We start from the raw sequence: 67,349 nt of genomic DNA, 5'->3' as shown, positions 1-67,349 counted from the left end.
CAATACCATATTATACACTGCTCAAAAAAATAAAGGGAACACTTAAACAACACAATTTAACTCCAAGTCAATCACACTTCTGTGAAATCAAACTATCCACTTAGGAAGCAACACTGATTGACAATAAATTTCACATGCTGTTGTGCAAATGGAATAGACAACAGGTGGAAATTATAGGCAATTAGCAAGACACCCCCAATAAAGGAGGGGTTCTGCAGGTGGGGACCACAGACCACTTCTCAGTTCCTATGCTTCCTGGCTGATGTTTTGGTCACTTTTGAATGCTGGCGGTGCTTTCACTCTAGTGGTAGCATGAGACGGAGTCTACAACCCACACAAGTGGCTCAGGTAGTGCAGCTCATCCAGGATGCACATCAATGCGAGCTGTGGCAAGAAGGTTTGCTGTGTCTGTTAGCGTAGTGTCCAGAGCATGGAGGCGCTACCAGGAGACGGGCCAGTACATCAGGAGACGTGGAGGAGGCCGTAGGAGAGCAACAACCCAGCAGCTGGACCGCTACCTCCGCCTTTGTGCAAGGAGGAGCAGGAGGAGCACTGCCAGAGCCCTGCAAAATGACCTCCAGCAGGCCACTGCTGCCTGGAGTGTGTCAGCAGTTCCTGCAAGAGGAAGGCATTGATGCTATGGACTGGCCCGCCCGTTCCCCAGACCTGAATCCAATTGAGCACATCTGGGACATCATGTCTCGCTCCATCCACCAACGCCACGTTGCACCACAGACTGTCTAGGAGTTGGCGGATGCTTTAGTCCAGGTCTGGGAGAAGATCCCTCAGGAGACCATCCGCCACCTCATCAGGAGCATGCCCAGGCGTTGTAGGGAGGTCATACAGGCACGTGGAGGCCACACACACTACTGAGCCTCATTTTGACTTGTTTTAAGGACATTACATCAAAGTTGGATCAGCCTGTAGTGTGGTTTTCCACTTTAATTTTGAGTGTGACTCCAAATACAGACCTCCATGGGTTGATAAATTGGATTTCCATTGATTATTTTTGTGTGATTTTGTTGTCAGCACATTCAACTATGTAAAGAAAAAAGTATTTAATAAGATTATTTCTTTCATTCAGATCTAGGATGTGTTGTTTAAGTGTTCCCTTTATTTTTTTGAGCAGTATATATATATATATATATATATATATATATATATATTATTGGAACTGACTTTTTAAATATAGAAATATACTCTTGACATGTTTATTTTTAGGGGATAGATCAGCTTTAATATTGCAAATGGGTTGTAGCTTCCATCAATGTAATTCTCTGCATCATTTCCAATCCCCCAAATATTGTTTTGTAAATATATACAGTACCAGTCAAAACTTTGGATACACCTACTCATTCAAGGGTTTTTCTTTATTTTTCACTATTTTCTACATTGTAGAATAATAGTGAAGACATCAAAACTATGAAGGAACACATATGGAATCATCCCTCCAGTTTTAAACATATCAAAATATATTTTAATTTTTAGATTCTTCAAAGTAGCCACCATTTACCTTGATGGCAGCTTTGCACACTCTTGACATTCTCTCAACCAGCTTCACCTGGAATGCTTTTCCAACAGTCTTGAAGGAGTTCCCACATATATGCTGAGCATTTATTGGCTGATTGTCCGCTAAAATCTCAAACCATCTCAATATGGTTGAGGTCGGGTGATTGTGGAGGCCAGATCATCTAACACAGCACTCCATCACGCTCTTTCTTGGTCTATCTTCTGATTACCACCCCTACCTTGTCACAACACAACTGATTGGCTCAACCACATTAAGAAGGAAAGAAATTCCACAGATTAACATTTATTAAGAAGGCATACCAGTTAATTGAAATGCATTCCAGGTGACTACTTCATGAAGCTGGTTGAGAGAATGCCAAGCGTGTGCAAAGCTGTCATAAAGGCAAAGGGTGGCTTGTTGAAGAATCTCAAATATGAAAAATATTTTGATTTGTTTGACCTGTTGAGGGTAGGGGGCAGTATTGACACTGCTGGATAAAAAACGTACCCGATTTAATCTGGTTACTACTCCTGCCCAGTAACTAGAATATGCATATAATTATTGGCTTTTGATAGAAAACACTCCAAAGTTTCTAAAACTGTTTGAATGGTGTCTGTGAGTATAACAGAACTCAAATGGCAGGTCAAAACCTGAGAGATTCCTTTACAGGAAGTGGCCTGTCTGACCATTTATTGTCTTTCTTTGACATCTCTTTCCAAAACTTAGGATCTCTGTGGTAACGTGACACTTCCCACGGCTCCAATAGGCTCTCAGAGCCCGGGAAAAATCTGAATGTCGTCATTCCAGCCCCAGGCTGAAACACATTATCGCCTTTCTCAAGTGGCCGATCAAGGGACAGTGGGCTTCGGCTCGTGCACTGGCCGCCCCCGTCTTTGTGTTTTTTCCTCTGTTTACCGAAAAGGAGATTCCCGGTCGGAATATTATCGCTTTTTTACGAGATAAATTGCATAAAAATGTATTTTAAACAGCGGTTGACATGCTTCGAAGTACGGTAATGGAATATTTAGAATGTTTTTTGTCACAAATTGCGCCATGCTCGTAACCCTGATTTACCCTTTAGGATAGTGTCTGGAACGCACGAACAAAACGCCGCTATTTGGATATAACGATGGATTATTTGGGACCAAACCAACATTTGTTATTGAAGTAGAAGTCCTGGGAGTGCATTCTGACGAAGACAACTAAGGTAATAACATTTTTGTTATAGTAAATCTGATTTTGGTGAAGGCTAAACTTGCCGGGTGTCTAAATAGCTAGCCCGTGATGGCTGGGCTATGTACTTAGAATATTGCAAAATGTGCTTTCACCAAAAAGCTATTTTAAAATCGGACATATCGAGTGCATAGAGGAGTTCTGTATCTATAATTCTTAAAATAATTGTTATGCTTTTTGTGAACGTTTATCGTGAGTAATTTAGTAAATTGTTAGTAAATTCCCCGGAAGTTTGCGGGGGGTATGCTAGTTCTGAACGTCACATGCTAATGTAAAAAGCTGTTTTTTGATATAAATATGAACTTGATTGAACAAAGCAAACTTCCGGGGAATTCGCTAACATTTTACTAAATTACTCACGATAAACATTCACAAAAAGCATAACAATTATTTTAAGAATTATAGATACAGACCTCCTCTATGCACTCGATATGTCCGATTTTAAAATAGCTTTTGGTGAAAGCACATTTTGCAATATTCTAAGTACATCGCCCAGGCATCACGGGCTCGCTTATTTAGACACCCGGCAAGTTTAGCACTCACCATAATCATATTTACTATTATAAAAGTTTGATTACCTTTTGTTGTCTTCGTCAGAATGCACACCCAGGACTGCTACTTCAATAACAAATGTTGGTTTGGTCCAAAATAATCCATTGTTATATCCGAATAGCGGCGTTTTGTTCGTATGCGTTCCAGACACTATCCGAAATGGTAAAGAAGTGTCGCGCGCATGGCGCAATTCGTGACAATAAAATTCTAAATATTCCATTACCGTACTTCGAAGCATGTCAACCGCTGTTTAAAATCAATTTTTACGCCATTTTTCTCGTAGAAAAGCGATAATATTCCGACAGGGAATCTCCTTTTCGGCAAACAGAGGAAAAAATCACAAAGGCGGGGGCGGTCGGGTCACGCAGCCCGAGTCCCTTGATCGGCCACTTGAGAAAGGCGATAATGTGTTTCAGCCTGGGGCTGGAATGACGACATTCTGTTTTTTCCCGGGCTCTGAGAGCCTATGGAAGACGTGGGAAGTGTCACGTTAGAGCAGAGATCCTTAGTAAAAGATAGAGATGGAAAAGAAGTTCAAGAAATGGTCAGACAGGCCACTTCCTGTAAAGGAATCTCTCAGGTTTTGACCTGCCATTTGAGTTCTGTTATACTCACAGACACCATTCAAACAGTTTTAGAAACTTTAGGGTGTTTTCTATCCATATGTAATAAGTATATGCATATTCTAGTTACTGGGTAGGAGTGGTAACCAGATTAAATCGGGTATGTTTTTTATCCAGCCGTGTCAATACTGCCCCCTAGCCCTAACAGGATAACATAATGTCCTAGGGTTGTCATCTGATGAAGATCATCAAAGGTTAGTGCTGCATTTAGCTGTCTTCTGGGTTTTTGTGACATTATATGCTAGCTTGAAAAATGGGTGTCTGATTATTTCTGGCTGGGTACTCTGCTGACATAATCTAATGTTTTGCTTTCGTTGTAAAGCCTTTTTGAAATCGGACAGTGTGGTTAGATTAACGAGAGTCTTGTCTTTAAATAGCTGTAAAATAGTCATATGTTTGAGAAATTGAAGTAATAGGATTTTTAAGGTATTTGAAAATCGCGCCACTGGATTACACTGGCTGTTGCGTAGGTGGGACGAATTCGTCCCGCCTAGCCCAGAGAGGTTAACACTTTTTTGGTTACTACCTGACTCCATATGTGTTATTTCATAGTTTTGCGGGGGATGCAAATAGTCTCGGTAGCCATTTGATTAGCTGTTCAGGAGTCTTATGACTTGGGGGTAGAACCTATTTACCTGTTTGAGGTTTTAGGCTGGGTTTCTGTACAGCACTTTGGGATATCAGCTGATGTAAGAAGGACTATATAAATAAATTTGATTTGATTTAGGAGCCTCTCGGACCTAGACTTGGCACTCCGGTACTGCTTGCCGTGCGGTAGCAGAGAAAACCGACTATGACTAGTGTGGCTGGAGTCTTTGACAATTTTTAGGGCCTTCCTCTGACACCACCTGATATAGAGGTCCTGGATGGCCGGAAGCTTGGCCCCAGTGATATACTGGGCCGTATGCGCTACCCTCTGTAGTGCCTTGCGGTCGAAGGCCGAGCAGTTTACATACCAAGCAGTGATGCAACCCATCAGGATGCTCTTGATGGTGCAGCTGTACAACCTTTTGAGGATCTGAGGACCCATGCCAAATCTTTTCAGTCTCCTGAGGGGGAATAGGTTTTGTCGTGCCCTCTTCACGACTGTCTTGGTGTGCTTGGACCATGTTAGTTTGTTGATGATGTGGACGCCAAGGAACTTGAAGTTCTCAACCTGCTCCACTACAGCCTCGTCGATGAGAATGGGGGCGTGCTCGGTCCTCCTTTACCTGTAGTCCACAATCATCTCCTTTGTCTTAATCATGTTGAGAGAGAGGTTGTTGTCCTTGCATCACACAATCAGGTCTCTGACCTCCTCCCTACAGGCTGTCTCATCGTTGACAGTGAGCAAGCCTACCGCTGTTGTGTCATCAGCAAACTTAATGATGGTGTTGGAGTCATGCCTTGCCTTGCAGTCATGAGTGAACAGGGAGTACAGGAGGTGGCTGAACACGCACCCCTGAGGGGCCCCTGTGTTGAGGATCAGCGTGGCGGATGTGTTGTTACCTACCCTTACCGCCTGGTGTCGGCCCATCAGGAAGTCCAGGATCCAGTTGCAGAGGGCAGTGTTTAGTCCCAGCGTCCTTAGCTTAGTGATGAGCGTTGAGGGCACTATGGTGTTGAACACTGAGCTATAGTCAATGAATAGCATTCTCACATAGGTGTTCCTTTTGTCCAGGTGTGAAAGGGCAGTGTGGAGTGCAATAGAGATTGGATCATATGTGGATCTGTTTGGTGTGGTATGCAAATTGGAGTGGGTCTAGTGTTTCTGGGATAATGGGGTTGATGTGAACCATGACCAGCCTTTCAAAGCATTTCATGGCTACAGACGTGAGTACTATGGGTCAGTAGTCATTTAGGCAGGTTGCCTTCGTGTTCTTGGGCACAGGGACTATGGTGGTCTGCTTGAAACATGTTGGCTTTACAGACTCAGACAGAGAGAGGTTGAAAATGTCAGTGAAGACACTTGCCAGTTGGTCAGCGCATGCTCGGAGTACATGTCCTGGTAATCCGTCAGGCCCTGCGGCCTTGTGAATGTTGACCTGTTTGAATATCTTACTCACATCGGCTGCGGAGAGCGTGATCACACAGTCGTCCAGAACAGCTGATGCTCTCATGCATGTTTCAGTGTTACTTGCCTCGTAGCGAGCATAGAAGTCATTTACCTCGTATGGTAGGCTCGTGTCATTGGGCAGCTCTCGGCTGTGCTTTCCTTTGTCGTCTGTAATAGTTTTCAAGCCCTGCCACATCTGATGAGCGTCGGGGGCCGGTGTAGTAAGATTCGATCTTAGCCCTGTATTGACGCTTTGCCTGTTTGATGGTTCATCGGCTGGGGCATAGCGGGATTCTTATAAGCTTCTGGGTTAGGGTCCCGCTCCTTGAAAGCGGCAGCTCTACCCTTTAGCTCAGTGCGAATGTTGCCTTCTGGCTGGGGTATGTACGTACAGTTACTGTGGGGATGACGTTCTCGATGCACTTATTGATAAAGCCAGTGACTGATGTTGTTTACTCCTCAATGCCACCGGAAGGATCCCGGAACATATTCCAGTCTGTGCTATCAAAGCAGTCCTGTAGTTTAGCATCTGCTTCATCTGACCACTTTTTTATAGACCGAGTCACTGGTGCTTCCTGCTTTAATTTTAGCTTGTAAGCAGAAGTCAGAAGGATAGAATTATGGTCAGATTTGCCAAATGGAAGGCGAGGGAGAGCATTATACACGTCTCTGTGTGTGGAGTAAAGGTGGTCTAGAATTGTTTTTCTGGTTGCAGATTTAACATGCTGATAGAAATCCGGTAAAAGTGATTTAAGTTTCCCTACATTAATGTCCCCGGCCACTAGAAGCGCCGCCTCTGGATGAGTGTTTTCCTGTTTTCTTATGGTGGTATACAGCTCATTGAGCGCAGTTTTAGTGCCAGCATCGGTCTGTGGTGGTATGTAGACAGCTACGAGAAATACAGATGAAAACTCTCTGTAGATAGTGTGGTCTACATCTTATCATGAGATACTCTACCTCAGGCAAGCAAAACCTCAAGACTTCCTTAGATATCGTGCACCAGCTGTTGTTCACATATATGCACAGGCCACCGCCTCGTGTCTTACCAGAGGCTGCTGTTCTGTCCTTCCGATGGAGTGTATAACCCGCCAGCTGTATGTTCTTAATGTCGTCGTTCAGCCACGACTCGGTGAAACATAAGATATTACAGTTTTTAATGTCCCGTTGGTACGATATTTGTGCTTTCAGCTCGTCCCATTTATTCTCCAGCGATTGAACATTAGCTAGCAGGTCGGAAGGCAAGGGCAGATTAGCCACTCGTCGCCTGATCCTCACAAGGCACCTGGATCTTTTTCCACAAGATCTCCATTTCCTTCTCCAGCGAATCACGGGGATTTGGGCCTGGTTGGGTCTCTGTAGTAGTGTATCCCTCATTGAAGAAGAACTGTTCATCCAGTTTGAGGTGAGAAATCACACTTCTGATGTCCAGACTCTCTTTTCGGTCATAAGAGACAGTAGCAGCAACATTATGTACTAAACAACAAACAAAATAGCATGGTTGGTTGAGAGCCAACAAGACGGCAGCTCTACTCCGGCGCCATTCTCTCATCTTTGACTCGATCCTGACTAGTCTCCCAGTCCCCACCATGTTTCACCGTAGGGATGGTGTCAGGTTTCCTCCAGACGTGACGCTTGACATTTAGGCCAAAGAGTTCAATCTTCTTGGTCTGAGAATCTTTAGGTGCCTTTTGGCAAATTCCAAGTGGGTCTTTTACTGAGGAGTAGCTTCCGTCTGGCCACTACCATAAAGGCCTGATTGGTGGAGTGCTGCAGAGATGGTTGTGCTTCTGGAAGGTTCTCCCATCTCCACAGAGGAACTCTAGAGCTCTGTCAGAGTGAGTATTGGATTCTTGGTCACCTACCTGACCAAGGCCTTTCTCCCCCAATTGCTCAGTTTGGCCGGGCTGCCAGCTCTAGGAAGAGTCTTGGTGGTTCCAAACTTCTTCCATTTAAGAATGATGGAGGCCACTGTGTTCTTGGGGACCTTCAATGCTGCAGAAATTGTTTGCTAACCTTCCACAGATCTGTGCCTCGATACAATCCTGTCTCAGAGCTCTACAGACAATTCCTTTGACCTCATGGATTGGTTTTTGCTCTGACATGCAATGTCAACTGTGGGATCTTATATAGACAGGTGTTTGCCTTTCTAAATCATGTCCAATCAAATTGTAGAAACATCTCAAGGATGACCAATGGAAACAAGATCCACCTGAGCTCAATTTCGAGTCTCATATCAAAGGGTCTGAATACTTATGTAAATAAGGTATTTCTGTTTTTTATTTTTACATTTCTAAAAACCAGTTTTCGCTTTGTCATTGTGGGTGGGGTATTGTGTGTAGATTGCTGATGAAATCAATACATATTTAATTAATTTTTGAATAAATCTTTAATGTAACAAAATGTGGAAAAAGTCAAAGGGTCTGAATACTTTCTTAATGCACTGTATAACATTCTATTGGTTGCAAGAACTTTGTATAATAATTTAAGTTTTGAATCCGGCATTGTTTTGCATATCAGTTCATAAACCAGGTGTCATGAAATCGGTACATCGAAAATCTCTTCCCAACTTTTTATTTAGCACATTTTTCTTTAACCAATTCTGGTCTTTAATGCAAGGCCAATAGACAAGTTCCTTGCTTTTTCCCACTTCCACTTGCCTCTTCCATTTTTGCGGTAATTCTGCAATTAGTCAGTTGTAATTTTGGGTAGAGCAGACATTTCCATAGATTTTGGTAAGCTGCATGTGTGACATAACTCCACCAGTCCTATTTATGATATCATTTACAAAGATTCTGCCTTTAGTTTTTTTTTAATCAATTAGTATATTTGATTTTAACCACATTTGTTGTATTATTTGTTCTGTCTTTTCTGCTGGATTAAACTGAAATTGCAACAAACTTTCCATGGATTGTTTTAAAAATAGCGATATTTTGGAAATTCTTTCATTTTCAAATATCTAAAAGTGAGAGGTTGTAATCTGAATAAAGGGAAAAAGGCCATTGTGGAACATGGGGTGAGAGATTCTTACTAATTTGCTAGAGAACCTGTTCGGATTTAAGCATTTTGTATGACTAATGACTCAAGTGAGAGGTCTAATGCTTTAATATTTAATAATTTCTGCCCTCCAAATTCATATTCATTATATAAATAGGCTCTTTTCATTTTGTCTGGCATTCCAAATAAAATTGAATATGTTTTTCTGATATAATTTAAAAAACAGGTCACTAGTTGTAGGAAAGACCATAATGAAATAGGTCAACTGGGATATGACTAAAGAGTTAATCAGAGTGATTTTTTCCACAAATAGACAGGTATTTTCCATTCCATGGTAGCAAGAGCTTATCTATTTTTGATAACTTTCTATTAAAATGTATTGTAGTGAGATAATTTCTTCACCGTCAGACCATTTTATTGGTAAACTACATGGTAATGTAAAAGTGTTTTATTTTTTGTGATCCAATACGTAATATAGAACACGTATCATAATTTGCTTTTAATCCAGAGAGGTTAGAAAAACTATCTAGATCCTCTATGAAGCTGTGGAGGGATCCAAGTTGTGGATTTAAAAGAAAACATGAATCATCAGCGTACAATGACACATTTGTTTTTAAGCCCTGGATTTATAACCCCTCGATATTATTGTTGGATCTGATTTTTAACAACTAACATTTCAATGGCAATAAAAAATAGATATGTCGATAGTGGACAACCTTTTTTTACTCCTCTTGACAGTTTAATAAAACTTTCTGAGAAGTAGCCATTATTGACTATTTTACACCTAGGGTTACTATACATAACTTTAACCCATTTTATAAGAGATTCTCCAAAATGGAGATATACCAGGCATCTATATATAACTTCCAGTCATACTTTATCAAAAGGCCTTTTGAATTCAGCTATGAATTCCAGGCTTGGTTTCCCAGATTTGTCATAGTGTTCTATTGTTTCCAGTATTGTCTTATATTATCTCCAATGTATCGTCCAAGTAAAAACCAGTCTGATTAGGATTAATAATGTCCGACAATACCTTTTTTATTCTATGCGCTATGCATTTTGCTAGAATTTTTGCATCACAACACTGAAGTGTTAGAGGCCTCCAATTTTTTTAATGGACTGGAGTTTTACCACTTGGATTCTGTTTCAGTAATAATGAAATCAGAACTTCTTGTTAAGTGTCTGATAATCTACCATTCATATAGGAGTTATCTTGTTATGAACCGCCCCAGACCATGACGGACCCTCCACCTCCAAATCAATCCCGCTCCATAGTACAGGCCTCGGTGTAACGCTCATTCCTTTGACGATAAACGCGAATCCTACTATCACCCTTGGTGAGACAAAACCACGACTCGTCAGTGAAGAGCAATTTTTTCCAGTCCTGCCTGGTCCCGCGATGGTGGGTTTGTGCCCATAGGCGACGTTGTTGCCGGTGATGTCTGTTGAGGACCTGCCTTACAACAGGCCTACAAGCCCTCAGTCCAGCCTCTCTCAGCCTATTGCAGACAGTCTGAGCACTGATGGAGGGATTGTGCGTTCCTGGTGTAACTCGGGCAGTTGTTGTTGCCATCCTGTACCTGTCCCGCAGGTGTTATGTTCGGATGTACCGATCCTGTGCAGGTGTTGTTACACGATCAACTGTCCGTCCTGTCTCCCTGTAGCGCTATTTTAGTTATCTCACAGTACGGACATTGCAATTTATTTCCCTGGCCACATCTGCAGTCCTCATGCCTCCTTGCAGCATGCCTAAGGCCCGTTCACGCAGATGATCAGGGACCCTGGGAATCTTTCTTTTGGTGTTTTTCAGAGTCAGTAGAAAGGCCTCTTTAGTGTCCTAAGTTTTCAGAACTGTGACCTTAATTGCCTACCGTCTGTAAGCTGTTAGTGTCTTAACGACCGTTCCACAGCTGCATGTTCATTAATTGTTTATGGTTCATTGAACAAGCATGGGAAACAGTGCTTAATAAACCCTTTACAATGAAGATCTGTGAAGTTATTCGGATTTTAACGAATTATCTTTGAATGACAGGGTCCTGAAAAAGGGACGTTTCTTTTTTTGTTGAGTTTATATCTCACTAGGTTAGGATATTTAAGCCTCCACATATCCACTAGTTCCAATATATGCATGGCATTTGTGGTTTCCTGAAGTGCATGAGTGTGATAGTTTGTAGTGTGATTTCCTTTACTGCCCATAGAGGTATTATAATCTCCCACCATGATAATAGTGTCTGTATTGCCTGTAGGGTTGATAAATTATTATATTTTCAAAGAAGCGTGGATCATCATTATTTCAACCGTATAGGTTAATGAGCTATATCTGTTTATGTTCCAATAACACATTTAAAATCATCCTTCTACCTTGAGGTTGAAGTTGTGGCAAAATGGCTTAAGGACAACAAAGTCAATGTACTGGAGTGGCCATCACAAAGCCCTGACCTCAATCCTATAGAAAATTTGTGGGCAAAACTGAAAAAGCATGTGCGAGCAAGGAGGCTTACAAACCTGACTCAGTTACACCAGCTCTGTCAGGAGGAATGGGCCAAAAATCACCCAACTTATTGTGGGAAGCTTGTGGAAGACTACCTGAAACGTTTGACCCAAGTTAAACAATTTAAAGGCAATGCTACTAAATGTTAATTGAATTTATGTAAATGTCTGACCCACTGAGAATGTGATGAAAGAAATAAAAGCTGAAATAAATCATTCTCTCTACTATTTTTCTGACATTTCAAATTCTTAAAATAAAGTGGTGATCCTAACTGACCTAAGACAGGGAATTTTTCCCTGTTGAAATATATTTGGCTAAGATGTATGTAAACTTCCGACTTCAACTGTATATACACATTGGATAGATCATACATCGATTACTAATCATGTCATGAAAAGTTCCTGGTGGACTAATCCAATATGACGGCTGGTTACACAAAGGAAGGTGGTTGGGTTTGAATGAAAGAGCGGGAAGACTGAGGGACAAAGGAATTTGATCTCTATCGGAACTTGAGTAGCTATGCTACCGTAAATACAGAATCTTATGCATTCTAATCACCGCCCATTCGGAAAAGGAAAATGCAAGAAATATATTTACTCTGAGCTGCGCTTCGATAGATGGGTCGAAGATGGAAGACTGGTTTGCCCAGGAGTGATTGCCATTGTCCTTTGAAGAATCTTTCTGGTCGTAGTGTTGTAGAGCGGATGCGTTGAAGTACCCTCAGTTCTTAGGAGATTGTCTGTCCTTGTCCTAGGCCACGTATGTTTACAGCTGCAGCTGATAACTCAACGTCTAGGATGTATCACTTCTTCTTTAGTGAATAATAGTTCAAAGTTCATACCAAGTTGCCATAATCAGCTCGTGCTGTATTCTGGCTGGTCTAGTCGAAATTCACCATTCCATTGTAGTGATCGTCACCTCCATCTTGAAATTCTCCCATTTAATCGTTAGGACAGCAGTCCTAACATTTCTGGAACTAAGGTTGACTTCTGTCAACGGGCTTTTGTACTGGGGGAGAGAAGGGTATGTTTCATAGTTCTCAACCTGGTCACCTGGGTGTGGCCACTGGCTAGGCCTACGTTTTACTATGAAACAATTCTCTTATTAAGGAGGCTCAAATTACATTTAAACTTTCACAAATAGTTTCATATTTAAACATTTAAATTGCACAACAATTCCATGTGAATCTGATATACATATATCATATATATCATCAGATATAATGTCCCAGACAACAAATGATCTGACATCATATTCTTTAAGTACCAATGGATACTTTCAACTACTTGAGAAAGGGAATTATTGTTCCATTCCCCAAATGTTTGATGTTAGCATACTTCCTCCGTGTTAACAAAGGGCTTTCCAAGAGTCCATTCTGTAGAGTGGAGAGAGAAGGGGGAAAGGTATTTATGGGGGGTCATAAACCTCACCCAACTGGGCAACGTCATGCCATTTCAAATCTATTGATCAGAATATATGTTTGTAAACTCACCATTAAAACATACCATAGTGCCTCCCGAGTGGCACAGCGGTAAAAGGCACTGCATCGCAGTGGTTGAGGCGTTACTACAGACCCATGTTCGATCCCAGGCTGTGTCACAGCTGGCCGTGACCTGGAGACCCATGAGGCGGCTCACAATTGGCCCAGCGTTGTCGGGGTTAGGGGAGGGTTTGGCTGGCCAGGATTTCCTTGTCCCATCACGCTCTAGCGACTCTTTGTGGTGGGCCGGGCACCTGCAAGCTGACTTTGGTCACCAGCTGGACGGTGTTTCCTCTGACACATTGGTGCGGCTGGCTTCTGGGTTAAGCGAGCAATGTGTCAGGAAGTAATGCTGCTTGGCAGGGTCGGGTTTCGGAGGACGCATGGCTCTCGACCTTCGCTTCTCCGTAGTCCATAGGGGAGTTGCAGCAATGGGACAATACGGTAACTACCAATTGGATATCAGGAAAAGGAGTAAAAGTACCAAATACAAATAATAATTTAACAGGTCAGGGTTCCATAGCCGCAGGCAGAACAGTTGAAACTGGAGCAGCAGCACGGCCAGGTGGACTGGGGACAACAAGGAGTCATCATGCCAGGTAATCCTGAGGCATGGTCCTAGGGCTCAGGTCCTCCGAGAGAGAGAGAGAAAGAAAGAAAGAAAGAAAGAAAGAAAGAAAGAAAGAAAGAGAGAATTAGAGAGAGCATACTTAAATTCACACAGGACACCGGAAAAGACAGGAGAAATACTCCAGATATAACACACTGACCCTAGCCCCCCGACACATAAACTATTGCAGCATAAATACTAGAGGCTGAGACAGGAGGGGTCAGGAGACACTGTGGCCCCATCCGATGATACCCCCGGACAGGGCCAAACAGGCAGGATATAACCCCACCCACTTTGCCAAAGCACAGCCCCCAAACCACTAGAGGGATATTATCAACCACCAACTTACCATCCTGAGACAAGGCCGAGTATAGCCCACAAAGATCTCCGCCACGGCACAACCCAAGGAGGCGCGCCAACCCAGACAGGAAGACAACGTCAGTGACTCAACACACTCAAGTGACGCACCCCTCCTAGGGACGGCAAGGAAGAGCACCAGTAAGCCAGTGACTCAGCCCCTGTAATAGGGTTAGAGGCAGAGAATCCCAGTGGAGAGAGGGGAACCGGCTAGGCAGAGACAGCAAGGGCGGTTCGTTGCTCCAGTGCCTTTCCGTTCACCTTCACACTCCTGGGCCAGACTACACTCAATCATAGGACCTACTGAAGAGACGAGTCTTCAAAAAAAACTTAAAGGTTGAGACCGAGTCTGCGTCTCTCACATGGGTAGGCAGACTATTCCATAAAATTGGAGCTCTATAGGAGAAAGCCCTGCCTCCAGCTGTTTGCTTAGAAATTCTAGGGACATTTAGGAGGCCTGCGTCTTGTGACCATAGCGTATGTGTAGGTATGTATGGCAGGACCAAATCGGAAAGATAGGTAGGAGCAAGCCCATGTAATGCTTTGTAGGTTAGCAGTAAAACCTTGAAATCAGCCCTTGCCTTAACAGGAAGCCAGTGTAGGAAGGCTAGCACTGGAGTAATATGATCACATTTTTTGGTTCTAGTCAGGATTCTAGCAGCCGTATTTAGCACTAACTGAAGTTTATTTAGTGCTTTATCCAGGTAGCCGGAAAGTAGAGCATTGCAGTAGTCTAACCTAGAAGTGACAAAAGCATGGATTAATTTTTCTGCATTAATTTTGGACAGAAAATGTCTGATTTTTGCAATGTTACGTAGATGGGAAAAAGCTGTCCTTGAAACAGTCTTGATATGTTCGTCAAAAGAGAAATCAGGGTCCAGAGTAACGCCGAGGTCCTTCACAGTTTTATTTGAGACCACTGTACAATCATCAAGATTAATTGTCAGATTCAACAGATGATCTCTTGTTTCTTGGGACATAGAACAAGCTTCTCTGTTTTGTCCGAGTTTAAAAGTAGAACGTTTGCAGCCATCCACTTCCTTATGTCTGAAACACAGGCTTCCAGCGAGGGCAATTTCCAGTCTCCTCTGAACAGTTGATGTTGACGTGTCTGTTTCTTGAACTCTGTGAAGCATTTATTTGGGCTGCAATTCTGAGGCAGTTAACTCTAATTGACTTATCCTCTGCAACAGAGGTAACTCTGGGTCTTCCTTTCCTGTGGCGGTCCTCATGAGAGCCAGTTTCATTATAGAGCTTGATGGTTTTTGAGGCTGCACTTTAAGAAACTTTCAAAGTTCTTGAAATGTTCCGGATTGACTGACCTTCATGTCTTAAAGTAATGATGGACTGTCATTTATCTTTGCTTAGTTGAGCTGTTCTTGCCATAATATGAACTTGGTCTTGTACCAAATAGGGCTACCTTGTCACAACACAGCTGATTGGCTCAAACGCATAAAGAAAGAAATTCCACAAATTAACTTTTAACAAGGCACACCTGTTAATTGAAATGCATTTCAGGTGACTACCTCATGAAGCTGGTTGAGAGAATGCCAAGAGTGTGCAAAGCTGTCATCAAGGCAAAGGGTGGCTACTTTGAAGAATCTCAAACATAAAATATATTTTGATTTGTTTAACACTTTTTTGATTACTACATGATCCAATATGTGTTATTTCACAGTTTTGATGTCTCCAGTATTATTCTGCAATGTAGAAGATAGTAAAAATAAAGAGAAACCCTTGAATGAGTAACTTTTGTCTGGTACTGTATGTACAAAATGTCATAACGGTAGCTCAAAAGGGACAGGAGATATGCTTGTTCAACATTTGGTGGGATACAAAAACTCTAATTTGCAGAAAATGTAATGTCGACAAGCTTATAAGTACTTATGGGAAACATGTTGCGCAATGAGGAGATGCATTTACTGTATGTACATCATGACTAGCTCAAACAGGACAGGAGATATGCTTGTTTGGAATTTCAGTTGATTACTATAGTGCCCCTCTTGTGCCAATCAGTGTAATGTTGTAAATGCCAGATCTCTATGGCAAGACTCATTACATTTACATTTGAGTCATTTAGCAGACGCTCTTATCCAGAGCGACTTACAGTAGTGAATGCGTACATTTCAAACATTTCATAAATTTCATAAATTTTTTCTCCGTACTGGTCCCCCGTGGGAGTCGAACCCACAACCCTGGCGTTGCAAACACTATGCTCTACCAACTGAGCCACACGGGACACATCATTCACCTAAGTTTCGTCAAAATCGGGCCAGTGGTGTGTGTCTGAGATATCGAGTGTGACTAAAGTATGAACAGACAGCGACATCTCCCCACTTGGTCTGTTTATTGCTATATTCTCGCGTGGACAGATTTTGACAGGAGTGGAGCCTCTCGCTTTGCTTCTTCCTCTCTGTTAAAACCTCCTAGAGTGGATGTCCGCGCCCCCGCGAGAATCGAATTAGCGTATTAAAAAAAAATCCTGATAAAAATCTGTAATTTTAAGCTACAAACACTGTATCTGTTTTTTTGTTTTGGACATCTCAATCCACCATCCACCATTGTCGCACTTCCGCATCTGTGGTGAAAGGTGACAGAGCTAGAGAGGTGTTTGTCAGACCATGACACATCCCGAAAATCAGTCTTCTCACAAAATCTTCTGTAGTGTCAGAATGGATTGCCTACAAACTATTATGACCCCTCTATGTAAACATGAGATTCTCACGAACACGTACAGTGCATTCGGAAAGTATTCAGACCCCTTGACTTTTCCCACATTTTGTTACGTTACAGCCTTATTCTCAAATGGATTAAATAAAATAATTTCCTCATCAATCTACACACAATACCCCATAATGAAAAAGCAAAAACAGGTTTTTAGAAATGTTTGCAAAATTCTAAACAGAAATACCTTATTTACATAAGTATTCAGACCCTTTGCTATGAGACTCGAAATTGAGCTCAGGTGCATCCTGTTTCCATTGATCTTCCTTGAGATGTTTATACAACTTGAGTGGAGTTCACCTGTGGGAAATTCAATTGATTGGACATGATCTGGAAAGGCACACACCTGTCTAAATAAGGTCCCACAGTTGACAGTGCTTGTCAGAGCAAAAACCAAGCTATGAGGTTGAAGAAATTGTCCGTAGAGCTCCGAGACAGGATTGTGTATAGGCACAGATATGGGGAAGGGTACCAAAACATGTCTGCAGCATTGAAGGTCCCCAAGAACACAGTGGCCTCCATTTTTAAATGGGAGAAGTTTGGAACCACCAAGACTCTTCCTAGAGCTGGCCGCCCGGCCAAACTGAGCAATCGGTGGAGAAGGGCCTTGGTCAGAGAGGTGACCAAGAACATGATGGTTACTTTGACAGAGCTCCAGAATCCAAGATTCTCTGGTCTGATGAAACCAAGATTGAACTCTTTGGCCTGAATGCCAAAAACATCACTCCTGGAGGAAACCTTGGTGAAACATGGTGGTGCAGCATCATGCTGTGGGGATGCTGTGGGGATGTTTTTCAGCGGCAGGGACTGGGAGACTAGCAAGGATCGACGGAAAGATAAACGGAGCACTCAGAACCTCAGACTGGGGCAAAGGTTCACCTTCCAACAGAACAACGACCCTAAGCACACAGCCAAGACAACACAGTAGTGGCTTTGGGACAAGTCTCTGAATATCTTTGAGTGACCCAGACTTGAACCCGATTGAACGTCTCTGGAGAGACCTGAAAATAGCTGTGTAGCGACGCTCCCCATCCAACCTGACAGAGCTTGAGTGGATCTACAGAGAAGAATGGGAGAAACTCCCCAAATACAGGTTGGCCAAGCTTGTAGCGTCATACCCAAGAAGTCCCAAATGTGGAAAAAGTCAAGGGGTCTGAATTATTTCTGTCAGTTGTTTTGAGGGCCACAGGCCTCACAAGACTCTTCTGAAGGTCCCCAGGTATCAGTGGAAAAAATGTATTGAAGTAAATACATCTTTCTTATGTCCCTCAGATATAGGACACACTTCCTTTTCATTCTTTTTTCTTTTTTTGGGGGGGGGCCTATCTGTTCCATGTAGTGAATCTGTTATTCAATGCATTTGTATGGCAACTTTTAATAATACACAAGTAACACAAGCCAACACCACAAATAAATATAAGTAACACAAACCAACAGCACAAATAAGTATCGTAACACAAGTATAATAACATTACTTGTTTTCTTGCTACGGTAGCTACATAGACAATAAAATGCGTTTTTTTGTGTGTGTAATTTCAGCCTCCCCTAACGCAGGATGTGATGACAGAGAATGTATTTTCTGGAAATTAGGATGATACGTTTATTTCCCCTTTGATAGCTACTAGACCATAAACTTACACATTGTCTTCCAACTCACCTTTTCAGCACAGATGCAGCACCTATACAGTACATTGTGCATCAACAATATATATTATAACTTGTGAATCACAATAGATTTTATTTTAGATTACAGTCAAGAAATACAGACTACAAATGGGACATGACTCAAAATACAAGAAAAAGTACATTAGCTAAATAAATGCATAATAAAAGCATACTGTTAAATAATTCACCATACATTAACCATATAGAATACTTTTAAATGTGTGAGGATTGATTAAATCATTGCTTTGATTTGTTACACTTTGTTTTGTGGTGGCTCCCATGATATGAATCAAACAAAGTGAATTAAGATTTATTTTTTTCAGTTTTACAGGTATTCATGGGCAAAATTAAATGGAAAAAAACAATAATGTGAAAAAGTTATGATCTGTTTCAAATATTTTATACTGTCCCATACCTACATAGGAACACATTTTTGAATAAATGAAGAATGTGTCATTTGAAATGCAATCAGGTGGAATTGGCTGGTCATGGCATATGAAAAATAAATCATACTGATCAGTCACAATGAAATAAAATTCTGAAAAGTGTCACAGTTTTATACAGCAATACAAATATTGCTCAGTTCATAGATGTACATAATACTTTGGCAGCACTTCAGCTCAGCTAAAAGATGCTTAAAACATAAATAACACACTTTAACAGGCTTGACACTATCTTAAACTTACATACAACATGAGCTACTATTCGCAAAATGTTCATAAAGGCCTATACACTATTTTATTGGGATCAATAATCAAGCATACAGATTTTCTCACCAGGTTTCCTTCTTCTTTCCAAAAAACTGGAGTATACAGAGAGAATATAAGCAGTTATCAGACCATTTCTCAGTAACATTGGGTACGGTACAGCAGAAAACAGATTTTGAGATTGCTCTCTAAGTTGACCTTTAAGGAACCAAAGAGGCTGGCCATTACAAACATGTAGGTGTCTAAGAATTTCACTAAAGGTGTAATTCAGATTCAAACAGATAAATTGATAGAATTGTGAATTCTATCAAATAAAAAGTAATTAAGTGAAGAGAAAGTGTGAAATTTACTAGACCTGCTCAAAACAAATGTTAGAAGTATGTATTCCTCACAGTCTTTTTTTTTCAAAAGGATGCGTATCAACAAAACTAGAGGGGAAAAGAGTAAGAGGAAACAATGCAAAAGATAGACAGATCACTCAACCAATCACAGGGTGCAGAGCAAAGGCTCAAGATAAAACAGACTGTGTGAGATGCTGCTGCACTAATGCTGCAAGAGGGTGAGTGGGGCGGGACGTTAAGCAGATTCTGGATCATCATGCCAGCGCCTTATTTACAGGGTGTGTGTGGTGGGGTGACACTGGTCCTGCTTTGTCTAGCCATTCTGATCCTCCTGTGTTTGTGGGGGTGTTTGGAGTGGTGCTGCTGAGTCCCCGTTACACCGTTCCAGGGGCTCAGCCTCTGGCTCCTCAGGAGCCGGGCTGGGCTGGAGCTGGGAGGGGGAACCAGGAGTGATGATGGCGGGTGCATTCTGTGAATTGGGAACCTGGAGGGTGAGTGAGGCCTCTGTGCTGGCAGGGGTGCCCTCAGAACCCTCAGCTGGGGGTACTGGAGTGTTGCTAGGGGTGACAGGTCCAGCGGTGGCCCCTGGAACTGGGCTGGAGGCACCGGAGTCACTCTGTTCTGGAGCTCGAAGCCTCTTCATCAGGGTTGTGACCCTTACAGCTTTCTGTGGAAGAGCAAGACCATAGAAGGATGTTTTTAGAACACCATCATCTAACTGAATAAACTGTCCACTGAATGAATAGAACTTCATATGCACAAAATTCATGCATTTTGCATACTACGGTGTAGCCCAGTTCAGAAATGGTTGTATTTGTTTTTTAAGTTAGTTTGACAGAAAGGAAGAGTACCTTCCACTTGGCTTTGGCAAAGTTCTTTTCAATTTGCCCACACACTCCATCCCTGATGTTCTTGTTGGAGGCTGCATTCCCAGAAATCCTGAAACAAGGGACAGGTAAACAGAAAACCCACCAAAACACTTGAGAAGACAGAAATGGGTATGTATTTCAATCTTGGATCCATACCATTCATGGCTGATGGCCTCCTGTGCAGTCAGTCTTTGATCCTGCTCCACTTCCATCAGACATGACACCAGGCTTTTCGCTGTGGAAGAAATCGACAAGAACAATACAGTACACATCTGCTCTCTCTCTCCTCTGGTGCAATAAAGTGGACACGCCTAAAAACCGTACTTTTCCCATCTAGCTGGTTTACTGGTTTCTAAATGTGATACATAGTACTGCATTTTGATTTGAGATTACATGACTCTTTATACCTGAGTCAGATATATCATCCCAGTACGGTGAGTCAAACTCATAGTCTCCCGACAGAATCTTGCGGAAAAGGTTTTTGTCGTGATTATCATAGTCTTCATCTTCCGTTTCGTCATAGAAAGGGGGGTTTCCTGACAGGCTAGAGGAAGGGAAAACAAGACTGTTGATAGTCACCTGAGATGGGCAATGACATTAATACTGTATGGGCAAGACACTGTAAACTTTAGTGAACTTAAGTGATTAAGAACACTCACAGAATATACATGATGACCCCGATGGCCCAGCAATCCACTGGCCTTCCGTACCTCTGACGTCCCACCACCTCAGGAGCTGCAGGAAGATACACAGAATCCAATATTTTATTAATAGAAAAATGGAATGCCCAGAGGTAGCAAGATGGTCTCCAGCTCTAAAGTTGGCCAAACACTCATGCCAAACCCATCTGCCCCCATAAGTCTATGATCTGCCCTCCTCCCTACCCCCTCACCAAGGTACTCTGGGGTTCCACAGGGGTCCTTGATGAGTCCATTCTCCAGCTTGGCCAGGTGGAAGTCACTGATCACAATTTTGGAGTGCTTCAGGCGGTTGAAGTACACCAAGTTCTCCAGCTGTGAGACAAAACAAAGTGTACATTTGAATACATCATAATTCATTTTTGTTATGTAGAAAGCATGACAAAATATACATAATTGTCAGGTTAAAGAATTATTCAGGGTGCCATTCAATATATTTTTTCTTTCAGGCAGATGGCAAAGTAGCTTAATTTCTATGCTGGCACCCAAGTGAATGGCCTGTGGTGTAATAGCCACTATGCAACACCAGATGGGAGTAGTGTGCTGAGTGTGCAGTATACCTTGAGGTTCCTGTGGACAATTCTCTGGGAGTGCAAATAGGCCACGGCTTCCAACACCTGTCTGACAACATTGCTGGTGTCCTTCTCTGAGTAGTAGCCTTGGTCTAAGATCCAGTCAAAGACCTCTCTGCCTGTAGCTCTACAGAGAACATACAACATATGACAGTGGTTTTCTCTGTATCATTCAAATGTTCTGTAGGCCTCTTGCAACACTCAGGAAGTCAAATCAACTCTCAGATGAGATGACTAAAAGGAGATTCTCCTGCAGAATATGGAAAATAGACATTTCACACAGGGGTTCAGAAAGGGAAGCATGCATTTAAAAGTCTGCAGGATGTAGGCTATCTTTTTGTACACTCCTTAAAATGGTGTAAACAGTGGGAGGGAACCACAATGACTTCAAGGGAATGAGTACAATTTTTTTTAAAATAACCAACGTCATTCAATAATATCCAATATCACTCACAGCTCCAGGAAGAGGAAGTACTCCTTTCTAGTTTCAAAGACATCAACCAGCTGGAGGATGTTATGATGTTTGACCCTGTTAAAAAGGGAGACACAGAAGGAAACAGAGAAAGACATAGACAATATTATATATCAAGCAATTATAAGATTAACTAGCAATCATCAAAAGATATTACATTTGATCATTTGTATCAGTGGTTTAATGATTTAATAACCATTAGAGAATTGGATCATTTACAATTTAAGTGAAATTCAGATTATGAAATTCCTACTCATGCACTAAATAAAATCAGTAGGGGAGAGTGGGGCAAATTGAGCCAAAGGGGCAAGTTGAGCCGCCCTTGTTTCTAGGAAACCGGACACAAAATGTATAATTTGACCAAATATTTAAAAAGAGGTCATCATTTCATGGAGTCTGCAAAGGAAGAAACCACATGGAAGAAGGGGTAAGCAAGTTAGGTCCAAAAAACACATTTTCAACAAGTACAAATACATTTATTGTGAAGTTGGACCTGTTCCAAAATGGACCTGACCTTTCCCACCCGGACCCGATATGCATAAAAATATATTTTTATTATAGAGACCTGTTCCGAACGGACCTGAGGACAATTAGACCTGTACCCTATAGACCTGGTATGTGTGAAGGAAGCAGCAGAAAAGTCACGCTTTTAAGCTACTTTATCAACAGGAGCTGATAAAGCGTGAGGTACAGGAGGGAGAGAGAGCTGCTGCTCTAGCAGACAAGGGGATGGGGGAGTGTTACTGATAGCAAGTGACATGGGGAGCAGGGAGGAGGGAGAGAGAGATGAGAGACAGCAACCAACCAAGCCGACTCGCTCTATAGTAGAATAATACCTGCCATAGTTAGGTTATTTATCATCCAATATGATTACGTAGTACCAGTTTTGACTACATCAAACCCGAGAAGATACTCTGAACAAAAATATAAACGCAACATGCAACAATTTCAAAGATTTTACTCAGTTACAGTTCATATAAAGAAATCAGTCGAATAAAATAAAATCATTAGGCCCTAATCTAAGGATTTCACATGATTGGGAATACAGATATGCATCTGTTAGTTACAGATATCTTAAATAAAAACTGAGGAGCGTGGATCAGAAAACCAGTCAGTATCTGGTATGACCACCATTTGCCTCATGCAGTTCGACACATTTCCTTCGCATAGAGTTGATCAGGTTGTGGATTGTGGCCTGTGGAATGTTGTCCCACTCCTCTTCAATGGCTGTGCGAGGTTGCTGGATATTGGTGGGAACTGGAACACGCTGTCGTTCAAGTCGATCCCGAGGATCCCAAACATGTTCAATGGGTGACATGTCAGGTGAGTATGCCGTCCATGGAAGAACTGGGACATTTTTAGCTTCCAGGAATTGTGTACAGATCCTGGCGATATGGGGCCGTGCATTATCATGCTGAAACATGAGGTGATGGCAGCGGATGAATGGCCCGACAATGGGCCTCAGGATCTCATCACAGTATATCTGTGTGTTAAAATTGCCATCAATGAAATGCAACTGTGTTCGTTGTCCGTAGCTTATGCCTGCCCATACCATAACCCCACCGCAACTATTAAGCATTTTGTTCAAAATCAGCAAACCACTCGCCCACACATCTGCCCAGTAGAGTTGAAACCGGGATTAATCCGTGAAGAGCACCCTTCTCCAGCATGCCAGCGGCCGTCGAAGGTGAGAATTTTCCCACTGAAGTCGGTTACGACGCCAAGCTACAGTCAGGTGAAGACCCTGGTAAGGACGACGAGCATGCAGATGAGATTCCCGGAGACAGTTCCTCAGTTGTGCAAACCCATAGTTTCATCAGCTGTCCGGATGGCTTGTCTCAGACGATGCCGCAGGTGAAGAAGCCGGATGCGGAGGTCTTGGGCTGTCTGATTGCACGTGGTCTGCGGTTATGAGGCTGGTTGGACGTACTGCCAAATTCTCTAAAACAACGTTGAAGGTGGCTTATGGGAGAGGAACATTCAATTATCTGGCAACAGCTTTGGTGGACATTCCTGCAGTCAGCATGTCAAATGCAGGCTCCCACAAAGCTTGAGACATCTGTGGCATTGTGTTGTGTGACAAAACTGCAAATTTTAGAGTGGCCTTTTATTGTCCCCAGCACAAGGTGCACCTGTGTAATGATCATCTTGTTTAATCAGCTTCTTGACATGCCTCACTTGTCAGGTGGATGGATTATCTTGGCAAAAGATAAATTCTCACTAACGGAAGTAAACAAATGTGCGCATAACATTTGAGAGAAATACGTTTTTTTGTGCGAATGGAACATTTCTGGTATATTTTATTTCAGCTCATGAACCATGGGACCAACACTTTGCATGTTGCATTTATATTTTTGTTCAGTGTAGATAAGCTAGCTAGCAAGCTAGGCTAATTGAGGCTGCACTTTCTCTTCCTACAGTTAAAATAACAACTCCATTCAGAATATTAAGTAGCAGCATACCTGTTGGCTCTTGGTCGTTGTAGCTTATCCTTTAACTTTTAATTCCGTAATTGTAATTCCATCTTCCATTGATTAGATACATTATATGTACAAAAGTATGTGGACACCCCTTTAAATTACTGGATTTGGCAATTTCAACCACACTGTTAATGACAGATGTATAAAATCGAGCACACTGCCATGCAATTTCCATAGACAAACATTGGCAATAGAATGGTCTTACTGAAGAGCTCAGTGACTTTCAACGTTGCACCGTCATAGGATGCCACCTTTCTAACAAGTCAGTCCGTCAAATTTCTGCCCTGCTAGAGCTGCCCCGGACAATGGTAAGTGTTGTTATTGTGAAGTGAAAACCTGTAGGACCAACAACGGGCTCAGCCACGAATTGGTAGGCCACAAAAGATCACAGAACGGGACCGCTGAAGTGCGTAGTGCGTAAAAATCGTCTGTCCTCATTTGCAACACTCACTACCAAGTTCCAAACTGCCTCCGGAAACAACGTTCTTCGGGAGCTTCATGAAATGGATTTTACATGGTCGACCAGACGCACACAAGCCTAAGATCACCACCCACAATGCCAAGCGTCGGCTGGAGTGGTGTAAACCTATCTGCCATTTGACTTGGAGCAGTGGAAACACGTTCTCTGGAGTGATGAATCACGCTTCACCATCTGACAGTCCGATGGACGAATCTGGGTTTGACGGATGCCAGGAGAATGCTACCTGCCCAAATGCATAGTACCAACTGTAAAGTTTGGTGGAGGAGGAATAATGGTCAGGGGCTGTTTTTTATGGTTATGGTTATAGGCTAGCCCCCTTAGTTCCAGTGAAGGCAAATCTTAACGCTGCAGCATACAATGACATTCTAGACGATTCTGTGCTTCCATCTTTGTGGCAACAGTTTGGCGAAGGCCCTTTCCTGTTTCAGCATGACAATGCCCCCGTGCACAAAGCGAGGTCCATACAGAAATGGTTTGTCGAGATCAGTGTGGAAGAACTTGACTGGCCTGCACAGAGCCCAGTCCTCAACTCCATCGAACACCTTTGGGATGAATTGGAACGCTGACTGTGAGCCAGGCCTAATCACCCAATATCAGTGCCCGACCTCACTAATGCTCTTGTGGCTGAATGGAAGCAAGTCCTTGCAGCCACGTTCCAACCTCTAGTGGAAAGCCTTCCCAGAAGAGTGGAGGCTGTTATAGCGGCAAAGGGGGAAACAACCCCATATTAATGCCCATGATTTGGAATGAGACGTTCAACGAGCAGGTGTCAATATACTTTTGGTCATGTATCTCCTACATTTAGCCACATAAGGAGGATCTATGACACTTTGATGACTTATGATTGGAGAACGACAAGCTACACGTACCGCTCTCGTGAAAAGATCAGCAGAATAAATTATACAATTTCTTTCTTTCTCTCTACTGCAGCATTTGGGTTTGGATATGTACGGGTCCTTCCGGACAAGTCAGCTAAAATTACACATACCTGAGACCCGTGACAATTATTTCAGATTTGACCCAGACCTGTGACATTATTTAGAATTCTGGATCCGGTCCTGCTTGGGTCCCGGATTGGGTCTCAGGTATTCGGGTACAGGTGGATCCATGAAGACCTTTAATTTATTGTGGTATAAGTTTCATGACGCTAGTATCTAAACCAAAGTAGATCATTTTAAGATTGTTCTATACATCAGTTGTGGTCTCTATGAGCTTCAATATGAGGTTCTAAACCTAGCATGAAAGTGAATCATTGTAGCTGTGTGGGTCAATATAGTCAAAATGTTTGCCTTGGGGTAAGTTGAGCCAAAGGCAAGTTGAGCATATTTAAGTGTTTTCTTCCTAGGCGTAATGAAAGGCATTATCACTGGGATATGAGGTAACAACAGGGCATGGCCTATGTCAAAAGTGTTTTAAAAAAGTACAACGGGTTAGGTGTTAAGCCTCTGTTAAAAGATGCTTAAAATGGTTGAAAGACAGAAAAGCAATTGTTATTGGGAAATAAAGATAGACATGGTTTTAAAAAGGTAGTGGTAACATTTCATTCAGTACATACATTTGAAGGCGGTTAACTTAATCCATACCCGGGGTAAATTGTGTCAAGAGACAACTTTTTTGGGACAAGCTATGTTTTCAAAACTGCAATGTTTACATGAATTCAGATTTTTGGGGGGGATACACAACATCCTGAAATATACTGTATGTAGATATCTTTGTTCGAAAGAATACTATATTTCCCTTGACAGAGGGCTGCTGAATGTAAAACATGGCTCAACTTGGCCCACTCTCCCCATAGACAAAAATGTACAAATAGGCATTAAAAACAGACATCATTTGTGATATTGTAGGAGTGGATTAATGATTATGTTTCGTTATGTATGGAGAGTAGACCATTTCCAATTCCAGTTAAAGAATTCAAACTAGAGATTGGTCTCACTACCAAAGATTATTTTTACCTTTATTTAACTAGGCAAGTCAATTAAGAATAAATTCTTATTTTCAATGACGTCCTAGGAACAGTGGGTTAACTGCCTTGTTCAGGGGCAGAACAATTTTTACCTTGTCAGCTTGGGGATTTGATCTTGCAACCTTCCGGTTAACAAGTCCAACGCTCTAACCACTTGGCTACCTGCCACCCCAAAGTACTCCACTGACATGCTAATAAGACATTTAATTAGGTATGTAAAGGAATCTTGATTGACATATTTTATTCATAGTTTTAAGTTAATTCATGTATTAATTAATGTAATCCCAATAGTTTCAATTGCATTTTAATATTTGTTTTTAAAATACTGATGGGTCTGTGGCTCTTTCATTACAGATCCTACTTCAAATTCAAGACTGTACTGCACAAGAGATATTGCTTCATTGTAATTATTTGTTAAAGGCAGATGGATAATTCAAGCTGAACAGGACTGGTGTTATGGGAATGTTATGGAAACATTATGGGGATGTTATAGAAACAAGAACGTTAGTAATTAGTAACCATTATTAACTTATTTCTGTTAACTATCTCTACTGCGTTTTTTTTCTCCATTTCAATTGCATACATGTGAATTGTAAAACTATAGATAATTGTAACAGAATGATTCGTGCTTTCCTGTGGCATTTCAGATGCCACGGATAAAGCTTTGCATTAATGAATAAGCCAAAAATGAATTTCACTCACATATTCAAGATTAGAATCTCATTCTTGGCAGCTTTCCTCACTTTCCTCCCGTCCTTTTTCAAAAACTTTTTACAGGTGAACATTTTGAGTGTGTTCTTGTCCTTCGCTCTGAAGATCTCACAGAACTCCTCCCTTAATCAGGACCACACACAAGAACAAACGAAAGAAACATTTTAAAATGGCCAAATCTATACTGAAAGGAAGAGGTATATGTGTTTCTATTAAGTCACAGTCCCAGAATACAGAATGTAACAGTCGTTTAAACATTGTGAAGGAATACTCACGATTTGACAATTTGTCCAAGGTCATATTTATCCGTCACCTCTGAGGGATTGTTGTAATCCTTATTCTCCCCGAGTGTCAAACAGCCAAATGGCATGGCAGCTCCTGCCCTTCACAGGGAAATCACACCAGCACCACCTGTTAACAAGACAGAGCATATTGTTGCTACAATACACATTAAAGCAATTGTACATGAGAAGGCATGTTAAACAACTTGTTTAGCGTGGCTGTGCTACGGTCATAGGTACGAGTTCCATCTCACTACTAAACAACTGAATAAGAGCACCATGACATACGCTGCTGCTAAAGTTTATTATCTGTCCCTTCACCTGGTCACTTTATCCCTACCTGTAGGTACACATCTACCTCAATTACATCATACCCCTGCACATCGACTCTGTACTGGTACCCTGTGCATATAGCCAAGTTATCGTTACTCATTGTGTATTTATTCCTTGTGTTATTATTTTTCTATTATTTCTACATTTTCCTCTCTGCATTGTTGTGAAGGGCCCATAAGGAAGCATGTCACTGTTAGCTTTAAATGGCACAATTGTAATAGGTTCCTGCTGGATATTAAATCCCTCATCTACCTATACTCTATCTGAGTGAGGTTACATAAGACCAGGCCTGGCATTGTGTTAGAGGTATCCAGTCTAGAAATAGCCTGTCATTGCTAACAACTAAGGTGCAGACCAAAAAAATGTATTCTTTCAATCAATGCACACATTAGCCAGCATGCACTTATCATTTTCAAAATGTGTTTATCGAATATGCCGGTCATTGAGTTCATAATGCACTTTGAACTCAACATGATAATGACATCGATTAAAATCTTTAGAGAACATTGTATGCCATGGGACCTTGAAAATAACCTGATTAATTCATATTCATCCATCACATAACTCTACTGTAGAAAGACTTAAGTCTCCAGTAGTCTGGAAGTCGTGTTTTTTTTTTTACTCAACAGTGAGCCAGCCAGCCCTGTACTGGCATTGCGGCTGCAACCTTTGTCTGCTCTCTGTATCTCTGTGCGAGTACTCTGAATGTCATTGTCGTGTGTGTGTAGGTGGCAGGGAAGTCAGGCGCAGGAGAAACCAACTTGGTGTAACTGGAGTAGTTTAATTTATATAAAACAAACTCCAAGAAACCAACGTACATAAAAATAAACATGGGTTAATTAACCCGCCGCACACCTATACAAAATACACGAACACATAACCACAAACAATCTCCGACAAGGACATGAGGGGAAACAGAGGGTTAAATACACAACATGTAATGAATGGGATTGGAACCAGGTGTGTAGGAAGACAAGACAAAACCAATGTAAAATGAAAAATGGATCAATGATGGCTAGAAGACGTACAGCAGTGGGGAATGCAGGGGGGGGGGGGGACAGATGCATGTAATAAAAGACAAGCTGGCAAATGTTTCAATGTGAAACATAGATTTAATTTCCGGCACATCGCTCATATTTTCATGAATTCAGGATAGCATTCTTTGTTCTTTTCTAACTAATTTACTTATTAGCCAGTGTGATCCTCAGAAGCAAACTGAATTGATTGTCTTTGATTGAGGAATAAAGGGAAATCACCATTTACAAAGTTACTTTATAGAACTGAATAGGTTTCCATGAATCTGGTCCACAGCAGCAACACATACTCAGTATTCAGCCTTGGGGCTATTAATATCACCAGGAGCAGCGGTAGCTATTGTTCTTCCTGAACAAAGCATACAGTTCCCTGAATACATGCAATACGAATATGATCCTCTCTGGATGGGTTTCTGGCTGCTGAACAATCCTGTTGATTTGGCAGCAGAGGAAGCAGAGTGAAATATAGTGGGAGGAGGAGGAGGAGAGTGAATTTGACCGAGGTGCCATCTCAGTGGAGCCATCAATCATGTCCCTATTATGAGAAGAAAAATGGATTCCTCATCTCTGGTGGAAAATCAATGCGAGGTTTCACTCTGTGGTAGAGGAAAATAACACGTCCTTATGGAAGGATCATGAATATATGAGGAAACAACAAAAATATATGATACAGGGAATAAGGCATTTGGCCTTTGTAAATGAGCCATTACCATTCCTGTATTATTAGGTAGTGTAGTTGCACATGATTTCAAAACAGTTCTAATCTTGTAGTAGTATTAGGAGTAACAAATAGTTAGGTACAACTACATTTTATGTAAGAAATGCACATTTCTAGGTGAGTAAATTTATTGGGAAACAATCCCGTTGTACATCTGGGTTCTCAGTCGCCAAAGCAGTAGAGAAACATGCTGAAACCATCTTACTGTTATTGACGTGAAGCCTATTTCTGTTACTGTAAAAAGCATTTAGGCTGCCCTTTTCACCATAACGATATAACCTACTGTATCAAATCAAATGTTATTTGTCACATGCGCCGACTACAACAGCTACCTTACAGTGAAATTCTTACTTACAAGCCCTTAACCAACAATGCAGTTTTAAGAAAAAATGCACACAAAAAATAAATAAAAGTAACAAATAATTAAAGAGCAGCAGTAAAATAACAATAGCGAGGCTATATACAGGGGGTACAGGTGCAGAGTCAATGTGCTGGGGCACCAGTGTCGAGGTAATTGAGGTAATATGTACATGTAGGTAGAGTTATTAAAGTGACTATGCAAAGATAATAACAGAGAGTAGCAGCAGCGTAAAAGAGGGGGGTAATGCAAATAGTCAGGAGTATTATGGCTTAGGGGTAGAAGCTGTTGAGGAGCCTCTTGAACCAAGACTTGGCGCTCCGGTACCTCTTGCCATGCAGTAGCAAAGAGAACAGTCTGTGACTGGGGTGGCTGAAGTCTTTGACAATTTTTACGGCCTTCCTCTGACACCGCCTGGTATAGAGGTCCTGGATGGCAGGAAGCTTGGCCCCAGTAATGTACTAAGCCGTACGCACTACCCTCTGTAGTGCCTTGCAGTCGGAGGCCGACCAGTTGCCATACCAGGCAGTGATGCAACCCGTCAGGATGCTCTAGATGTTGCAGCTGTAGAACCTTTTGAGGATCTGAGGACCAATGCCCCAAATCTTTTAGAGGTTTTGTCGTGCCCTCTTCACGACCATGTTAGTTTGTTGGTGATGTGAACGCCAAGGAACTTGAAGCTCTCAACCTGCTCCACTACAGCCCCGTCGATGTGAATGGGGGCGTACTGGGTCCTCCTTTTCCTGTTGTTCACAATCATCTCCTTTGTCTTGATCATGTTGAGGGAGAGGTTGTTGTCCTTGCACCACACGGTCAGCTCTCTGACCTCCTCCCTATAGGCTGTCTCGTCGTTGTAGGTGATCAGCCCGGCAAACTTAATGATGATGATGGAGTCGTGCCTGGCCGTGCAGTCATGAGTGAACAGGGAGTACAGGAGCAGATTGAGTAAGAAACCCTGACGGGGCCCCTGTGTTGAGGATCAGCATGGCGGATGTGTTGTTACCTACACTTACCACCTGGGGGTGGCCCGTCAGAAAGTCCAGGATCCAGTTGCAGAGGGAGGTGTTTAGTCCCAGGGTCCTTAGCTTAGTGATGAGCTTTGAGGTCACTATAGTGGTGAACGCTGAGCTGTAGTCAATCAATATCATTCTCACATAGGTGTTCCTTTTGTCCAGGTGTGAAAGGACAGTGTGGAGAGCAATAGAGATTGCATCATCTGTGGACCTGTTGGGGTAGTATGCAAATTGAAGTGGGTCTAGGATTTCTGGGATAATGGTGTTGATGTGAGCCATGACCAGCCTTTCAAAGCATTTCATGGCTACATACGTGAGTGCTACAGGTCGGTAGTCATTTAGGCAGGTTGTCTTTGTATTCTTGGGCACAGGGACTATGGTGGTCTGCTTGAAACATGTTGGTATTACAGACTCAGACAGGGAGAGGTTGAACATGTCAGTGAAGACACTTGCCAGTTGGTCAGCGCATGCTCGTAGTACACGTCCTTGTAATCCGTCTGGCCCTGCGGCCTTGTGTATGTTGACCTGTTTAAAGGTCTTACTCACATCAGCTACAGAGAGCGTGATCACACAGTCGTCCGGAACAGCTGATGCTCTCATGCATGTTTCAGTGTTACTTGCTTCGAAGCGATCATAGAAGTATTTTAGCCCGTCTGGTAGCCTCGTGTCACTGGGCAGGTCTCGGCTGTGCTTCCCTTTGTAGTCTGTAATAGTGTGCAAGCCCTGCCACATCCGATGAGCATCAGAGCCGGTGCAGCCTTCCTTGTAGCTCAGTTGGTAGAGCATGGTGTTTGCAACGCCAAGGGTTGTGGGTTCGATTCCCACGGGGGGCCAGCACAGGAAAAAAAATGTATGAAATTGTATGAAATGTATGCATTCACTACTGTAAGTCGCTCTGGATAAGAGCGTCTGCAAAATGACTAAAATGTGAATGTACATTAAGGTTCACTTATTTTCTTTTGACAACACCAATCATTCATGACGTATGAGGCATCTGCTATGCTCGTTGTAAGCCTTCCTTTACTAATGGCTAGTAGAAGGTAAAGGTTACAGCAGGACTAACTTCATGTAGTAGGTGTTAAAGAAACAGCTGAAACGAAATGCCCCATATGACGAGAAGCTGTTGGGGTCGGTTCTCTTCTGCACTGTTCAACCAATCCAGTAAATGTGGTGGAGGGGTAAAGACGGAGTGTCACCTTGTTAATATTCCTGATAGAAACAACTTCAGAGCGCAAGCTACTGTAGCAAATGTGCCATTGCTAGCTGCTAGCTAGCTGCTAGCCAGATACTAGCCTGCATTATTCAGCAATAAAGGAATCTCCGACAAACTTGACATCAAAAAATTGGTATGTGGTGTCTGTCGACTTTGTGGTAAAACACTATCCTGTGAATATTGCAAGTTTTAGTTATTGCTTCCTCAAATACTTGCTCAGAAAGCTACATGTTTTATAGTCGTACGCTCATCCGCTATGTTTCACCGACAGGGTTTGATATCGCGACCAAAACAGTCGCATTTACGACCGCAGTGAGACACATTCTTAACTGGTCGCAAGGGTGCCAGCAATTTTTTTTAACCTTGTCACGTTAGTTTTTGGTTCAAAATTTGCTTTTTCTTATCATCCTGATTTATTCAAACAGTAATGTGCAATTGAGCAAAGATAAACCAACTTTCTGAATAGGCAACAATGACACTGGAATGCCCCTTTTTGTGTGTGTCAGGGCTCCACATACAGGGGAGGTTTTAGAAAACCTCCTGGCCAGTCGATCATCCCGGTCAGTGGCCCGCTTGGGCCAGTGAATTTCTTTTGTAATAATGCTATTTTTTATCTAGGAAAGTATTCATACCCCTTGACTTATTGTATATTTTGTTGTGTTACAGCCTGAATTCCAAATTCATTAAATATCTTTTTTTTTCACACCCATCTACTCACAATATTCCATAATTACAAAGTGAAAACATGTCTTTAGACATTTTTGGAAATGTATTTAAAATGAAAAACTGAAATATGTAATTTACATAAGTATTCACAGCCTTTCTCAATACTTTGTAAAAGCACCTTTGGCAGAGATTACAGCTGTGAGTCTTTCTAGGTAAGTCACTAAGAGTTTTCCATACCTGGATTGTGCAACATTTGCCCATTATTATGTTCAAAAATCTTCAAGCTCTGTCAAATTGGTTGTTGATCATTGCTAGACAACCATTTCCAGTCTTGCCATATATACAGTAGTGAACAAAAACATAAACAAAAATGTAAAGTGTTGGTCCCATGGTTCATGAGCTAAAATAAAAGATTTCTCTGAACTTTTATGAACAAATGTGTTTACATCTCTGTTAGTGAGCATTTCTACATATCCAAGATAATCCATCCACCTGACAGGTGTGGCATATCAAGCAGCTGATTAAACAAGATGATCATTATACAGGTTTACCTTGTGCTGGGGACAGTAAAAGGCCACTCTAAAATGTGCAGTTTTGTCATACAACACAATGCCACATATGTCTGAAGTTTTGACAGAGTGTGCATTTGGCATGGTGAATGCAAGAATGTCCACCAGAGCTGTTGCCATAGAATTGAATGTTCCTCTCCCATAAGCCACCTCTAACGTTGTTTTAGAGAATTTGGCAGTACGTCCAGCCAGCCTAACAACCGCAGACCATGTGTAACCATGACAGCCCAGGACCTCCATATCCAGCTTCTTCACCTGCGGGATTGTCTGAGACCAGCCACCCGGACAGCTGATGAAACTGTGGATTTGTACAACTGGAGAATTCCTGCACAAACTGTCAGAAACCGTCTCAGGGAAGTTCATCTGCGTGCTCGTCGTCCTCACCAGGGTCTTGACCTGACTGCAGTTCGGAGTCGTAACCAACTTCAGTGGGCAAATGCTCCCCTTCGATGGCCACTGGCACGCTGGAGAAGTGTGCCCTTCATGGATGATTCCCAGTTTGAACTGTACCGGGCAGGTGGCAGACAGCGTGTATGGCATCATGTGGGCGAGAGGTTTGCTGATGTCAACGTTTTGAACAGAGTGACCCATGGTGGTGGTGGTATGCTATGGGAAGGCATAAGCTACGGACAACGAACACAATTACATTTTATCAAGGGCAATTTGAATGCACAGAGATACCATGACGAGATCCCGAGGCCCATTGTCGTGCCATTCATCCGCCACCATTACCTCATGTTTTAGCATGATAATGCACGGCCCCATGTCACAAGGATCTGTATACAATTCCTGGAAGCTGAAAATGTCCCAATTCTTCCATGGCCTGCATACTACCAGACATGTTACCCATTGAGCATGTTTGGGATGCTCGGGATTGACGTGTACAACAGCGTCGTTTAGTTCCCGCCAATATCCAGCAACATCACACAGCCATTGAAAAGGAGTGGAACGGCATTCCACTGGCCATAGTTAACATCCGGATCAACTTTATGCAAAGGAGATGTGTCGCACTGCATGAGGCAAATGGTGATCACACCAGACACTGACTGGTTTTCTGATCCACACCACTACCTTTTTTTTTTAAAAGTATCTGTGACTAACAGATACATATCTGTATTCCCAGTCATGTGAAATCCATGGATTAGGGTTTAATTTATTTATTTCAATTGACTGATTTCCTTATATGAACTGTAACTCACAAAAATCTATGAAATTGTTGCATGTTTAGATGTGTTTAGATTTTTTTTCAGTATAAACTAAGCCAATCATTTAATTTTTGCACCCGTTACTGAAATGGTTGTTCCAGTTTAACAGGCTTAGGTAGTTTCCTCCACGGTGCTTAAGCCTGGCAGTCACTACGAATGCAAGTTGCGGATTAATACACATTTCAACTGTTGGATAGCCTAGTGCTGGCTAGATTCCAATAGGAATTACACATACTTTTACAAGCCAGTATAATGTGATTTACAGTTAGGGTTGCAACATTCTGGTACATTTCTCAGGTTTTCCAGAAATCCTGTTTGGAAGATCTGTAAACAATCTTTGGGGGAAGTTTGCAACCCTACTTGCAGGCCTGGTGTGGCCTGTAAACCGAATTTCAGGCCACAGTATAAAGCCTTATGATATATGTAATAGTTTTATTATACTTTTTATATTTGCCCAGGAACTCATCATGTCGCTGTCACTAAGAAATACAGTCATGGGTGGTAACTCTACAATTCAATTGAAAAGGCAAGGAACACTGGGATATGATTGGAGGCGTGGCTTAGTGGGGGCGTTAAATTTAAGTATACCTTACAAAAAAAGCTGCATTTGTATTACTCATATGGAGGTAGTAGTGCTTACTTCAGCTCTTTAAGTTTCTTAACTTATTTTTTTTTTAGGTAATCAGTTTCCTGTTTGAGTACTCAGGAACATTTTCACTCTTCTTGGTAAGCAACGGTTTGATTTGGCATTAGGTTTTAGGTTATTGTCCTGCTGAAAGGTGAATTAATCTCCCAGTTTCTGGCGGAAAGCAGACTAAAACAGGTTTTCCTCTAGGATTTTGCCTGTGCTTAATTGTGGCTGCATAACATGATGCAGCCACCATTATGCTTGAAAATATGGAGAGTGGTACTCAGTAATGTGTAGTATTGGATTTGCCCCAAACAATACTTTGTATTCAGGGCAAAAGGTTAATTGCTTTGCCACATTATTTGCAGTGTTACTTTAGTGCGTGTTGTTGCAAACAGGATACATCTTTTTGGAATATTTGTATTCTGTACAAGCTTCCTTCTTTTCACTCTGTCAGTTAGGTTAATATTGTGGAGTAACTACAATGTTGTTGATCCATCCTCAGTTTTCTCCTATCACAGCCATTAAACTCTGTAACTGTTTTAAAGTCACCATTGGCCTAATGGTGAAACCTCTAAGTGGTTCCCTTCCTCTCTGGCAACTGAGTTAGGAAGGACGCCTTTATCTTTGTAGTGACCGGGTGTTTTTATACACCATCCAAAGTGTAATTAATAACTTCACCATGCTCAAAGAGATATTCAATGTCTGCTTTTTTTTTACCCATCTATAAGTGCCATTCTTTGCGAGGCATTGGAAAACCTCCCTGGTCTTTGTGGTTGAATCTGTGTTTGAAACTTACTGCTTGACTGAGGGACCGTAACAGATAATTGCGTGTGGGGTACAGAGATGAGGTAGTCATTAAAAAATAATGTTAAACCCTATTATTGCACACAGAGTGAGTCCATGCAACTTACTTGTTCAGCACTCCTGACTTATTTAGGTTGAATACTTACTGACTCAGGACATTTCAGCTTTTTATTTTTCATTAATTTGTAAACAATTGTCGTATCCCAGGAGGTCTACCCGGGGGATGGTAATAGAGGGGAGGTGCGTGAGGCGACGTTGGTTCCCTCTACTGGAAATACGGGAGCTGGGCACCCCGAAGCCTACAACCGGGGGGCCCAATCACGAGAGTTCCAACCAGGTGAGAAGGTCTTGGTGCTGATCCCTACAACAGAGAGTAGATTCCTGGCTACGTGGCATGGGCCCTACGACATTGTTGAGTGGGTAGGAGACGTCAACTATAAGGTCCGCCAACCGGATGGAGAAAACCCCTCCAGCTTTACCATGTCAACTTTACTCACGTGGCACGCACGCAATGGGGAAGCCAAGACAAGAGGTCAGAGAGTTGGTCCAGTGGAATACGGCTGTGTTCTCCGAGGTGCCTGGGCGCACGGATCTCGTGGAACATCATATCCACACACGTCCCGGAGAAAAAGTGCGCAAACGGCCCTACCAGAAGCCCGGAGGGTGGCGGTCCAGTGGGAAGTGACGACAATGCTAGAAATGGGGGTACTGGAGGAGACACACAGTGAGGGTTCTAGTCCCATAGTGCTGGTTCCGAAACCGGACGGAACTGTTCGCTTCTGTAATGACTTCCGGGGCCTGAATGAGGTCAGTAAGTTTGATGCCTACCCCATGCCCCGGGTGGACGAACTGATCGACCGCTTGGGGATGGCGAGATACGTCAGATACGTCAGCACCTCCTAGACCAGAGAGACACATCTGACACAGGAGTAGGGGCCGTTTTGTCCCAAGAGCAGGAAGGCGAGGAGCACCCAATCATCTATGTCAGCAGGAAGCTCCTCCCGAGGGAGAAGAAATACTCAATTGTCTAGAAGGAGTGCCTCGCCGTGAAGTGGGCACTGGACACACTCAAGTATTGCCCCCCTTGTGTGGATGGCAAGAGGTAAGGACACGAATGACCGTGTCACCCGCTGGTTCCTGTCCTTACAGCGATACTCTGTCATCCACAGGTCGGAGGCCCCGCACGGCAATGCAGTCGCCCTCTCCAGGAGGGATGCAAAAAAAAATCCTCTGCTGAGAATACGGGAGCTGGGCACCCCGACACGGACAGCTCCAAGTGGAGGTAATTAGGGGAAAGTGCCAACCAGGCGTGGAGGCAAAATATAAGGAGCACTGTGGCACCCCGCGAGAGAGAACGGGGCAAGATCGACACCAAGCAAAAGGAGAGAAGGACCGTGCCAAACCTAAATTATTTTCTTTGTTATGTTTATTTTCTGTCCTAGTAAAGTTGTTTTTGCGGACTAAAACCTCACTGTCTCTGTATCAATCTCTGCACGCTCAACCCAACACCCCACGGTTTACCACAAAATGTATAAAAACATAATTACACTTTGAAAAGATGTGGTATTGTGTGTAGGCCAGTGACCAAAAAAATCTAAATTTAACCCATTTTAAATTCAGGCTGTAACTAAACAAAATTTGGAAAAAGTGAAGGAGTTTGAATACTTTCTGAAGGCACTGTAATTGATTCAAAAACAGATGCATTCCCGAAGCTGTTTGTTACTTATGTCGATTATTTATCACACGCATGCTGTACACACATAGCCTATATATTACCTGTCGGGCAGAGAGAGCATGCAGCTCTCAAGCAGCTGGTTGTTGTGTGGAGTGAAGACTGACAGGGTTAGTGTTAGTAAAGATGTTGCAAGTTATGATATCTCCCAGTAAATGCTAAGGCAAGAATAGATATGCAAAGCAGGTATTTAAACATTTCAAAGCCTTGTTTGAATATTTGGAATTAAGTCATCATCAATTTTCACCTAAAATGACATACCCAAATCTAACTGCCTGTAGCTCAGGACCTGAACCAAGGATATGGATATTGAAAGGAAACACTTTGAAGTTTGTGGAAATGTGAAATAAATGTTAGATAATATAACAACACATTAGATCTGGTAAAAGATAATGCTGTCTATTTAGTCAAGCTATGCCCACATTATTCTGACATATTTTTGAAAATAAAAATAATGTCAGTGTCAATGCAGGCCTATTAAATAATGAATTATTCTTCAAATGGTAATTAATAGGCCACATTTTTCGCACACATTTTGGGGGAATTTTTTTTTCTCACAAAAAATAGTGCTTGAAAAAGTCCTTAGGCTACTTGCTCAGCCCGTAATTAAAATCACCTGCTATTGAAATTATGCACACATCATTTGCTTTCCTGCCAGTATTTATTTCATTCGGGCCAGTAGTTTTCAGTTGCTGTGTGCAATGCCTGTAGGCCCTATGTATCTACAACTTTGTGTCACGGTTAGTGATGCTAATGATAGCCTAACCATTTTCATATAGGTGGAAAGGCAACTAAACGGTAACTACAAAGTAGCCTATGCCTACCTGGCAGAATCATGATTATTTGCACCAATCCAGTGGCCATTTGTTTTGAAAGCCCTGCACCACTGAATTAAAGGGCAACTTCTTTGCTGTTTTCCACTGACTAGACCATGTAAAGAACACACTCCATCTCCCAGAATAGCTCTTTGGGCCAGGAGAGCAGACTGAAGTATAATTTCAGAGCCAGAATGATTGCATCCAGAATTTTTTCTTCTTCAAATAAACACACAAAAGCCATTAGCTACTCAGTCTACACTCTGGCAGAGGAGGGTGTTATTTTTGTCTTCTTCATCGCAAAAACTTTCAAAGCGTTGATTAAATTCCCTTTTCCAAGTGTTTCAACAGTGCTGTTTACAGCAGCAGCAGCAGTCCTTCCTGCATTGGTTCGTGCGGAGTGGGCAATATCTCCAGCCGACACGTAGACTGGTAGTAATGAGCCAGGAGAGGGAAATAATGAACCCTGTGCAGCTAGAGAGGAGAAGAAGAGTGAATAGTTCTGTTTCAGGTTGTGAATCAGTCATCGGCACGGGAAGGAGAGAGTCTCTGAGATGAAGACTCAGAGGAGAGGAGAGGAGAAGAGAAGGTTGAGTGTAGTGCGGGCCACAGTGGGACTCATTACTATATAACTCCAGGATCAGGTCTCCAGAGATACGCATTGCCTGACTCGCTGGCTGAATAGCACAGTGGCGCTGATATAATCAGCCTCCCCTCAAGCAACTATTTTACTGCAACTGATAAACATACATCAAATCATATCAAATGTTATTCGTCACATGCTTCGTAAACAGTGAAGTGCTTACTTACGGGCCCTTCCCAAAAATGCAGAGAAATTAAATAGAGAAATAATACAAAAGTAATAACACATAAAACATCTAAGTAATAATAAATATACAATAAGTAACAATAACTTGGCTATATACACGGGGTACCAGTACCAAGTCGATGTGCAAGGGTACAAGCTAATTGAGGTAGATACGTACAGTACCAGTCAAAAGTTTGGACACCTTCAAGGGTTTTTCTTTATTTTTACTATGTTCTACATCATAGAATAATAGTGAAGACATCAAAACTCTGAAATAACACATATGAAATCATGTAGTAACCAAAAAAGTTTTAAACAAATCCTAATATATTTTAGATTTTAGAGTCTTCAAAGTAGCCACCCTTTGCCTTGATGATAGCTTTGCACATGCTTATTCTCTCAACCAGCTTCACCTGGAATGCTTTCCCAACAGTCTTGAAGGAGTTCCAACATATGCTGAGCACTTGTTGGGTTTTTGCAAGGACTGATTTGACGTCCTTTCCGGTCACAACTTGTAGACTTGTTTATGTGCTGCTGTGCGGTTTGTTGCTAACCTTACTTTGCTACCTGCCAACTTTACGGTTTTTACTTTTTAATTACCGTTTTATATTGACATTTTTTTCCCCTCTTTCGACTTTTTTCATTCAACTTTTTCACCCCAGACGTTTTATCTGGATGTGGTTCATCAGGACCTCCACCATCCGAAGCTAAGTTGTAACATTAACATTATGCCATCTAATTGCAGTCGCTGTACTCATAATATACAGGAGAACGATCGCCTTATGGCGAGGATAGCTGTGCTGCAAGCCCAGCTTCAGACGCAATCGTTAGGCAAGTGTAGGAAAGGATGAAACTGCATCTGTGCCACCAATAAGTACAGATAGTAGTATAAATCGCCTCGCACAGTCCCCGCAGCCGGACAATTTTCTTATGGCTTCTGGAGGGAAATGCTGTTGGATTGCTCAACCGGTGTTGCTCATTCAGCCGACAGAAACTTTCAACCGGTTCTCCCCATTAAGCAACGGGTCGGAGTCAGAGGCCGTGCCTTCTCTGGTCTCTCCTCCTCCCGTTACGGGGTCTGAGACGCCGAAGCCTCCCACCATTAGCTCTGACAAATTGAAAACCCTAGTCATTGGCGACTCCATTACCTGCAGAATTAGACTAAAAACAAATCATCCAGGGATCATACAATGTTTACCAGGGGGCAGGGCTACCGACGTTAAGGCTAATCTGAAGATGGTGCTGGCTAAGGCTAAACTGGTGTAGAGAGTATAGGGATATTGTTATCCACGTCGGCACCAACGATGTTAGGATGAAACAGTCAGAGGTCACCATGCGCAAAATAGCTCCAGTGTGTAAATCAGCCAGAAAGCTGTGTCGGCATCGAGTAATTGTCTCTGGCCCCCTCCCAGTTAGGGGGAGTGATGAGCTCTACAGCAGAGTCTCACAACTCAATCGCTGGTTGAAAACTGTTTTCTGCCCCTCCCAAAATATAGAATTTGTAGATAATTGGCCCTCTTTCTGGGACTCACCCACAAACAGGACCAAGCCTGACCTGCTGAGGAGTGACGGACTCCATCCTAGCTGGAGGGGTGCTCTCATTTTATCTACGAACATAGACAGGGCTCTAACTCCCCCAGCTCCACAATGAGATAGGGTGCAAGCCAGGCATTAGGGTGCAGGCCAGGCAACAGGCTGTTAGCCAGCCTGCCAGCTTAGTGGAGTCTGCCACTAGCACAGTCAGTGTAGTCAGCTCAGCTATCCCCATTGAGATCGTGTCTGTGCCTCGATCTAGGTTGGGCAAAACTAAACATGGCGATGTTCGCCTTAGCAATCGCACTGTAATAAAGACCTCCTCCATTCCTGTCATTATTGAAAGAGATTGTGATATCCCACATCTCAAAATAGGGCTACTTAATGTTAGATCCCTCACTTCCAAGGCAGTTATAGTCAATGAACTAATCACTGATAATAATTTTGATGTGATTGGGCCTGACTTAAACATGGCTTAAGCCTGATGAATTTACTGTGTTAAATGAGGCCTGACCTCCTGGTTACACTAGTGACCATATCCCCCGCTCATCCCGCAAAGGCGGAGGTGTTGCGAACATTTACGATGGCAAATTTCAATTTACAAAAATACGACGTTTTCGTCTTTTGAGCTTCTAGTCATGAAATCTATGCAGCCTACTCAATCACTTTTTATAGCTACTGTTTACAGGCCTCCTGGGCCATATACAGCGTTCCTCACTGAGTTCCCTGAATTCCTATCGGAACTTGAAGTCATGGCAGATAATATTCAAATTTTTGGTGACTTTAATATTCACATGGAAAAGTCCACAGACCCACTCCAAAAGGCTTTCGGAGCCATCATCGACTCAGTGGGTTTTGTCCAACACGTCTCCGGACCTACTCACTGCCACAGTCATACTCTGGATCTAGTTTTGTCCCGTGGAATAAATGTTTTGTCCCGTGGAATAATGTTTTTCCTCATAATCCTGGACTATCGGACCACCATTTTATTACGTTTGCAATCGCAACAAATAATCTGCTCAGACCCCAACCAAGGATTATCAAAAGCCGTGCTATAAATTCTCGGACAACCCAAAGACTCCTAGATGCCCTTCCAGACTCCCTCTGTCTACCCAAGGACGTCAGAGAACAACAATCAGTTAACCACCTAACTGAGGAACTTAATTTAACCTTGCGTAATAACCTAGATGCAGTCACACCCCTAAAAACAAAAAACATCTGTCATAAGAAACTAGCTCCCTGGTATACAGACAATACCCGAGCTCTGAAGCAAGTGTCCAGAAAATTGGAACGGAAATGGCGCTAGTCTTCCGACTAGCTTAGAAAGACAGTACTGTGCAGAATCGAAGAGCTCTCAATGCTGCTCGATCATCCTATTTTTCCAACTTAATTGAGGAAAATAACAACAATCACAAAATTATTTTTGATACTGTCACAAAGCTAACTAAAAACAGCATTCCCCAAGAGAGGATGGCTTTCACTTCATCAGTGATAAATTCATAAACTTCTTTGACAAAAAGATCATGATCATTAGAAAGCAAATTACAGACTCCTCTTTAAATCTGCGTATTCCCCCAAAGCTCAGTTTTCCTGAGTCTTCACAACTCTGCCAGGACCCAGGATCAAGGGAGACACTCAAGTTTTTGAATACTATATCTCTTGACACATTGATGAAAATATTCATGGCCTCTAAACCTTCAAACTGCATACTGGACCCTATTCCAACTAAACTACTGAAAGAGCTGCTTCCTATGCTTGACCCTCCTATGTTGAACATAATAAACGGCTCTCCATCCACCGGATGTGTACCAAATTCACTAAAAGAGGCAGTAATAAAGCCTCTCTTGAAAAAGCCAAACCTTGACTCAGAATATATTTAAAAAACTATCGGCCTACTGTATATCGAATCTCCCATTCATCTCAAACATTTTTGAAAAAGCAGCAACTCACTGTCTTCCTGAAGTCAAACAAAGTATACGAAACGCTTCAGTCTGGTTGTAGACCCCATCATAGCACACACTGCACTTGTGAAGGTGGTAAATTACCTTTTAATGCCATCAGACCGAGACTCTGCATCTGTGCTCGTGCTTCTAGACTTTAGTGCTGCTTTTGATACCATCGATCACCGCATTCTTTTGGAGAGATTGGCTCCGTTTTAGGACCACTATTGTTTTCACTATATATTTTACCTCTTGGTGATGTCATTTGGAAACCTAATGTTAACTTTCACTGCTATGCGGACGACACACAGCTGTACATTTCGATGAAACATGGTGAAGCCCCAAAACTGCCCTCCCTGGAAGCCTGTGTTTCAGACATAAGGAAGTGGATGGCGGCAAATGTTCTACTTTTAAACTCGGACAAAACAGCTAGTTCTAGGTCCCAAGAAACAAAGAGATCTTCTGTTGAATCTGACAATTAATCTTGATGGTTGTACAGTCGTCTCAAATACAACTGTGAAGGACCTCTGTGTTCCTCTGGACCCTGATCTCTCTTTCGACGAATATATCAAGACTGTTTCAAGGACAGCTTTTTTCCATCTATGTAACATTGCAAAAATCTGAAACTTTCTGTCCAAAAATTATGCAGAAAAATGTATCCATGCTTTTGTCACTTCTAGGTTAGACTACTGCAATGCTCTACTTTCTGGCTACCCGGATAAATCACTAAATAAACTTCAGTTAGTGCTAAACACAGCTGCTAGAATCCTGACTAGAACCAAAAAATGTGATCATATTACTCCAGTGCTAGCCTCTCTACACTGGCTTCCTGTTAAGGATAGGGCTGATTAAAAGGTTTTACTGCTAACCTACAAAGCATTACATGGGCTTGCTCATACCTATCTTTCCGATTTGGTCCTGCCGTACATACCTACACGTACGCTACGGTCACAAGACGCAGGCCTCCTTACTGTCCCCAGAATTTCTAAGCAAACAGCTGGAGGCAGGGCTTTCTCCAATATAGTTCAATTTTTATGGAATGGTCTGCCTATCCATGTGAGAGATGCAGACTTGGTCTCAACCTTTAAGTCTTTATTGAAGACTCATCTCTTCAGTAGGTCCTATGATTGAGTGTAGTCTGGCCCAGGAGTGTGAAGGTGAATGGAAAGGCACTGGAGCAACGACCCGAAGTGCCTGTCTGCCTGGCCGGTTCCCCTCTTTCCACTGGGATTCTCTGCCTCAAACCCTATTACAGGGGCTGAGTCATTGGCTCACTGGTGCTCTTCCATGCCGTCCCTAGGAGGGGTGCGCCACTTGAGTGGGTTGAGACACTAACGTGATCTTCCCGTCCGGGTTGGCGCCCCCCCTTGGGTCTGTGCCGTGGGTGAGATCTTTGTGGGCTATACTCGGGCTTGTCTCAGGATAGTAAGTTGGTGGTTGAAGATATCCCTCTAGTGGTGTGGGGGCTATGCTTGGCAAAGTAGGTGGGGTCATATCCTGTATGTTTGGACCTGTCCGGGGGGTATCATCGGACGGGGCCACAGTGTCTCCCAACCCTTCCTGTCTCAACCTCCAGTATTTATGCTGCTATAGTTTATGTGTCAGGGGGCTCCGGTGTCCTGTGTGAATTTAAGTTATCTCTCTCTCTCTCTGTCTCTCTCTCTCTCTCTCTCTCTCTCTCTCTCTCTCTCTCTCTCTCTGAGAACCTGAGCCCTAGGACCATGCCCCAGGACCACCTGGACTGATGACTCCTTGCTGTCCCCAGTCCACCTGATCATGCTGCTGCTCCTGGTTCAACTGTTCTGCCTGCGGCTATGGAACCCTGACCTCTATGGAACCCTGACTGTACTACCTTGTCCCAGACCTGCTGTTTTCAACTGCTAGAGACAGCAGGAGCGGTAGAGATACTCTGAATGATCGGCTGTGAAAAGCGAACACCTGTTGCACCCTCTACAACCACTGTGATTATTATTATTTGACCCTTCTGATCATCTATGAACATTTGAACATCTTAGCCAGGTTCTGTTATAATCTCCACCCGGCACAGCCAGAAGAGGACTGGCCACCCCTCATAGCCTGGTTCCTCTCTAGGTTTCTTCCTAGGTTCTGTCCTTTCTAGGGTGTTTTTCCTAGCCACCGTGCTTCTACACCTGCATTGCTTGCTGTTTGGGGTTTTTGGCTGGGTTTGTGTACAGCACTTTGTGACATCAGCTGATGTAAGAAGGGCTTTATGAATACATTTGATTGATTGATTGATTGATTGATTGTTGGCTGCTTTTCCTTCACTCTGCGGTCCAACTCATCCCAAACCATCTCAATTGGGTTGAGGTCGGGTGATTGTAATGGCCAGGTCATCTGATGCAGCACTCCATCACTCTCCTTCTTGGCAAAATAGCCCTTACATATCCTGGAGGCGTGTTGGGTCATTGTCTTGTTGAAAAACAAATAATAGTCCCACTAAGCGCAAACCAGATGGTTTTTGCGACTGCACTTTATGGATTGACTGAATTTCAGGTCTTTCTCTTTGCTTATTTGAGCTGTTCTTGCCATCATATGGACTTGGTCTTTTACCAAATAGGGCTATCTTATGTATACCACCCCTACCTTGTCACAACACAACTGATTGGCTAAAATAAATTAAGAAGGAACGAAATTCCACAAATTAACTTTTAACAAGGCACACCTGTTAATTGAAATGCAGTCCAGGTGACTACCTCATGAAGCTGGTTGAGAGAATGCTAAGAGTGTGGTGCAAAGCTGTCATCAAGGCAAAGGGTGGCAACTTTGAAGAATATCTAATAGCATCAATATCAAAGTCAAAAAAGGTAATGCAAAAAGGGTCAAAGCAGATAGTCCGGGTAGCTATTTGGTTAACTATTTAACTAACTATTTAGCAGTCTTATGGCTTGGGGGTAAAAGCTGTTCAGGGTCTTGTTGGTTCCAGACTTGATGCATCGTTACCGCTTGTCATGCCGTAGCAGAAATAACAGTCTATGAGACTTGGGTGGTTGGAGTCTTTGCCAATTTTTATGGCCTTCCTCTGACACCGCCTGGTATAGATGTCCTGGATGGCAGGGAGCTCAGCTCCAATGATGTACTGGGCCGTACTCACTACACGCTGTAGCACCTTGCGGTCTGATGCCAAGCAGTTGCCATACCAAGCGGTGATGCAGCCAGTCAAGATTCTCTCAATGGTACAGCTGTAGAACTTTTTCAAGATCTGAGGGCCCATGCCAAATCTTTTCAGCATCCTGAGGGGGATGAGGAGCTGTCGTGCCCTCTTCATGACTGTGTTGGTGTGTGTGGGCCATGATAGATCCTTAGTGTTGTGGAACCCGAGAAACTTGAAGCTCTCAAACCGCTCCCCTACAACTCTGTCAATGTAAATGAGGTGTGTAGTCCACGATTAGCTATTTTTTCTTGCTGACGTTGAAGGAGAGATTGTTGGCAGAGTGGTGCCAGATATTTGATCTCCTCCCTATAGGCGGTCTCGTCGTCAGCGGAGATCAAGGCTACCCCCCGTTGTGTTGTCAGTAAACTTAATGATGGGGGGGTGGCCCATCAAGAAGTCCAGGATCCAGTTGCAGAGGGAGGTGTTCTCTCTTCCTCCCCTGACCCATCTGTCTATCGCCTCCTTTGAATTCCATGCTGTCACAGTTACCAGCCCTTTCAAGCTTAACATCCTTATCATTTATCGCCCTCCAGGTTCCCTTGGAGAGTTCATCAATGAGCTTGACGCCTTGATAAGTTCCTTTCCTGACGATGGCTCACCTCTCACAGCTCTGGGTGACTTTAACCTCCCCACGTCTGCCTTTGACTCTTCCTCTCTGCCTCCTTCTTTCCACTCCTCTCCTCTTTTGACCTCACCCTCTCACCTTCCCCCCCTACTCACAAGGCAGGCAATACGCTTGACCTCATCTTTACTAGATGCTGTTCTTCCACTAATCTCATTGCAACTCCCCTCCAAGTCTCCGACCACTACCTTGTATCCTTTTCCCTCTCGCTCTCATCCAACACTTCTCACTCTGCCCCTACTCGGATGGTATTGCGCCGTCGCAACCTTCGCTCTCTCCCGCTACTCTCTCCTCTTCCATCCTATCATCTCTTCCCTCTGCTCAAACCTTCTCCAACCTATCTCCTGATTCTGCCTCCTCAACCCTCCTCTCCTCCCTTTCTGCATCCTTTGACTCTCTATGTCCCCTATCCTCCAGGCAGGCTCGGTCCTCCCCTCCTGCTCCGTGGCTCGACGACTCATTGCGAGCTCACAGAACAGGGCTCCGGGCAGCCGAGCAGAAATGGAGGAAAACTCGCCTCCCTGCGGACCTGGCATCCTTTCACTCCCTCCTCTCTACATTTTCCTCTTCTGTCTCTGCTGCTAAAGCCACTTTCTACCACTCTAAATTCCAAGCATCTGCCTCTAACCCTAGGAAGCTCTTTGCCACCTTCTCCTCCCTTCTGAATCCTCCTCCCCCTCACCCCCCCTCCTCCCTCTCTGCGGATGACTTCGTCAACCATTTTGAAAAGAAGGTTGACGACATCCGATCCTCGTTTGCTAAGTCAAACGACACCGCTGGTCCTGCTCACACTGCCCTACCCTGTGCTCTGACCTCTTTCTCCCCTCTCTCTCCAGATGAAATCTTGCGTCTTGTGACGGCCGGCCGCCCAACAACCTGCCCGCTTGACCCTATCCCCACCTCTCTTCTCCAGACCATTTCCGGAGACCTTCTCCCTTACCTCACCTCGCTCATCAACTCATCCTTGACCGCTGGCTACGTCCCTTCCGTCTTCAAGAGAGCGAGAGTTGCACCCCTTCTGAAAAAACATACACTCGATCCCTCCGATGTCAACAACTACAGACCAGTATCCCTTCTTTCTTTTCTCTCCAAAACTCTTGAACGTGCCGTCCTTTGCCAGCTCTCCTGCTATCTCTCTCAGAATGACCTTCTTGATCCAAATCAGTCAGGTTTCAAGACTGGTCATTCAACTGAGACTGCTCTTCTCTGTGTCACGGAGGCTCTCCGCACTGCTAAAGCTAACTCTCTCTCCTCTGCTCTCATCCTTCTAGACCTATCTGCTGCCTTTGACACTGTGAACCATCAGATCCTCCTCTCCACCCTCTCCGAGTCGGGCATCTCCGGCGCGGCCCACGCTTGGATTGCGTCCTACCTGACAGGTCGCTCCTACCAGGTGGCGTGGCGAGAATCTGTCTCCGCACCACGTGCTCTCACCACTGGTGTCCCCCAGGGCTCTGTTCTAGGCCCTCTCCTATTCTCGCTATACACCAAGTCACTTGGCTCTGTCATATCCTCACATGGCCTCTCCTATCATTGCTATGCAAACGACACACAATTAATCTTCTCCTTTCCCCCTTCTGATAACCAGGTGGCGAATCGCATCTCTGCATGTCTGGCAGACATATCAGTGTGGATGACGGATCACCACCTCAAGCTGAACCTCGGCAAGACGGAGCTGCTCTTCCTCCCGGGGAAGGACTGCCCGTTCCATGATCTCGCCATCACGGTTGACAACTACATTGTGTCCTCCTCCCAGAGTGCTAAGAACCTTGGCGTGACCCTGGACAACACCCTGTCGTTCTCCACTAACATCAAGGCGGTGACCCGATCCTGTAGGTTCATGCTCTACAACATTCGCAGAGTACGACCCTGCCTCACACAGGAAGCGGCGGGGGTCCTAATCCAGGCACTTGTCATCTCCCGTCTGGATTACTGCAACTCGCTGTTGGCTGGGCTCCCTGCCTGTGCCATTAAACCCCTACAACTCATCCAGAACGCCGCAGCCCGTCTGGTGTTCAACCTTCCCAAGTTCTCTCACGTCACCCCGCTCCTCCGCTCTCTCCACTGGCTTCCAGTTGAAGCTCGCATCCGCTACAAGACCATGGTGCTTGCCTACGGAGCTGTGAGGGGAACGGCACCTCCGTACCTTCAGGCTCTGATCAGGCCCTACACCCAAACAAGGGCACTGCGTTCATCCACCTCTGGCCTGCTGGCCCCCCTACCTCTGAGGAAGCACAGTTCCCGCTCAGCCCAGTCAAAACTGTTCGCTGCTCTGGCACCCCTATGGTGGAACAAGCTCCCTCACGACGCCAGGACAGCGGAGTCAATCACCACCTTCCGGAGACACCTGAAACCCCACCTCTTTAAGGAATACCTGGGATAGGATTAAGTAATCCTTCTAACCCCCCCCCAAAAGATATAGATGTACTATTGTAAAGTGGTTGTTCAACTGGATATCATAAGGTGAATGCACCAATTTGTAAGTCGCTCTGGATAAGAGCGTCTGCTAAATGACTTAAATGTAAATGTCAATGTGTTCAGTCCCAGGGTCCTTAGTTTAGTGATGAGCTTGGAGGACTCATTGACCACGCTGAGCTCATTGACCACAGCTCAGCGTGGTCAATAAACAGCATTCTCACACAGGTCTTCCTCTTGTCCAGTTCTGAGAGGACAGTATGGAGTGCAATAGAGATTACATCACCTTTGGATCTGTTGGGGTGGTATGCGAATTGGTGTGGGTCCAGGGTGTCTGGGATGATGGTGTTGATGTGAACCCTAACCAGCATTTCAAAGCATTTCATGTTTTGTGCTACGGGGCAATAGTCATTTAGACAGGTTACCTGGCGTTCTTGGGCACAGGGACTATGGTGGTCTGCTTGAAACATGAAGGTATTACAGACTGGATCAGGGAGAGGTTGAAAATATCAGTCAAGACAATTGAGTCAGCAAATGCTCCTAGTACGCGTCCTGGTAATCCGTCTGTGTCCTGGTAGTCCTGGTCTTACTCACATTGACTGTCCGGAACAGCTGGTGCTCTCATGCATGGTTCAGTGTTGCTTGCATAGTGTTGAGAGCATAGAAGGCATTTAGCTCGTCTGGTAGGCTTTGGGCATCTCGCAGCTGGGTTTCGCTTTTAAATCCAGGATAGTTTGCAAGCCTTGCCAAATCTGATGAGCATCAGAGCCGGCGTAGTTGGATTCGATCTTAATCTTTAGTACACGGGCCATTTGTTCTGTGTTGTCATATGTTCTGCAACTTTACTAATATAATTCATATTTTGATAAGTATAGTGGTACTAGTCCATTGTGTATGCTAATCCAGACCCACTCCACAAGAGACACAAACCCATTCCACGACAGAAGAATGGACATGCTACATTGGCCTGTCCCTTCGTTAAATTCTTTCACGCTCCGTCAAGCTAATTGACCTTTAGGGGTTGGGAAGCCTCAGCTAGGCTATACATGAAATATAGGCTGTCGCATATTGCTGTGACATTTGACAGCTTTCCTTACAGTGAATACCGCCTGTTGTATTTTCTCCCCTCAAGATGATCAGTTTCAATGATGTGTAGTAATATCCATACAGGCATTCGCCCTTATCTTACCCCACCTTCCTGATAACCTCACACACATCAGTCTAACTGTACCTTACAGTTAGACTTCCATCACAGTTGCCACAGACTTCTACATAACACTGCTTCTACAGTACCTGGAGTAAATGTATCTGCTGTAAAATGTACAACAAAAGAGTTCAGAAGTCAAAAACAAAGGGACAATGACATACAAGGGTTGTCATATCTGTATTGATTTTAGCTGTAAATTTGACAGTGAGTCAGTTCTGACATGGGGGACACTCTAGCTCTTTAAGTTAGTCAAGACCTTTCTCAGTTTGAGATTAGATCAACAACATCACTCCCCAAATGTTTGTTATAAACATATTATCTTTGTACTCTCTGGAAATCCCTTAGTAGCAACACATGCAGGGTATGTTTGTGACTGTTTAATATCTTAGTCATTTAGCAGACACTCTTATGCAGAGCGACTTACAGTAGTGAGTGCATACTTCTTCCCCCATTGGAATCGAACCTACAACCCTGGCATTGCAAGCACCATGCTTTACCAACTGAGCCACAAGAGATCTGTAATCTGCTGTCACCTAGCAGCACATTGATCCTAGCATTCATATTCGATATTCTACGTGGTTGTAAAGAGATAATGAAAGAGCGGTGCCAGCAGGTTTGCCAGCACATTTTCATAAGCTGCTTGTGTGTGAATACATTCATTTTTGTTTTGACCTTCCATACATACCCTAAAATAAGCCTCTGCAAATGTGTTTCTGTTTGCTCTGTCGTGTGAATGATGAGGGCATGAGGCCAGTATTGTCAACTGTAGGCTACATTGGATGTATTGGCACTGGCATATGGAGAATGCAAATGTAGCCTAGCCTTAAACAGTAGCCTATGTAGTATGTATCAGTAGCTACGTTTCCATCCAATAGGCAACAGATTTTCATGTGAATATTCCAATATTTGCATTTTCCCACCACAGATGTTTTCCCATTATTGCGGATAAAAGGCAGTGTGTGATGACGTAGTGCACATAAAAATAACTTTTGCGGTTAAATTCCCATACACCTAATAAAAAAGTTCAATGGGTTTTCATCGCTTTGAATTCTACTGATGGTTTTGCCACTAAAAATGTTGCGTTATATAGTGAATGTGCCCACTCTGATCTTGACATGTGCGTTCTAGCCAACAGCTCGCAGATACAGTGTGGGTATAGTTTACATGATGAGATTATTATGAACAAAAAGAGCAAGATTATTTATATTTGTCAAACGGCAGCTAAGCATGTCCCAAGAATAAGACCCTCGATATTTATTGGAAAGGAGCATCAAGCTCATCACCGTGCACTTTTACCACCCTGGGATGTTCATCATCACTTATTTCATCTGTAGCCTAATAAACTGCGTGCTTTCCCGAGTTGTAGTGGGAGGGCTACACAACATATAATCGCGTGACTCCAAGTTTACTTCGATATGATGGTTATTGTATCAATATTTGCGCATAAAGATGTTTCCACTGTCATTGCTCGCATAATTATTTTTTACAGACACAAAGATCCTACCTTTTGATTTGGAAAGTTTACCGACAAATTAGCTGTATCCATCAGGCCTGTCATGACATTTTTCATCCGACATGTACTTTACTTGCATAAAAAGGTTGGATTTTATCACTCCCCTTCCAGTGTAGGATTATCTATCGAAATGTGTAGTGTCTAACCGAATTAATATTTCATTAACTGCATTATTAACACTTTATAGGATACTATAGGGGGAACATAAGGGGGAAAGGAGAATGTTCATGTTCACAATCCACTATCTGAGGAGACATTTTTGAAGACTTCTAGAAATCAAGGGAAGAGACAGTCAGGTGTAAGAGAATATAGCCAAAGACACACGCTCACATATGAACAATATGGAATAATGCAGATATACATTTGAAACATATGTATTTCGTAGCTAAACATGTTCTGTGCATAAACAGCCTACAGTATACAGCCTGTATACAGTATGCACACCTCCTTTCTCTTCCGTCTGAAAGCTGCAGAGCTCAGCATCATTCCCTGGTACTGTATGTTAAAACAGAGATTTGTTAGTAGTTTCAAGTCCAAAGTACAGCCTGCCACTCTCCACATGCTGAGACCCCTTCTCAAGCATGGATCCTAGGGGAACGATCCCCACAAAGGCTGCCTGCCTGGCTGTCTCTAACCCAGTGGTCCCTAAACTGTGGGGAGCGCCGGCAGGGGGGGCGCTGGGGGTGTAACAAAAGTGTACTCTTATAGACACACACACACACACACACACACACACACACACACACACACACACACACACACACACACACACACACACACACACACACCAAATTAGCTTATATAACTGCTTCATAATGACATTCCCCCTTGTTCTACAATCCCATTATGGTTTTGCTATGCAGCTCTTGTTCCAATAGTGAAGTGTTGGCTCAGGGGTCACTTTTAAAAATGGTTTCATGTCTGAATAAGAGGACAGTAACAATAACCCTTGTTCACTTTTTTGTTCTATTATTTTGTTTTCTAAGCGAAGCATTAATCTAATTCAGTTTCAGCAAACATAACAAGTGCGAGACACAGCATCAATCAGTGGTGATACTGATATAGCTAATAGAAATACTGCTTAGCATAATGCATAAACATTCATCATTCTTCGCTGTATTGTCTGAGCCTCTGTGCTAATCATGAATATGCAAAAAGCCTCGTCACAACACTGTTACTGTCACGTCCTGACCAGTATAGAGGATATTTGGTTATTGTAGTTTGGTCAGGACGTGGCAGAGTGGAGTTGATGTATGTGTATGGGGTTTGTCACTGGTCTATGTCTGTGGTTCTATGTATAGTTAATTGGGGTTGGACTCCCAATTGAAGGCAGGTGTGTTGAGTTGCCTTTGATTGGGAGTCCTATATAGTAGGGTGTGTTTGTCTTTGTGTTTTGTGGGTAGTTGTTTTTGCACTGTGTTTGGTATAGCCTGCAAGACTGTTGTACTGTTGTGTTTCTTGTTTTTTCCCCATGTATGCTTTATTCTAAAGTAATTAAAAGATGAGCATCCACATTCCCGCTGCGTATTGGTCCTCCCTTCAACAAAACGACATTTTCTGTGACAGTTACACACTTACCAGGTTTCCATCCAACCTTTTTATGCGAGTAAAGTACATGTTGGATAAAAAATGTCACGACAGGCTTGATGGAAACAGCAAATTTGTCGGTAAACTTTCCAAATGACGACAAAACAAAATACGCTATACAAGGTTGGGTCTTTTTGTGTCTGTAAAATGTATTATGTGAGAAATGGCGGTGGAAACATCTTTATGAGCAAATAATAGAGAAAATAACGAAGTAGGATTTGTTTTGTGGTCCTCCCACTACGACTTGGGAAAGCATGCTGTTTATTAGGCTACACATGAAATAAGTTATGATGAACTTCACAGGGTGGCGAAAGTGCACTGTGATGAGTTTGATTCTCCTTTTCAATAAATATTAAGGGTCTTATTCTGGTGACATGATGGTTGATGCTTGGCTGCCATTTGACAAATACAATTGGACTATGGCATTGTCGAATACTCGTTTCTGATTGGCTTGAAGGGCATTCTAGCGTGTGCATTAGTTCCCTATAATGCACGGTATATCAGCACAGTAGAATAACAATGACTATAGTTCTATGTTCGAGCTTCTTTTGAAAGCAAAACACGAATTGAAAACATTATTGACGTTGTTGAATTCGATTTTCATAATAGCAAGCTAGGACTGATGGTTTGGTTAGCTAAACTAGCAAGTCTGTTTGTTTGGTTACCAAGGTAACTACTGAAGCTTTCTAGTAAACTTGCTAGCTACTTCAGTGAATGTTGAACAAATTTCTACTGGCAAATTAACACATTTCAAGTGGCAGCTATGTTAAATTATAGCCATGGTATAAAAGGGATAATCAATTCGGGGCTCTATGTGAGTTATTTTTATGTGAACTACGTCATCACACACAGCTTTTTATCCGCAACAAGTCAATTTGATGGAAATATATCTCTGGTGGGAAAATGCCCATGTTGTTTTTATGAAGATTTTAGAATATTCGCATGAAAATCTGTCACCAATTGGATGGAAACCTATAGTTCTTCAAAGAATCTCCGTTACAGTAATATCAACTGTCTGGTTCAGGGTCTGTTTAGGACTATAATTCAGGGTGCAACAATCAGTAAACTACACCATAAACAAATGCTAAATGTATATGTATTGTGGCAGATGGCAGGGAGAGGTGATGGAAGTGGTTATTGAGAGGAAATATCTTGCAGGTCGCTGGCTCCACCCCTGAGCCTTATATGGACTTCCTTCCCCGGCGAGGCTGTAGCTCGTTAAGCCAGGAATGCTTGGGGATAAAGGAGGGAGCAGCCTGCAGAAAGGGGCAGCAGAGGAGCGAACCTAGAGAGTGAGAAGCAACAGCAATATGTGTGAGATTACCCGTTGTGACCTGGACTGTCGGACTACCCGCCATGTGTACCGGACCAGATTGGCTGAGGACCCGAGTAAGGATTACCCCAAGAAAACAGAACGGACAAAGAGAACAGCTTGTGGACTGTGAAGTAATTGGCGAATTCCCCCTTCTTCCCCAGTGTACAAAAAACCCTAATAAACTTCCCATTTGCATTCTATTTGTGCTACTGGTGCAAGTTTTGTTAATGAACTTGGTGACGTGGAAACCCCACACCCTTGAGCCTGCTACAGTATATTGAGATTTATCATCAAATAATCAACATAACTTGCAATACACATGCTGTATAGTAGTCCATGTTTTTTTTTTAGCATGGGTTTACATGCAATCTCCTTACTCTGATTCAAATTCTTTTGACTATACTTTAAATGCCCTGATGTGTCACTAATTTCAGCTTTGACAACAGCTGGTCAATTAGATATGGGGATGCGCAAGGAATAGCGGGAAACAACGCAATTGCGGCATGACACATTCTCAGTATGCGAAAATACAGTGTTTTATAGTATTCACATTTAAAAAAAATCAAGTATGGGTTAAATGCCAGGATGTTATACTCATTTTGGCTCTTCCTCTAGTAGATTGGAAGGGGTGGGCTGTGAGTGATAGGACCTAGTTCTCTTCAGGTAGCCAAACAACAAAACGTGAGTACTGAATTGGGAAGATGCCTAAAAGCAAAGCTTCTGCGGTGGTATTCAAATGTAGGCTAAATAGTTTTGTTCTACTTAAAATTATCACTAGTAGGCCTATTGCATCGCAGCAGAAGTCTTAAAAAAAAAGTTTTCTCATTGACAAGTATTTCTTGTTCTCTTGCCCTTTGTCAGAGCTTTTAAACTAAATACTAAACCATCTTTTGATTTCTAATTGTGTCGGCACCGGGGACTCGAAATGTGGATGCTTTATTGATGTCATGTTAATCAGGCTTTTTGATTTTAACACATGGATTGTTTTACATTTGTAGGCTAGGATACCTATTTAATCTATGGATCAAGCATTAGCAGTCATTCTGATCTCGTTCCCAATGATCAGTGCTTTAGTGTATTATGTTGCTGTCCAGCGTTTCTGATTTGTATGTAGCCTTTTGATTTGAACATTTGAACACTTCTGGCTATTTTAATTTATATATGTTACAGAACTTTGGTTTCACTAAATATGTTGAAATGAAACTAAATAATCTGTTTCTTTCTTTAGTACTTTTGAAATAGGATAGGTAGATTACATGGCCTACAGTACAGGTAGAATGTGGTAGTCTGGCTATAAACAGCCTATGTAGGCCTATAACTCCATTCCTATTCAATTCAGAGTTTAGAGAAATCCATCGAATTGGAAATGAGCTATTATCAGGCTGGTTAATGTGATGTTTGTCTGTTGAATTTGGAAATATCCACCTGCACTCGGCCCCGCCCCACCTACTCAGCCAGTCAAGAGCTGCTACTGCGTTGTGGCCGTAGCATACTGCATACTTTTTACTAAACGGTTCGTGCTAAATAATATGTGACGATGAGTACATAGTACGCAGTTTAAGTATGTTGTTCTCTGGTATGGGTATTTGGACACAGCCAGTCTTTATCTGAGAGTAATGGCTTGGGAGCTACAGAGACTTCAAATCTTTACCGCAGATATCGTGATGGAGTAATAAGGTGTCATGAACTGTACAGTTGGGTGATCCTTGACTGGCTGTTTCAGTAGCTCATTTCATACTCTCTCATAATACTGTAAGTACCATACAATAACCAGGAAAATTATTCTCCCCAGTCTTTTTTTAACCTTTATTTAACTAGGCAAGTCAGTTAACAACAAATTCTTATTTTCAATGACGGCCTAGGAACAGTGGGTTAACTACCTTGTTCAGGGGCAGAACAACATATTTTCACCTTGTCAGCTCGGGGATTCAATCTTGCAACCTTTTGGTTACTGGTCCAACGCTCTAACCACTAGGCTACCTGCCGTCTGACGCAGGCATGGCCCTGATGCCTGATCCCTGGCACGAGTCTGGGGCCCACGAAGGTTAAGGCTTATGAAGCACTAGTGACAGGGGGGAGATGGTCATGCACAACCTCAAGCTAGGAAACAGATGTTGCCTTTTGGAACGGTAAGACCATCACTGTGTATTATCCCCGCTTAGAGGAATTTGATTAAATCAACCTCAATACAGACTAGATTTTGTATAAAACAGATAAAACACAAACATATATCGTTGCCAGAGGTGAAAGTAAGCCGGTACGGTCTGGTACAGCATCCTGGAAAAATAAATAGTGGCGTTACGCTGTACCGGAAAAACGTGAGCCTATCACAATAACACAAAATGCCAAGAAAACCGTTGGCTATTACACAATTATTTAACTTTACCGCATGTCAGCCGCATAAAAAATGAGCGAATTGACTTGAACCTGGATGGTATACGTACGCTCCAAATTGCAGTGTGGTTCTATTAGAACAATTACATTTTGACAAGGTGGAGATGAGTGGCTGATACCGAGATGCGTGCGGACAGCAGTGGAATCATCAATTCAGGCTACAAGTATCATTACAATACACTTTTAGGTTTTGTAACAGATGTCTCTTTCTATTCATGAAATTGTGGGTGCACAGTGCACTGTTTGGATGCTGGAATTATTTGATGAACGGACGAACGTGCGCAGGTAGCCTACAGGAGCGCTTTTTTTGAAATGATTGACAATCAGATGAAAACATCACGACTGGTTGTGTTTATGCCACATTAAAAGATAACAGATGTCAGAAGTCCTATGACAAATCTTTACTAGGTCTACTAGGCACACAGAGATCATATGAAATGAATAGGGATTCTATATGTAATTCGATGATTACATCTATACGCTATAATTGTTTTTATCTATGTGACACATAGGGAGTCCCATACCGGTAAGAAATTAAATCTACTTTCACCCCTGAATTTTAGTGATGGGGGAAAAATCGATACAGTTACATATCGGGATATTCTTTTCGATTATATATATTGCAATCTTATTTTCCCTGTAGTTGGCTGTACCTGCACCAAAACTCCAGTATTTTTCCTTTACATATTTTTCTCCATCTTCTTTTTAAATAAGGAGACAATTTGTTTCCAGATATTTTATTTCCATGACTGATCAAAACTAATTTTCTCATGGCTCTCTCTTGTCCCTCTGCAGCAGACATATGGTGAGTAATATGTATTAAATCGCAATACATATAGAATCGTGGGAATCACAAAAATTACCTAAGTATCGTGATAATATCATATCGTGAGGTCCAATTCCCAGCCATACTGATCGTTGCCATCAGCACCTAGGACAACAGATTCCACAACAGAACTGCAAGGGAATCGGAAAACTACATGAAATCACTGGTGAGAACAGCTGAGATAGCTTGGCTCTTCTTACCTGTTTTATCTGGCTGTTGATAGGATTGAAGAGGAAAGACGTAGGTCCCTCTTCACCTTGTGTTCCAGCTTCTGACTTATTTGGTTATGAGTTGGACATATTTTTTCCTATTCTTCTTCTTCACGCTTCACTGCCTAATCTGACCATTCTGTTCTGTTGTTTGTTGCCTTGGATACCAAGTCCTACATAAGCGTCATGGTACAGTGCTGTGCCTTTAGAATGCTACCAGCAGCATCACATGCGAGCGGATGGTGGGGGGTGAGGGGGGGGGGGGAGTATAGACGCATTCCCCATCCACACTGTGTTGTGCAGGAACAGAGCTAAATTTAGTGGCTGGCTAGGGTCATGCTCACCTCACTGGGTTTATTGACGCAAAACAAACGGATGTTTCGTCTTGCATCAAAAGATCAATATAGAAGATCCTTCATGGAATGATCTTAGTACCTTCAAATAGACTGTGTTTGTAATGAGAACAGTACCCGTCGGCCTACAACCCAGTAGAAAAGGGGTTTTCATCTGCGTGCACGTGAAGCATGACGTGACCACTTTTTCTTCACTCATTTACACTTTTTTTCTTGTTGACTGTTTTTCACATTACTGTAAACACGCAATACCCGTAAAATATATACAACAAGGACACTAATTAGTTAGTGTGGTTTAACCTTATCAGACTAGGTTCTATGGAAGGCAAACGGATAGGGTTCTGTAATCATCTGTCACATCTCTCTGTAGTCATCCAATCAATGACTAGTTGAAGATTGACATACAGTATCTAGCAAAATTACATGATGGATCAAGCGGGAGTGAAATATTAATTCATGCTCTAATTTAAAGTTCTCCTTCAAGTTGAGATTTTTGTAGATGCAGTCATGTACTCGGATCTACTCGGATCTCTGCAACACTTTCAGTAGGATGTGAGGATTTTCTTTGACAGCAGTGCTTACTCACATTTTATTGCTTGTAAAAATGGGCTTTACTCTTGTGTTCTTTGATTGGCGAATGACCTATTTTCTCAAAATGGTATTTGAGTGCTCTCCGGCCTCTTCACTGTGTGAATGGGACTTCTATAAACTAATCCCATTGCTTTACGCGGATCCCTTGTTTTTCCGGATTTTCCCCTCAGGTAAAGCAATGTACTGACATTTGAATGTACTGACATCTCCTCTAAGTAAATATTATTTTCACACACACACACACACACACACACACACACACACACACACACACACACACACACACACACACACACACACACACACACACACACACACACACACACACACACACTAATAACCCAAAAGATGCTTCCCAGAAGAAGTTGTTATTACAGGCGGTTGGCAACATTACTTAAATAATACATTATGATTTCCATGGCTTTATTAATTGTCACCCATGGGAATATGGTTCTTACTGACCTTTGCAGTGGTTTCATTATACTCAGTGGGGAAATGTGAATTTCCCTTTCCCTTACAAATGGATTGCTTCCTTTCATTTTCTCTGCTTGAGTCTGTGCAGCGGCATGCTGTATGTAGATGCTGCATTAGTAGACTGACTAAACCCTAATGAAACCATACTTTCCCTCCCTCTCTTGGTTTTCCTCAGAGGACTGTCTATTTGTTAAGCCAGAGTGGAGGGGTGAAAGAGATTTCTACTTTGCAATTCACATTAGGCTACATACTTGCTTTAACCTTCGTTGTGGCTGGCAATGCTACATTCTTGGTCCGCAGCTCAAATTGACCGTAAATATCACAGTAGCCACTAGCCAGTAATCACAAACTATTTACACTGAACAAAAATATAAATACAACATGTAAAGTGTTGGTCCCATGTTTCATAAGCTGAAATAAAAGATCCCAGACATTTTCCATATGCACAGAAAGCTTATTCTCTCAAATGTTTTAACAAATTTGTTTACATCCCTGTTGGTGAACATTTCTCCTTAGCCAAGATAATCCATCCACCTGACAGGTGTGGCATATCAAGAAGCTGATTAAACAGCATGATCATTACACAGGTACACCTTGTGCTGGGGACAATAAAAAAGGTAACTTTAAAATGTGCAGTTTTGTCACACAACACAATGCCACAGATGTCTCAAGTTTTGAGGGAGCGTATAATTGGAATGCTGACTGCAGGAATGTCCACCAGAGCTGTTGTCAGATAAATGTATGTTAATTTCTCTACCATAAGCCGCCTCCAATGTTGTTATAGAGAATTCCGTTCAACCAGCCTCACAACCGCAGACCACGTGTAACCACGCCAGCCCAGGACGTCCATATCTGGGTTCTTCACCTGCAGTATCATCTGAGACCAGCCACCCGGACAGTTGATGAAACTGTGGGCATGTATAACCAAATAATTTTTGCACAAACTGTCAGAAACCGTCTCAGGGAAGCTCATCTGCGTGCACGTCGTCCTCACCAGGGTCTTGACCTGACTGCAGTTTGGCGTCGTAACCGACTTCAGTGGGCTAATGCTCACCTTCGATGGACACTGCTGGAGAAGTGTGCTCTTCATGGATGAATCCCGGTTTCAACTCCTCTACCAGGCTGATGGCAGACAGCGTGTGTGGTGTGTTGTGGGCGATCGGTTTGCTGATGTCAACGCTGTGTCAACAGAGTGACCCATGGTGGGGTTATGGTATGGGCAGGCATAAGCTATGGACAACAAACAGTGCAGTCAAGCAACAAAAACAACACTGTTTCTTTTTTTGGGGGGGTGACATCAATATGGCCAGCAGTTTTTATCGACACAAGACAATTCAATAGAAGCGGACCATAGCAGGCAATTGTCACAACCATTTTCAATGTGAACTTTCTACATGTCGACAACAACAACAAAAAAATCACTGGACAAGTTAATGGAGACATAGGTCTGATTTGCTGGGCTATTTCCTTCACCTTTGACCCCATCAAGAGCAGCTTTTCTGCTGAAGTAATTATACACTTAATCTGCCATCTCATGGGAGATGCAACAGAAAAAATACGTAGAAGGAGGCCAGATATACGGGGATATACAAATCAGTTTCTTTCTGGTTGTCACGTTCGTCGTACTGAGTGGACCAAAGTGCAGCGGGAATGTGAATACACATCTTCTTTATTATGAAGAAAACCAAAATAAACACTTAATACAAAACAACGACGAAAAACAGTCCTGTGAGGCACACAGCTACACACGGAACAACTACCCACAAAAACCCATGGAAAAACACCCCTACTAAATAGGACCTTCAATTAGAGGCAACGAGGAACAGTTGCCTCCAATTGAAGGTCAACCCAAAAACTAAACATAGAAATAGAAAAACTAGAATTAACATAGAAATATACTAACATAGAACATTAACCAAAAAAAAACGAAACACATAAAACAAACACCCCCTACCACGTCCTGACCAAACTACAATAACAAATAACCCCTTTACTGGTCAGGATGTGACACTGGTAATACTTTCATAAATAAAAGCAATGGCTTATATGACTGTAAAGACATGTCCAGACTGTACATGTTTAACAATTATTCTGTATTTTGTGATTTCTGTCCCTCTTGAAAAGATCTGCATCCCCAAGAGCGCTTAACCTGAGGTAACGCATTCCTTAATTTTACCTGACGTGGCTCCACCTCTCTCAGAACAAGGTCTGTTGCCCATCATATGTCACAAAGAAGGACATGCCAACCCACATCCAGTCATTCTATACGGTCAATTTGAATGTGAGCCAACACAAAGGCCATTTGTCCAGTCGGTGTCCTCTGTTTCAGACAATATTTACACCCTTTGACAGCCATCAATTCAAGTAGAGCCAAGTAGAGAGGCAGGTGTCCTTGCAGGACCACCAACAGCATCCTAAATGACTTCTTTCCTTAATCCTAATTTAGGACATTGTGTTATCCCAAGATGATTTACAAACACAGGGCTCCACTTAGCTGGGCAGAGAGAGAATGTGTAATGTAAAATGTAGATGTTTTGCGGTTGAAAATATAGCTGACATATGTAAAGAGAGTGAACAGCTGATGCGAGAGTCCATCCTTGGAACTTGCGAATCAAAGGCGGGTGCCTAACTACCCATGCCACAAAACTACAACGCATACACTGCTTTCAATTGGGTAATTGTGGAGGTAGGGTTTCGACATCATTAAATAGAGCGGTGGTAATTCACACCTGTGACTGCTATAGGCTGCTACCGGAGATTTTGGTAGTACGTTAACTTTCAGAGATATAGCTTTTACATTGTATTTTTATCAGAAAAAAACAACAGCCTCTCTCCTCTCTTCTCGTGTCTGATACATGAAGCTTTCCAGGCTTCAATTAAGAATTTAATGTTTCATAATGTCGGTTGGATGCAAAATAAAAACACACCACGACCCCAACACAGGTGTCATGGAAACCAACGCAAAACATGCTACATAAACATGAAATATCCTCCACTGACAGTCCAGAGTGTTATGAAGTCTGTAAACCTGGATAAAAAATACCATTCTCCTACATGCCAGGTGCTTCTGCACTTCAGTCTTTCCATACAGCCGCAACAACACTAGAAACTCTTTTAAACAGGGTTAGTGATAAGCAATGGTTCCATCCAAGCCACAGTCAGCAAGCAATCAGCAAACTCAGTGCTAGTTAGAAAAGAGAAGTGCGAGTGTTACTGCAAGAAAGGCTCTGCCAAGGCCATTAGCTTTCACAGCCTGTCAGGCATATCAGGGCCCATTATCATCCCTAAAGAATGCATGCCGTGCCCAGCTTCACACAGAGGGAGCAGGGCATGATCGCTGGGCTAAGACCCAGACTAATATACATATTTTACTCATGTAAATCTACCCTGAGACCCATATCACTTACCAGAATAATCATTATTCCTCCTGGGTCTGAGGGTGCTGCCTGATACCCCAAAGGGAGGTATCGCTATAACAAACGCAATTTGACTCCTTTTAGACAGTAAAATCACTTGAGAGTTGAACAACGTAATTAGCTGCACCACAAGATAAGGTGAGAGGGTTGTAGTAGCTGCCATCCTACTATGACTCGGGGAAGGAAAGCGTGCACAATGCAAGTAACATGGTAACATGATAAACAATGTAATTTCCAATTGTCATACATTGTTAATGGATTTAGCATCACATGTATTTTTCAATAGTCAATCTGCAATAAAATTTTACGATATTTTTATGAAATTAAGTACACCAATTCCTGACTTATTTTAAAATTCTATTTTATTATGTTATACAATGATTGGAAACATCTCAGACAATTTTGGGCAAAGCCATATGAAAAAAGTTTGCCATCAGGTGTTTACAGTAAATGGAATTGTTACAATACTTTCTGAAATTAACCATTTTTGTAATGTAAAGCCAGTTAACCTTTGAGGGGGGTACAACAGGCCCACAATTTCCGAAACCTGCAACGTGAAGAATGTCCATTAAGAAAGGTATTCACATATAGTCAGTGGTGTAAAGTACTTAAGTAAAAATACTTTCAAGTACTACTTAATTCGTTTTTGGGGGTAACTGTACTTTACTTTACTATTTATATTTTTTACAACTTTTACTTTTACTTCACTACATTCCTAAAGAATTCCTACTTTACTTTTTACTGGCTGATTTACACTCTTACTTAAGTCATTTTCTATTAAGGTATCTTTACTTTTACTCAAGTATAACAATTGGGTACATTTTCAACCATTGCATTTAGTGATAACCTGTCTTATATATTTTCCAAAACAGAAGGCCCCCAGAAAATGTGTGGGATATCTTAGGTTACATCTCACGTTTTAATAAGTCCAATTTGCAAATTGCATGCTGCTCACTCACCTGAAATTAGCTCTGTAAAAATTGTGTCCGTTTTTTTCCCAGTTCTTTCTTTCTTTAGCCTACGCGTGCTTTGTTGCAGAAAGAATGTGATAAGAGCTTGGTTTTCCTGGGTTGGTTAGCAGTGGAGACTTATTCCCTGTGAGATAAAAGAGATAGATCCTCGCTCATCTGCTCCGTCAAAGCTTCTTAAAGAGAGCAACACAGAGGAGGAAGGATGTGCATCGATAGTAGGCTGCTCTAAATACCATCAACAACATCCAGGCAAGGAAGGTGTGGAGTATGAGCATATGAGTGTGCAAATATATTGAGCGCGTTTGAGTGGGTAAGGCTAAAGTGTTTATCATAGTCCAAAACGTGTACCTGTATGCACAGCAGCGTGGTAGAAAATTGGTCTGTTGGCTTTCAGACTTTTCACATTTTCTGTCAACACATTGAAATGAATAGAGGACGGGTAGCGGAGCCGCGTTGGTTGGGCATTGTGGGGAGATGCGCGTTTCGGCTGTATGTCTGATGGTGGTCTCAGAGCCGTGTAGCTATGTCACAATGGGACCCCTGACGATCACAACTGACTAGATGAAAGTCAAGGAGTGAAGTCGGGGGAGGTGGATCTGCAACAGCCGAAAGTCGGATACTAATGTGGTTTTCCAACAGCAAGGATCAGATCAACTTGGCGGTGTTGCCATTGTTTATAAACGTTTTTCTTTATAATGTCGAAATAAACATGTCCCCAACCCCAATATCGCACACTCACAAACTGAAATCATATTTGTGTACATTGTATAATCATTTAGTGAGAGAGAGCCTTCTCATATATCACATTAGTTTGTATCCACTGTAAGAATCGTGGCAAAGTTGGTTCCTGTTTCAAGTCATGTCTTTGGTCACGTTCGTGTGGGTCAAACAGAAACACCCAAATGATTGGTTGACAATAGAGCCTCCAACAATGCAGGTGATGGCTGCAGATGAAGTTGGTGAAGAGCAACTGCAGAAACTTGTAGTTGACTGAAGTCATGATCACATGATTTTTGCAAAGTTAATGCAGTCAACATGTTGGCGCAAGTCTGACTATTTTTATCCCTATAATGCAACACCTTGAAAAGCGGTGACACTTGACAAAGGTGATCCCCTCGAAAGCATTCATTTATCAAGGCTAATGGTAGCCTATGTTATGGAACCCCTGAAGGGACACGTAGAAAAGGAAAAAAGCGAATTATTTTGTGTTCCCTAGCAAAAAGTTAGCTAGCTGGTAACCTCGTCCCCAGGCTATTGCACACAGCGCATTTTGATGGAAGTCTCTGGGAACGAGATTAGCTAGCTACCTTACCTTCACAACCAAGAGGTCATAGAGGAACAGCCTTAGGTAAGTGTCCTTTTGTCTTGTAATTTCACATCTGAGAGGTGAATTGAAACAATTAGCTAGCATGATTATATCATTTATAGCACAGCCAACTAGCTAGCTTGCTAGCTAGCAAGCTATATGAGTGATGCACTGAAATTAGCTAATGTCGAGGGGATCACAATAGTTGTTAGCTATGGCTATACTCATATCAAGAACAAGGAAGACCCTATCTGAGAAGCATGACTGATCGAGCATTCTACTCAGTGCATTGTCAATGAGCACTGAATTCATCAAAAGTGCATTACAGTGGCTTGGAAATACAATTACATTTCAAAGGGAGCCAAGCTGTTTTTGATTACCTTTGTTTGCTAATGACAACATCATCGGTCTAAAGTACATTGACAAAATGATAATGATGGCAAAGTTGTTTCCTTCTAAACAATTACCTACTTTAGCAATGCCATAGTATATCCAGGCCACCATAGATGAATTTAGATTAAGCAGTCTTTAGCCTCTGCCTACACACAATACCCCTTAATGAAAAAGCAAAAACAGGTTTTTAGACACGTTGCAAAAAAACAAAACAGAAATACCTTATTTACATAAGTATTCAGACCCTTTGCTATGGGATTCAAAATAGAGCTCAGGAGCACCCTGTTTACATTGATCATCCTTGAGATGTTTCTACAACTTGGAGTCCACCTGTGGTAAATTCAATTGATTGGACATGATTTGGAATGGCACACACCTGTCTAAATAAGGTCCCACAGTTGACAATGCATGTCAGAGCAAAAACCAAGCCATGAGGTCAAAGGAATTGTCCGTAGAGCTCCCAGACAGGACTGTGTCGAGGCACAGATCTTGGGAAGGGCACGAAGAACACAGTGGCCTCCATCTTTCTTAAATGGAAGAAGTTTGGAACCACCAAGATTCTTCCTAGAGCTGGCCACCCGGCCAAACTGAAAAATCGGGGGAGAAGGGCATTGGTCAGGGAGGTGACCAAGAACGCAGTGGTCACTCTGACAGTGCTCCAGAGTTCCTCTTTGGAGATGGGAGAACCTTCCAGAAGGAAAACCATCTCTTCAGTACTCCACCAATCAGGCCTTTATGGTAGAGTGGCCAGGTGGAAGCCACTCCTCAGTAAAAGGCACATGACAGCCCAGCTTGGAGTTTTCCAAAAGCCACCTAAACAAGATTCTCTGGTCTGATGAAACCAAGATTGAATTCTGTGGCCTGAATGCCAAGCATCACGTCTGGAAAAACGTGACACCATTCCTACGGTGACTCTTGGTGGTTGCAGCATCATGCTGTGGGGATGTTTTTCAGCGGCAGGGATTGGGAGACTAGTCAGGATCGAAGAAAGATGAACGGAGCAAAGTACAGAGAGATCCTTGATGAAAACCTGCTCCAGAGTGCTCAGGACCTCAGACAGAACAACGACCCTAAGGACCTCCAACAGAACAACGACCCTAAGCACACAGCCAAGACAACACAGGAGTGGCTTTGTGACAGGTCTCTGAATGTCTTTGAGTGGCCCAGCCAGAACCCTGACTTGAACACAATCGAACATCTCTGGAGAGACGTGAAAATAGCGACTCGAGGCTGTAATCGCTTCAACAAAGTAGTGAGTAAAGGGTCTGAATGTAAATGTGATATTTCAGGTGTATTAAAAATGTTTCTGTGCAAAATTTTCCAAAAACCTGTTTTTGCTTTGTCATTATGTCACGTCCTGA

The 67,349-nt window shown here is 42.7% G+C and overlaps 1 protein-coding gene across 2 annotated transcripts; it reads right to left on the bottom strand.

The window, feature by feature from the left end:
* Nucleotides 1-18,327: 18,327 nt before the first annotated feature.
* LOC106582757 (caM kinase-like vesicle-associated protein) lies at nucleotides 18,328-64,597 on the bottom strand. 2 transcript variants are annotated; one of them, XM_014166148.2, is made up of 11 exons: nucleotides 64,278-64,597; nucleotides 27,847-27,982; nucleotides 27,563-27,694; nucleotides 21,916-21,990; nucleotides 21,450-21,588; nucleotides 21,084-21,204; nucleotides 20,851-20,926; nucleotides 20,599-20,735; nucleotides 20,348-20,426; nucleotides 20,174-20,261; nucleotides 18,328-19,989 (listed from the first exon to the last, which is right to left on the bottom strand). In XM_014166148.2, the coding sequence occupies exons 2-11, from the start codon at nucleotides 27,939-27,941 to the stop codon at nucleotides 19,636-19,638; spliced, it is 1,296 nt and encodes a 431-aa protein (XP_014021623.1). In that variant the 5' UTR covers nucleotides 27,942-27,982; nucleotides 64,278-64,597; the 3' UTR covers nucleotides 18,328-19,635. The 2 variants fall into 2 exon arrangements, with proteins under 2 accessions (XP_014021623.1, XP_014021622.1); XM_014166147.2 differs by lacking the exon at nucleotides 64,278-64,597 and adding an exon at nucleotides 58,476-58,714.
* Between the last annotated feature and the right edge of the window lie 2,752 nt (nucleotides 64,598-67,349).

Source organism: Salmo salar, chromosome ssa22 (genome assembly GCF_905237065.1).
Source record: "Salmo salar chromosome ssa22, Ssal_v3.1, whole genome shotgun sequence".
In the NCBI taxonomy this organism is placed as follows: domain Eukaryota; kingdom Metazoa; phylum Chordata; class Actinopteri; order Salmoniformes; family Salmonidae; genus Salmo; species Salmo salar.
Note: the sequence above shows the minus strand (reverse complement) of the source record. Positions and strands in the feature narration are given on the sequence as shown.

Excerpts from the sequence above, each read along its gene's own strand:
- LOC106582757 (XM_014166148.2), bottom strand. The coding sequence starts at position 27,941 with ATGCCATTTGGCTGTTTGACACTCGGGGAGAATAAGGATTACAACAAT. Across the intron at positions 21,991-27,562 it reads GAGATTCTAATCTTGAATAT|GGTCAAACATCATAACATCC; the intron begins GTGAGTGAAATT and ends CCTTTTTAACAG. Across the intron at positions 20,927-21,083 it reads TGGAACCCCAGAGTACCTTG|CTCCTGAGGTGGTGGGACGT; the intron begins GTGAGGGGGTAG and ends ATCTTCCTGCAG.